Here is a 72,089-nt window from a genome sequence, read left to right as displayed (position 1 = left end):
TAATATGGGAATATGGGTATAGAAAGGTGACTCAGATATAAATCTTGTCTTCAGGGAACTTAAAACCTATTTAATTTATAACACAGAGTACAAAATAAAGAGTAATAGGCAAATTTCTTTGACTATCCCATGGAGATAGGTTTTTTTTTTTTTTTTTTTTTTAATTTATTTATTATGTATACAGTGTTCTGCCTGCATGTATCCCTGCAGGCCAGAGGAGGGCACCAGATCTCGCTATAGATGATTGTGAGCTAACATGTGATTGCTGGGAATTGAACTCAGAACTTCTGGAAAAGCAGCCAGTGCTGTTAACCTCTGAGCCATCTCTCCAACCCTGAAATAGATATTTCTTGTTGAGAAATAGCACATAAATGAGGTGGTAGGATTTTCGAGGTCATACCAATTAAATTCTCACTTCATAACTTAATATATAAGATTGGGCTAGTTAAATATACTTTCCCAGCAAGTAACCTGACATGTAGAACACTTAACAGTGGTTTTCAGAAAGAGTGGGAGAAAATTGAAAGTGGAAAGTGGTGAAAGCTACTCTCTTTAGTTCATCATGATTTAATTAGAAAAGGAAGAATGTCAGAGTAAGGATCATATTGCCATCGGTTAAGATTTTCACATTATTTAGCCAGTCTCTTTAAGTCAGTAGTAGAGTGACACTACATGTGTTTCTGCTCCCAAAAAGAAGTTTGGTATGTGCTCAAACATGCTACTTAACTCAGATATCTAAAGTATTACCAGGCTAACATTCAGTTAGTGAAAACTTTATTAGTAAGATGTTGTGTATGGTTTGGTGTTGTCTTTTGTTGATATACATTTTAGTTAGCTACTTTTCAATTCCTTAGGCCCACAAGTAATAGTGTTTGCCATATTAAGTAGTTTAACTTTAGGGAAGACTTAGGAAAATAAATTGTGGTCATCAGATATGGCTTGCATGTACTGGAAAGCTAGTGTGGAGAGAAAGGAGCATAGCTGTTTCTGATTATCCCGTTACAGGCACCAGTTTTCTTTTTGATGTTTACCTAGCTTGGGTCTTGTCAAAATTATCAGTGGGATTTAGCCATAGGATGTCTTATATTTCCTCTAGAATGGCACTTACCATCTGCTTTCAAGAAAATAACAAAGCTCTTTTTCTTTTTTCTCGTTTGAAACCTAAAATCAAGGAATAAGGTTGCTGACAGTGGGAAGCACAAGGAAAAGAGAGGGTGATTTCTTTAGCTCAGCCTTCTCTAGTCTGTGGGAACTCTTGAGTCCAGGATTTAATCATTTTTATTTAGTTATTAATTTATTAACCATTTATGAAGCTTGTTTCAGAATTCACTTTCCAAATGCTTGATTCCAAATGACTCACCTCACTTTCATCTATTTTTAAATCATCATGTGGCTCCAGAGTTGAATACACACACACACAGACACACAAACACACACACACACACACAAGCACATGCACACACAAAGGGATCTTTTTTGGCCATGTCTTACCTTTCTGATTTTTATGAATGTACTACATGAAATATTTACAGGAAAGCAAAATGGAATCAAACTGCTTTGTTTAAATGTTTAGGTTGTATTTATTCTCTATAGTATGAACCTCACTAATTTTTGTTTGTGTTCCTTTTTAGTAATTTTATGCGCCAGGAGTGTTTGGATTCCAGATTTGTATTTGACAGACCACTTCCTGTGTCTCGCCTTGTGTCTCTAATTGGAAGCAGTATCCTTTATGTTGTTGGCATTTATAAATGTAAACCTTAAAGAGTTTGGGTACTAGGTATTTGTCTTAGTTATTTGGAGTATGATAGCATAAAACATAAATTATATTGTAAAGGTTTGAGGAATTGGATTATTCCTTTACTAAACTTTATAAACAGTTGATGTTTCCCAGACACAACAGCCCAATTTAGGAAACTATTCAATTGTCAGTTCCAGAGAGTAAAGTTTCTGAATGGTTCTAATTATCTCCTGCAGTTCTGGCCTTTTATGTCCAAAAGAAATCCATCTATAGGAAGAAATTATTTTGTCAGTGTCCATGCTTTGGTGGAAACTCAAACTTTGAATAATATTAGGTTGAAGAAATATGCTATTCTATTACTTCATTCTAGAAGATTATGGAACAGTTAAGAGGCTAGAAGTCACCAGACAGTGGTAGTATACACACTTGGGAGGCAGAGGCAGGCACATCTCTTAAGTTTGAGGCCAACCTGGTCTACAGAACAAGTTCCAGGATTCCGGGGCAGCCAGGGATACATAACGAGACCTTGTTTTAAAAAAGAAAAAAAACTGTAAGTCTTCAATTTATTGAATGTTGAAACAGGCTCCTTAACTAGTTTCAGAGACCCAGATCCCAACACAACGGTATGGCCGGAGACCCTATGGTGTTGGGCTGCTTATCGCTGGTTATGATGTAAGTTCACAGAGCATTGTTCTTGTATTACTTACTTTTCTGTTTCTTATTTAAACTACCTAAGGAAGAGACAAAGCTCATCATGGTTGGAACTTGAGGTGGCTGTCACCCTGCAATCCAGTTAGAATGCAGGAAGAAATGAATGCTGGTGTTCAGCTTATTTTCTCCTGTAGTTAAGTCTAGAACAAAGCTCATGAAATCATGAAAAATTGTGCTAGTCACTATCAGGGTGAGTTTTCCCTTTTCATCTAAACCTGTCTGGTACTAAGCATGGTGGTTAACACCTTTATCCCAGTGTTCAGCAGGAGACAGAGGAGGGGAGATCTCTGAGTTTGAAGCCAGCCTGATCTATAGAGCGAGTTCCAGGATATCTTGGAATACATAGAAAAACCTTGTCTTGAAAAAACAACAAAAAACTATCTAGAAATGCCCTCACAGCCACACTTAGAGATGTATCTCCTAGATGACTTAAATTCAGTCAGATTGACGATTAACCATCACCGTTACCACAGTTAATATCCTAACAATGTTTAAAGCTTAGAAACTTGCACATTTAAATTAAAGACAAGAATTACATAGTATGTTTTTCTGATTATAGGATATGGGCCCTCACATTTTCCAAACCTGTCCATCTGCTAACTACTTTGACTGCAGAGCTATGTCTATTGGAGCCCGTTCTCAATCAGCTCGTACTTACTTGGAGAGACATATGTCTGAATTTATGGAGTGTAAGTGTACTTTGGCTTACTTTGTTTTGTTTTGCCTCTTCTAGTCTTTATATAGTTAGTAAATCCTAAATAAGGAAAACTATTAGTCTTTAATTTTTAAAAGTCCTAAGTTCATAAAGTATCTGTTGTTTATGTAACACATACTAATTTGTACTTGTAGTTACTAAGAGAACTTTCTCAAAATATAAATTTGTCAAGCCAGGCATGCACACCTTTAATCCTAGCACTCAGGAAGCAAAGGTAGGTGGATCTTTCTGTGAGTTCAAGAGCAGCTAAGGCTACACAGAGAAACTCTGTCTTGAAAAAAACTACCAACCAACCTTGAAAATTTTTGACGCATTCGGTCTGAAGTAGGCTCCATCCAGAGTTGAAAACCATTATACTAATTGCTATCCATACATTCTGTTTATAACCTCTGGTATGTACATCTATTTTTACTTTAGGCCACATAGAATTTCTGCTTTAAGTGGCCCATAAATAAATAATGGCAGTATAGCTGTGGAAAAAGAGGGTAAAGGGTTTAAGATGATGAACTGGTTTTCAAGTGTTTTGCTTTGCATTAGAAGAAGGGTTAATATCAGGGCTTTTAAGATTTCTCTTGGTTCGGGTGGTGGTAGCACATGCCCTTAATCTCAGCACTTGGAAGACAGAGGCAGGCAGATTTCTGTGAGTTCAAGGCCAGCCTGGTCTACAGAGTGAGTTCCAAGACAGTCAGAACTGTTTGATAGAGAAACTCTGTCTCAAAAAACAAAACAAAACAAAAAAATTTCTCTTCGTTGTCTTCTAAGTTTTTCTGTGGTAGTATAGTTTTTTTGTTGTTGTTTTGGTTTGGTTTGGTTTTTCAAGACAGGGTTTCTCTGTATTGCTTTGGAGCCTGTCTTGGCACTGGCTCTGTAGACCAGTCTGGCCTCGAACTCACAGAGATAGATCATCCTGCTTCTGCCTCCCAAATGCTGGGATTAAAGGTGTGAGCCACCAATGCTTGGTAGTGTTTTTTAAAGGAAATAGCTGAAGCTCAGTGAATACAGGAGATACAATTGGACTGGGAGTTCCCAAGATCACATGCATACCCTAAGACACTGAATTATGCATACCTTGGTCATAGGAAAAGATGAGTAGGGAACCTGCAGGCTTCCTTGTGTTCCCACTCCCCTGTCTGCAATGGAGTTGAACCAACCACAGACTTGGACAGATGAGGGCTTCAGTAGCTTGAAAGCCCCTTGCCCTCTGACCTCACTCATCCCTAGCCGCAGCTTCCAAACCAGTGTCATTTCCACAGCCGCCAAGTTCATTGGGGCTGGGGCTGCCACAGTTGGGGTGGCTGGCTCTGGGGCTGGAACTGGGACTGTTTTGGGAGCCTCATCATTGGTTATGCCAGGAACCCTTCTCTGAAGCAGCAGCTCTTCTACGCAATTCTGGGCTTTGCCCTCTCAGAGGCCATGGGGCTCTTCTACCTGATGGTGGCCTTTCTCATCCTCTTCGCCATGTGAAGCAGCTGTCTCCACTTTCACCTCCCATAGTTCTTTTGTGTCCCGTCTGCCCTGTATGTTCCTTTTCCTGTACCTCCCCAGGAAGTCTGGGGGAACTGTTTGGCTCAGGGTTTGATAGAGAGAAGACAAATAAATACTGTATTAATGGGAGGGGGGGAGAATTGTTGGTGTCTCTAGAGCATCTGGGTATTACTTCCACTGTTGTAGTACAGATGACGCAGATTTAGGATAGTTCAGCTCAGGAGTGTTTCAGTTTTTGATAATACAAAACAACATGCACTCAGTAGGAAATGAACTCCTGAATCTGAATTTTGATCTCATCATGGGTTAGCCACATACAGTGATATTCTCTATCGTGATGCAAGGAGGCGGCAACATGGTCTCAGCCAGCCACACAATCATATATTGCTAAATTGTAACATTTGTGTAAATGGAGTTATAATTGGCCTGGATAATAGAAATCCAGAGTCAGATATAGAGGAAAATGCTGAAAGATCAGAGAGAAGAGGGAGTAAGCCACAGCCATTTTTACCTCATTAGCTTCCCAGCGGAAGAACTTGAGTTCCTATTTGCTCCTGCCTATATCCTCTCTCTGCCCAACTATCTCACTTCCTGTCTGTCTGTGCAGACTTCCAGACCTGTGGTTAGCTAATGGCAAGCTCCACCCACTAATGTTCAGACAAGCTTTATTTGTACAAGTAAGATATTACCACATATTTGGTAGGCAAAATGTGTCCAATGTACATTTTACTTAACATTTACAGCTTTCTGTGGGTAGCCCCTTTGTAAGTTAGGCAACATCTGTACAAGCCTTTGATGCCTAGACGTGGAATTTTGTTTTACTTGTCTTTCAATGGTATTTTGTACTTTTCAGTTTATATCTTATGTTCTTTTGTTTAATTCATCCATATTTTATTCTTTTCATGGTGTCTTAAACATCAAAATTTTCTCACTATAATTTGCAGATTGCCCATTGTAAGAAATTGATAATAGTTGGGACTAGAGAGATAACTCAGCAATTAAGAGCACTGACTGCTTTTCTAGAGGACCTGAGATCAATTCCCAGCAAACGTGGTGGCTCACAAACACCTGTAATGAGATCTGGTGCCCTCTTCTGGCCTGCCAGGACACATCCAGGCAGAACATTGTATACAGAAATTGACAATTGTATATCAATCTCATATCCTCCAAGCTTAAGAACTCTGTCAGTCAATACCAGTATTTTCTCATGTCACTTGTTTCTTTCTTGCTTTCCACATGGGTGCATTTGGTTTCTTATCAAATGCCTTGGTTAGAACCAAAGTATAGTGGTGAATAGAATTGCTGGGAGCATATGTCCATAACATTTAGTTATTGTCTTAATATGATGTTATCCATGAGATCTTATAGATGGAAGTTCCCTTCAAATATTAGTTGAATGAGTGTTCTTATTAGGTAGGAGTTGGGAGTTTATCACAGGCATGTTACATCTGATTGAAATGGCCATACTTTTTCCCCCCCTTAGTCTTTTAAGTCTGTATTGTGTTCTGTTGATTGATTGATTCAAATGTTAACTGTAACGAGTACGGTTTTTCTGCCTGCCGCCGCCCGGTCTTGTCCCGCCACCACGCCAGCCCCAAATAACGCACTGAGACTCTGTATTTGATACAATACTGTTGGCCTGGTTACTTGTTTCTTATCAGCTAGCTCTGCCTTAATTATTAACCCATTTCTGCTGATCTATGTATTTCTCTTACCGGGGAGCCGGCGGCATACTGCTTTCTTCAGACTCTCCATCTTGGCTCCTCCTTACTACTTCCTATTTCCTCCTTGTCTCCTAGTCCCTCCTATCTTCCTTTCCTATTGGCCAACAGTGCTTTATTATTAACCAGTATGAGAAACGTATATACATAATGGCATCTCCCATCATCTCCTCTTTTCTGTTTAAATAAAAAGAAGGGTTTTAACCTTAACATAGCAAAATATATAACACAACAGTTATCAAATAAGAATCACAGTTAACAATATTTAGTCCATTAACATTTATCAAGATTAAAAGAAACTATTCTATCATCTATCCTATATTTGTGAGTCCAAAGTCCTATTTGTAACTTATCTGTAAACCTAACTAAGGAAAACTATAACCATAACTATCTGTCTTCAACTCCTTCAAAGACCACAGAAGGATAGTATATAAACTCTAGAAATGACAGAGACAACTCACTGCCTGGTCACCCGAAGTTCTTTTGTAATCTTCCATCTTCAGCCCATAGGCCATAGTGTGTCTAGCTGACTCTTCAGCAACGCAGGAAACTTTAAACTGTCTTTTTGTATTGGCAGTTTGACAGTCACTTTTCTCTGTGTCCTGCATACTGTCTCGCAGACTCTTCCATGAAGCAGGAACTCTGTAGCAATGTCCATCTTGAATCAGCAGTCACTTTTCTGTGAGTCCTGCATGTCCAGTTTATACAGCACAAAGTCAAACATTCCAGACAAGAGCAGTATCTTGTCCAAATGGCTAGTCTTGCCGTATTGGAAGTAAACTCCATAATGAGTTTCTTCAATGTCCATCTTCCTTTTTGACGCAGGTGTTGTTACCAGGAGCATTTATGTCTCATTGTCAAGTAAAACCCTAAATCATTTTAAATGCCATATTCTGTAGGTCTTTGAAAGGTTTGAAGAATGCCTATTCATCTCAAATACATCTCTGTATATCTAGAAAACTTAACTAACTTAACTATAATATCTGACTATCATAGGTACTTATCTATAATCTGTACTACATTATACATTACATTTCTAAATAAGCTATACAAACAAGAGGAGAAATATACATATGACAAAATTGACCTTAAATTGTATCAATAAATGAAAATCCATTCCAAAACAAACTATGCATATCTATATCATAATTCCCTTTTTACCTTTAAAAAGAACTGGCTGTGATCATTAACCATTTATACCCAAGTCCATTTAAATGAAAACAAACATTTATAAATATTTGGGAATTTGGGCGTCGTACTTTCCAAACTACTTCCTGCTGATAGGGGGCGCTGTTATGGGGATCCTAAGGAGTTGCAGAAATCTTGGCTGTAGTCTGCAAGGCTGCCTTGTTCAAGCTGTTTTGAATGTAGGATCACCTGGTACTCTGTTTCAGGCGGTCTGGCTTGCTCAAACCACCTTAGTCTGGAAGGAATCCACAGCTTTTCATTTCCTGTTGAAACAAAAATAGAAATCCTTTTCCCCAGTAACTTGTCCTTGAACTTAAATGTTGGAGTCAAAGCATTTTTAAAATATATAAATTGAATTAATCCAGCAGCATTTCCTTTATCAGTTGTTATTTTCTCAGCAGTCAAACAATGCAGAGACAACACTATAGCATACAGTAACCAGATTCTCTCTGAGCTTTTCATCTTTACGTGGCTTTATTATTACTCTGTTTATTTTACTTTTATTTTTTATTTCTTGACATAGGGTTTCACTGTGTAACTCTTATCTGTCCTGGAATTTGCTCTGCATACCAGGTTTACTTTGCAAATCACAGAGATCTGCTTGCCTCTGTCTCCTGAGTGCTGGGATTAAAGGCGTGTGCTACAACACCCAGTTCCTCTTTGTCTATTTAAAACCATTTTATTTTTCTCTCCCAAGCCTATGTATTTTTTTTTTTAAAACACACTGTAAACTTTTAGCACCTTTTCTTAATGTGAATCTGTCTCTACTGTAAATCTTTATCTTTTTCTGGCCATGAGTCTTTATCTGTTAAACAACAACATTGTTAAGATGAAAGTCTTTGTTTCTGCCGCGGTTTACCAAAGATGGTGGCGGGTACTTTTACCGGCCAGCATGGAAAGCTGTGCTCACCGCCTTGGTCTGCGCTGCCACCCAGAAAGCATGCTGCCGGCTTGGAGATGTGGTCACTGCCATTGCCATCTCTCATACACAACAATAAATTGTTAGCAGGGTTATTTAAAAGCTGTGCGGTTTTTTGCCGCTTAAGCTGAGTCAGGAATCTTCCCTTAAAGGAGCCGAACAATCTGCGTGTCTCTAGCAAGTCAGAGTCCAACTGAGAAAAATGCTGCTACCAAGAAACCTTGCTTATCTCTGTTCTTTTGTTTCTAAAACCCATTTTTAACCTTTTGTTAAATTTTAAGTGGAAGTTCTTACTAGCCACGTGGGCGCCATTTGTAACGAGTACGGTTTTTCTGCCTGCCGCCGCCCGGTCTTGTCCCGCCACCACGCCAGCCCCAAATAACGCACTGAGACTCTGTATTTGATACAATACTGTTGGCCTGGTTACTTGTTTCTTATCAGCTAGCTCTGCCTTAATTATTAACCCATTTCTGCTGATCTATGTATTTCTCTTACCAGGGAGCCGGCGGCATACTGCTTTCTTCAGACTCTCCATCTTGGCTCCTCCTTACTACTTCCTATTTCCTCCTTGTCTCCTAGTCCCTCCTATCTTCCTTTCCTATTGGCCAACAGTGCTTTATTATTAACCAGTATGAGAAACGTATATACATAATGGCATCTCCCATCAGTTAACCATCTTCATATTCCTGAGAAAAGCCACACTTGGTTATTTCGTATAGTCTTTTTTTGTGTTGCTTGTTTTGTTTTGTTTTTTTGAGATGAGGTCTCACTATGTAATTGAGGTTAACCTGGAACTACCTATGTAGCCCAAGCTACTCATAATCTCCACCCCGGCCCCCACACCCTCAAGTACTAAGGTAATAGGTATAAGCCGCTTATTTTTGTTTTCTCTTTTCAGGGTAGTTTTTTGTGATGGCTTTGGTATCATTAATGTAACCACATAGAATGAATTGAAAGCTCTTTAATGAATAAAGAACCAGCACATAAAACACATTCTACAAAACTAGAATGGCATTTGTGAACTAGGACTTTTATTTAACCTAGTGATAGAACATTTTATTCATTTAATAAAAGACATCAAATAGTCATTGATGTTGGTTTATATGATTAGATTATAAAGCTAACATTACACTTTTGGCTATTTTATTCTGTGCATTATATCACTCAAGGCACAATTTCAGACTGTAAACTTGATAATTAAAAGAAGCCTTATGTGGTAGTAAAATTAAGAAATTATTTTTCATTTATTGAATATAGGCAATTTGGATGAGCTGGTTAAACATGGTCTGCGTGCCTTAAGAGAAACACTCCCTGCAGAGCAGGATCTGACCACAAAGGTAACTAACTCATGTTTCCAATTGTAGATACTAACAGTGCAGTATAATCCTCAGTCGCAAGTAATAAAATAGCATGTACTTAAGATTTTAATTGGGCTGCTCATATTTCCTTTCTGTTCACAAAAAATTCTGGTTTTGAAATGTCATGTTTTAAATTGGGGTTGGGAGTTTATGCAGCATAAAATCAGTAAGTGTGAATGTTCTTCAGTTTTGTTTTGTTTTCAGTAGGTAGCCATATCTTTGTCTTTTGTTATTACTTTCATTTGTTTTAGACCAAGTATCAGAAAAGAACAGGGAAGGTATTACTGCAGTTAAGTGTGATGGCGTTGTAAAGCTATTGGTTAGTTATTGGATCATTACTATTTGGTATCTAGTTCAGCGGTTCTCAACCTGTGGGCTGTAACCCCCTTGGGGGTCAGACAACCCTTTCACAGATGCTTATATTCTGATTCATTACATTAGCAAAATTAGCAACAAAAGAATTTTATGGTTCGGGGTCATCATAACATGAGGAACCGTGTTAAAGGATTACAGTGTTAAGGTTGAGAACCAGTGATCTAGATGAAGACTTTGTTTCTAGATAGCACAGACCTTTGAGGCTACTCATAATAACCAAAAGTGAATGTTGAATCTGTTGTTGAGAATAACCATAGTTTCCTGACTCTTTTCATTCCTGTTTACAGTTTTTCAGACTCTGAATTTAAATGCTGTATTATTTTTTCCTATGTTTTTGGCCAACCTTTTATCATATACATTGGTTTTCCCTTTCCGCCCTCAGAACGTTTCCATTGGAATTGTTGGTAAAGACTTGGAGTTTACAATCTATGATGATGACGGTGTGTCTCCATTCCTGGATGGTCTTGAAGAAAGACCACAGAGAAAAGCACAGGTATGTTACTAGTCATAACATGAGGCTCTAGCTTTACTGTAAGATGCTGTTTCTGTTACAGCCATGTAAATTTCTTGTTTTTGCCTTTGTTAAGAAAGGTCCACAATTTAAATTACAATTAAAAAGTTAATTACAATTAAGTAAAATATTGAAGGCACAGTGATTTCCATAAGCACGAAAAGGAAGAAGAGTCTTGTTTTCTATTGTAACATAATTAACGTGACCCAGAAATTTTCAGGGTTAGACCAAATTTCTCAGAGTTCTGTTATGTACCAGGGTGTACCTGGATGGTTCTACTGCTGCTCTCAGTTGGGATCTCACTGATTAGTCTGATTAGAGAAGGGGCAGAGCATCCAAGATGACTTTATTCTTTCCCTGCTTTTTAGATTTCTCAGAGAACCAGCTAGAAGGCTGTGAACTACTAGAATGACTAGGCTTCTGTCTGTGTATTCTCAGGGCTCCTCTGAAAAAGTGGTGGGTCAGAGTTTACAAAAGCTCAAAAGGAAAGGTTGCCAGCCATTCTTAAGGCTAGAACTCAGGACTGATACAACCTCACTTTAGCACACTCTTTAGGTTAAAGTGGGAGATAGGGCCAGCCTAGATTCATCTTTTAACCCCCTTTTCTCATTTTTTTTTTTTTTTAACATTGTAATACTTGTGTTTTGGAAGTATTTATTAAATGCTCACATCTTTTCATTTCTTCTTTTTTAAAGCCATCACAGGCTGCTGATGAACCTGCAGAAAAAGCTGATGAACCAATGGAACATTAAGTGATAAAGGACACAGGGATATGAGGATGCAGGGGCATACACTGGTGACAGTAATCTGTACTTAGAACCAACAGCTGCAGAGTATGGGGTGGTATGTTTTAGAAATCAGTCCAGATGGGAGTTTTCTCCAAGCAACTTCACAGAAACCATATAATGGGTGCATTTTCTTTGAAAGGGTCTACATAATCATTTTCTAGAAAGTATAGGTATCTATACCAATGTATCTATACCAATGTTTTTATATGAATAAAATAGTGTCTTTGCAGTTTTAAAGACAACTGTGAAATAAAATTGTTTCACCTCCTGTTGTATCAAGTTTCTTTTTTTAGGTGGTCTCAACTGTAGACATTATTACAGTGGTCATTTTTCATGTCTGTCAGATTATATTTTTTGGCTTTTTTTAGTGATCGAGAAAAATACCTCTTATCAACACAGTTGAATTTTCTAGTATGTGGACTAAGTGTATGTAGCCTTTCTTTCAATAAAGTGGCAGCCATCCTGATTCACCCTCAGATCTTTACAGTCTCCTCCTTCCCATCGCTGACTCCACACCACATCTTTGTGGCTTAAACCCTGCTGGAGCTGGACTCTTAACAAATAGATTGGGTTTGGGGGATTTTGTTTTTATTTTCCCCAATGAGTATGTGGTTTTAGTGTAAAGACTGATTTTTAAAATTCTCCCTGCTTTGGAAATACAAAAAACAAATTAGTTAAGAATGACATGCTAGGGGCCTAAGAGATGGCTCAGAGGTTAAGACCTCCCTTCCAGAGATTCTAAATTTCCAGCAACCACGTGGTGGCTCACAGCCACCTGTAATGAGATCTGATGCCTTCTGTGGACCTACAAGCAAACATGCAGATGGAACACTATATAATAATAAATACGTTTTTAAAAATTTAAAAAAGCCACATGCCCTGCAAGCATGAGTTAACACCACTAACTCTAGCACTACAGGATACAAGGCTTGCTTCGGCTTACTGGCTTCTAGTCTAGTCTAGCTCCAGGTTCAGTGAGACCATGTCTTAAGGGAGTAAATCAGGATGATGGTCCTCTGGCTGTCTACTAATATGCACAGGTAGGTGTACCTCACACATCAAAGTTTTCCACTTAAAAATTTTACAGTTGTGAGGCCCTTTTATGTTTAGTGTGTTGCACTCAGTTACTCCGTTTAGTCTGATGAATAAACGTGACAGTAAGAATCCTAGTGTCATGTAAGTCTTCCTATTGACACAAAGATATCATCTGGAATCTGAGCATCTTCATGTGCAGTTCTGAGAAACTGGCACAGTCAAAAATAAAAAGCTGAAAAATATGTCAAAACTCACATTCTAAGCTCTTAGGGTTGATCATTGAGCAGTTTGGAGCTATTCTCTAGTCCTTCCTATCCTCAACTTGTGTATTGTGATACGCAAACTTTCTACATTGAAATAAATTGTGATTTGGAGAGCATTCAAAATGGTACAATTGTATGCTAGGGTTAAAAATTCCCCAAAATATACTTTATAAGAATTAGTGAAGCTAGGGCTGGAGAGATGGCTCAGCCGTTAAAAGATAGGCTCACAACCAAAAATATAAGAATTAGTGAAGCTATACAAGTCCAAGTTTTGAAAAGCAAAACCATGCACATTACCAGTGGCAAGTTGAGATATAGATCTAAAGTGCTATCTTGTCATACATTCTTAGTTTTCTTAGTGAATCAATCAAGAAGGACCCTAAAGTTTAACATAATGAATGGCTATGGTTAGTGTACACCAAGATGGTCCTAAACCGCTGCTCTTTCCCATTGCTAAACCTAAATCTCCATACCCTGTTTGGTGTAATTTCAGTGAATTTGGAAAACTAATAACCATTTCATGTGAAAAACAAGTACACAAAAGGAGCATTCTTAAATATATCTCAGTCTCAGAGAATTATGCTGAGTAGAAGAACACTAATTGCTGTCCTGGAACTGGCTTTGTAGACCAGAGTGGCCTCGAACTCACAGAGATACCCCTGCCTCTGCCTTCCAAGGATTAAAAGCATGCACCACCACTGCTCAGGAAGAAAGCTAATCTTAAAGATTCCATTGTATGATTCTATTTATATACTAGAATGTACAGATAGTTGCCAAGGTTAAAGTGAGTACATGGTTATGACAGTAGATGGAGGCAGTAAGGATCTCTGGTAGAACAATTCTCTATCTTGACTGTTGGTGATGATACAAAACTGAATTCATTGTTTAGAAGCAAGTACATAAAAGAATATATAAGTTGGTGAAATCTCAATAAGAAGAAAGGTTGGTTTTCTGCAAGACTTCTCAATACAGAGGAACTAGGGGAAGACTAGGGCTTGTCAGAATAACTTTATCCTACAATTACCTAGACTTAAAACATTTCATTTACTTATGATCATTCTGTGTGCACATATGCCTGCATTACAGAAGAGGGCATCTTTATAGATGGTTGTGAGCCACCATGTAATTGCTGGGAATTGACTCAGGACCTTTGGAAGACTAGCCTGTTCTCTTAACTGCAAAGCCATTTCTCCAACCTCCATTAAAAACAGTTTTTAAAACACACAGGTCAGGTGTAATGACATATGCCTGTAATTCTAGCACTTGGGAGGCTGAATTACAGTAGATGGAGAGTTCAAAGGCAGTCTGGACTTACATAGTAAGAACATCTAAAATAAAAAATGCTGTCAGAGAGGTCCCTCTTACAAGTGTTGTAAACACACAGTCTCTCTGATATATTTTGAGTGCTAGGGACATTTTTTCTTTTTTTTAACCTAAGGGTTCCAGAAAAGAGAAATGTCAGAATAGCTGTATTCCAGGGAGATGAGATACTATTTGTATTATGTGTCCCCAAGTGAGGTGAACAGGTCAAAAGAACAGTTATGCATCCATGTGGTACGCACCTCTAATTACAACTGCTCAGAAACTGAAAAGTATCTTTTCAAGACCAGTCTGGCAATTTAGGAAGACTATGTTGAGGTTTTCAAATATTTTGTTTTTAATAATTGACTTGAACATTGGCATGGGATATGGAACCGCAAATGAACAAGACCTCTACATCTAATTGTAGCTGTAACAAGTCGATCTTTGGAGACAAAGTAAAATCCTTTCAGGCTGACTAGCTCCTCTATGCATAAAAACTTTTATTAAACTATTGGGTGCTCTGAAAGGACCAAAAGTGGCCGTTCTTGAATAAAGAGTAGAAATAATAGTTGCCAGACAACTTCTGATATTCATGTAACTCAGTCAACTGAATAAAGTCAGAATCAGATCACCAGAGGTGCTAATCCCTCGAGTGTCTCTCTATATTACAACCGAGTTGCCTTTTTGTTTTGTTTTGTCTTGTTTTTTCGAGACAGGGTTTCACTCTGTAGCTTTGGAGCCTGTCCTGGAACTCACTCTGTAGATCAGGCTGGCCTCGTACTCGCAGAGATTCTCCTGCCTCTGCCTCTCAAGTGCTGGGATTAAAAGCGGGTGCCAACACCGCCTAAAATCACTTGCCTACTAATCAGTTTCCCAATTTATTATAAGTGAGAGCAAGAAGAGAGTCCGCTGGACTTCTCTGTTTTTCTTTTGTACAAATTTTAGTTCCTGGAAACTGCTAAGTGGCCATAGCGCTTAAATCAGGGACTCACGGCGGGGGGGGGGGGGACTTAAATACTTGCCCAACCTACTACAGACACCAACCCAGAGAAAGGAAGAGGACAGCAGGCATTTGCAGCGCGCAGCCGTAGGACGGAGAAGACTTGTCCTGTCTGGGTTGCCGTACAGGATCTGTGGTTGCATCCTTGTTCGACTCCCCGCCCCCTTCCACGTCAACCAAGGTCTTGGTGGAGCCGTCCTGGCAGCCGCTGGTTGGAGTCCTACTCGACGGTCCCGCGGTTCCTTCCCGGCCGTCGCCCCTCGGAGCCCAGGTAGCGGCCTGAGCCCTGAGTCACAGGTTTGCGCCGGTCGCGCGGGGTCGGCGAGCCACCGGACGGGGAGACGCCGGGCGCTTGACTAGGCCGCGGCAACAGGCAGTGGGGGCGGGGAGCTGGGCCGCGGCCCCGGGACTGTGAGACCGGGGTCTGCGCAGCCTGAGGCCTGGCGGTGCGTGGACCGAGGCCGGGCAGGGGAGGCCGGGGCACCCGCCACGGCGGGGGAGGCCAAGGTTCTGCAGCGTCTTCGCTCGCGGGCTGCCCTCCTGGAGCAGGTCCGGCTGTGTTGTGTTGGAAATCACTGCCCCGTGACGTGGTGCTCCGGGTTGTCACCGTTGTGTGGACCTCGACTCCACAGCTTTCCACACCCTGGGCCAGGGAGCTGACTTGGGCAGTGTGGTTGTCTCTTGAGTTCGTGGAAGGGAGAGGGCACTTTAAATTGACAGCCTCAGAAGCCACCCAGAAAGAACTTCAGGCAGAATAAAAATCAGGATTTATTTGCGAAATTTGTCCCCCACCCCCGGCCACCCCAACCCCCAACTGATACCTGTATTCATTTTTGTAGATTTGCCTGGAACCTTTCCTCCTTTTCATCTTGTATCGGGTTGATTATAAACAGAAACCATGACGGCAGCAGAGAACGTGTGCTATACGTTAATTAACGTGCCAATGGATTCAGAACCCCCTTCTGAAATCAGCTTAAAAAATGATCTGGGTAAATAGCTTCTTAATTCACACGGAAATTATATTAATTGATAGATTGAAAACATTAAAAATTGAACAAATTAATGTGATGTTTTTAGCATGTATGTATTGTATAGTATTTAAATCCTGTCAAATACAATTGTTTCCTCAACATTCATCACTTCTTTATGATGAAAATATTTCAAATTGTTTCTTCGAGATTGTTAAAAATATATAGTATAATGGTTGTTTACTATGTATGCAAGAATCCCTGGTATACAGTATCAAACCAGAATTTCTTATCTATTACTCATCCATTGGTCACACTTTGCCATCTTTCCTTCTTACTCTCCCCGGCCTCACTTAACCTCCTTCCCCCCTTTTCTTTCTTGAATTAAGGCCATACTCTTTTTTTTCCCAGGCTGGCCCAGAATTCACTAATAGGCCAGGGAAGCCTCAAACTTTCTTACTTCAGCATCCAGAGTGTTCAGATTACAGACACAGGCCATGCATTAATCAGCATTTACTTTCAGCTTTGTGATGATTAGATTGGTACATCTTAAAATTTTCTATTTTATTACATGTGTATGTACACAAATATGTGCTGGTATATGTGCATAATTATAAGTGCAACCCAGAGGTAAATTGTAAGTCCCTTTCTCAGTCATATTCCACCTCATTTATTTTTTAGATTTTCAGTTTGTTTTTAAGATTTATTTTTAATTATGTATATATAAGGTGCATGTGTCCACGCAAATGTTGGTGGAGACCAGAGATGTTGGATCATCCCAGAACCGGAGTTCCAGGCAATTGTGAGCCACCCGATGTGGATGCTGGGAATGGAACTTGAGTTCTCTGCAGGAGCATTATGGACACTTAACCACTGAGCTGTTCCCAGTTCCTAAACATTTTTTGGGTTTTTTTTTTTTAATAATATTTATTTATTTATTAGTGGGAAGTGGAGAGACAAATGTGCATAGCACTAGTGTGGTGTCAGCTCCCTCCTACCATGTGGCTTTTAGGTGTGGCAGCAGTGCCTTTTACCTGCTGAGTCTCCTCAGTGCTTCCCTCCACATTCTTTTTAGACACAGGGTCTCTCCCTGAACCTGAAGCTTGCTGAGGATCCCAGGGTTCCTCTTGTTCCCATCTCTAAAATGCTTAGGTGACCTGCCTGTGCTGCACCTGACTTTATACATAGTGCTAGAGATTGAACTCAGATCCTCATGGTGTCTGTGACAAGCACATCACTGACTGAGCCAGCTCTCTAACCCCTTCAGGCAACAACTTTTTGTTTTGTTTTTTTTAGACAGGGTTTCTATGTGTAACAGCCTGGAACTCACTCTGTAGAGCAGGCTGGCCTTGAACTCACAGCCTGCCTCTATCTCCTGAGTACTGGGATTAAAGGTGTACACCACCATGCCTGGTACAAATAACAATTTTTAAAATCATACATTATAACAATACAATTCAATTTTATACTAATTTGGTACTTACACATAAAAAAACATTAAAACTCTGTTTCACATAATTAAACCATTATGTTTCTTTGAAAAAACAAACAAACAAAAAAACCTTGTAAATATAGTAAAAGCATTGCAGCAGCTCATAACAGGAATCTGAGCTGAGGTGCTTTAAACAATATTATTTGGTGTTATGTGTTATAAGGGCATGTCCATTGTAATGTCTGTCTAGTGTTTATGCTCAAAATTAAGGCTACAATGAAGTCATACAGTACGACACAGGCTAGTACTTCCAGAAATGCTGGATTCATTAGGTGATTTTGAATTTTTATTTTTTTCATTTTGTATTTAGAAGCCTTTCACTGTTGCCAAATTCCATATTCAGTTGTACTATCCAAAGTCAGGTTGAGCACACAGTTTAAGGAGCTAGGATTAGGGGTTGGAGTGATGTCAGCAATCAAGAGTACAGGGTGTTGAGTTCAATCCCAAGCACCCACATGTCTGCTCACAAACTGTAATTGTGGTTCTAGTGAATATGATGCCCTCTTCTAGTCTCCAAGAGCACTGCATACATCTGGTACACAAGACATTCTGGCAGAAACACCAATACATGCAAACTAATAAAATAATTTAAGAAAGAAAAGGGCTAGGTTTAGGCTAGGAAGATGACTCAAAGTAAAAATTCCATGTGTGCGCATGCTTACATAGGAATGTACTATAACAACAGTAGTTAAATTTTGAAAAGATACTTAGAATCCAGGTAAACCTTGATATTTTGTAGTGAAAATGTAAAACTCAAGAGACTCCTTTATATTTCACATTCCCTTATAGTTAGAAGTGCTTAGTTTTTCTAGAGTTTTGCTAAAGTTTTTTTTGTTGCTGTTTTGTCTTTTGGTGAGTTATGGGTGCTTGTATGTGAATATATGCACATTAGTGCAAGTCCCCCGGGTAAGAAGAAGGTGTATCTAATCCCCTAGAGCTGGAGTTACAGGTGCTTGTGAGCTGCCTGATGTGGGTGTTAGGAACTGAACCCAGGACTTCTTTAATTGCACATACTGCCCTTAACCACTAAGCCACCTCTCTAGCTTCTCATCTAGAATTTCGAAAATATCTCCAATAGATCTTTTGTCTTATGAAAAAGGAGCTTTTTACCTTTAGATTTGCAGTATTGGTATACAGAAATAGAATAATATCCCAGTCTAATTTGCTGAAGCTAAGAAAATAAAATAATTTACTTGTCCCTTAAAATGCTACAACTTACATAGGGGTTGTGTGTGTGTGTGTGTGTGTGTGTGTGTGTGTGTGTGTGTGTGTGTGTGTCTTGTTTTGTTTTGAGACAGGATTTCTCTGTGAAACTTTGGACCCTATTCTGGAACTCGCTGTGTAAACCAGGCTGGCCTCAAACTCACAGAGATCCTCCTGCCTCTACCTCCTAAGCACTGGGATTAAAAGCTTGGGAAACCACTGCCTGACTTCATTTCTTACATAGTTTAATGTAAGAAATAGACATGTTTTGAATTTTAAAAGCCTATGCTCTGCTCCTTTTAAAGTATATACTGGCCATTCCCAGTGATACGTACTTGTATTTCCAACTGCTCAGAAGGCTAAAACAGATCACATTTTCAAAACTGGTCTTGGCAACTTAGGATACTGTCCCAGTGAAGTGACAGGGGCTATGGATATTGCTACTTGCCAAGTACTCGGGAGACCCTGAATCCAATACTCAGTGCTTGGAAGAGGGAAAAAAAAAAAAAAAAAAATGTGCTGTATAATTTAAGAACATGGGGTTGAGGACAGGGTCCTGCTTTATTTAGCCTGTCCTAGAGCTGGCCATAACTGGAGATCCTGTTCCAATATTAAGAGGTGTGTGCCACCATACACAATGTGCAAAGTGAATCAAAGAAAAGATTTTTTTTTCAAGACAGGGTTTCTCTGTGTAACAGCCCTGGCTGTACTGGAACTTGCTTTGTAGACTATGCTGGCTTCAAACTCACAGAACCACTTGCCTCTGCCTCTGCCTCCCAAGTGCTGGGATCAAAGGTGTGTGCCACCACTGCCCAGCCAAAGAAAAGATTTTTTTTATATAATTGATTTTTACATAGTTGAATTATTAAGTACAAATCAAACTGATTAACACTGTTTTCTGTTTTGTTTTGGTCTTTTGAGACAGTGTCTCATTATTAGCTCTGGGTGCCTTGGAACTCACTAAGTATACTAGGCTGGCCTGGATCTCACTGAGATCCACCTGCCTCTGCCTCTCAAGTGTTGGATTAAAGATGTGCACCACCACACCTGGCACAATGTTTAATTACAATGAAACTTGTATTTCAGATATCGAAAGTTATCTTTTAGGAGGTACTTTGAGGTTTGTAAAGAGACTTAATGTTTTGCTTGGTCATGGTGGCACATACCTATAATATCAGCACTAAGGAGGGCAGAAGTAGGAGAAAAAGGAACAATATATCTTTCTCAGTTTGAGTTGTTAGAATAAAGGGAAATTGAAGTTAGGGCAGTTAAAATACAGATGGCACAAGTTTTATTGCTTGGTGTTAAACTTGCTTTTGAAATTGTAGTTATAAATTGAGATCTAGTCTGCTAACGTTTGGAATTTTGTTATAGACAGAAGAAGCCATCCAGGTTATAATGTCCTAATTTTATGACTTTTAGACTTTGTGTTTTTTAGATTATCAAACAGAATAGTGAACAAAACACCTGAAAGACCTTTTAGCCTCTTGAGTACCACTTTACATGGATTTTATCTCTTCTGCAACATAGGATGTAACTATGGGTAATATACAGTCTTTAGGGTGATAAAGGACATTTTGGGAGTTTTGTTTGTTTTTGAGACAAGGTCTCTTATAGCCTAGACTGACCTTCAACACAGTATGTAGGTGATGCTGACTTTGATCACCCTGCCTCACTGCTAGATTACCATCAGGATCAGTGACAAGTAACTGGTTTACTTGGTATGATTCCTCTGTAGCTTGAGCTCTGCTAACAAGTAGTCATGTACAGTCTCTCTTTGACAAAAAGAACTGTCTTTAAAAATATTTTTAAAGATTAATTTATTTACATGTATGAATGTTTTGCCAGCATTCATATATATTTACACCATATATATATATGTCCACTGCCCAGAGATCTGCCAAACTGGAGTTAGAGATGGTTGTGAACCATGATGAGGGTTCTAGGAATTCCTGAAGCAAGGGTCCTCTGCAAGAGTAACAAATGCTCTAAATCATCAAGTCATCTCTCCAGTCCCAAGAACTCTTTTGATAGACATCTCATAATTAGACCCAGTTGTCATCATTTTTCTTATGATATCTATAGGATTAAGTCTTCTTTCTTTGTCCTTGCTTTCAAATATTTGATTCATTTATTTTATGTGTATTGTCTTCAGAAGTCAGCAGAGGGTGTCAGACTCAAACCCAACTCCTCTGAAAGAGCTCTTAACTGCTAAGCCAACTGTCCAGTTTTTATTTTATGGTAGAAAAAATTATGGTAGCAATGTACTTTTTCGGTACTTTGGTCTGCCTTTGAATTTTAGACCCAGAAGATTTTAAATACCATTAATTTTCCAGTATTTGTAATACTTAAAATTATAGGTTTCTTTTCATGAAATACTAAAAAAAATATTGTTCTGTTTGTTTTCTTGAGATAGGGTTTCTGTGTAGTCCTCACTGTCTTAGTACTCTCTGTAGACCAGGCTCGACTCAAACTCATAGAGATCTGCCTGCCTCTGCCTCCCAAATGCTGGAATTAAAGGCCTGTGCCACCATTGCCCAGCTCCATAAAATATTTTATATTGAATAATTTTTATCCTTACTAACATTAAACTTACATTTTATTATAAATAATATATCCTTAATTCTAATCAGTGGCTATTGATTCAACGTTTTCATGTTAATTTTTTTCCAGTTGTTCATATGGGCAAAAAAAGAAAATCTCTAATGTTACATGAGTATTGATGATCCTTTTCTAAATGTTTAATAAAGATCACTCTGTTCATGCCACCCTTTTTAAAAAGGGGCTATAACTGAGAAAATGCACCTAAAATGAGTTATTTTGAGTTTAGACGTACTTAACAGGATTTACTTGGGTTTTTTGTTTTCAGTATGGGCACATCTGTTTAAAAATTAAGTCGTGTGGTATAGCTATATAGGTTCAGGAACTACATTAACTAAGTTGGTTAGGGACCAGAAGACAAATCTAGTATCCTCAGATCCTATGTAAGGCATCTGAGATTCAGAGACAAAATAGAATCACAAACATTTTATTTGGATTTGTAACCTTATTACCATAGCTGATAGTAAATTTAGTTTGTTTTGTTCATAGCTTTTTAAACTATCTGAGGAACTTGGTTTTGAAATAATTGTGCTCTTTTATTTCTTGTTTTTTGGGTTTTTTTTTAAATGATTGAATCAGAGAAAGGTGATGTGAAATCCAAAACTGAAGCTTTGAAGAAAGTAATTATTATGATTCTGAATGGAGAGAAGCTCCCTGGACTCCTGATGACTATCATCCGTTTTGTGCTGCCGCTTCAGGATCATACCATCAAAAAGTTGCTTCTCGTGTTCTGGGAGATTGTTCCTAAAACAACTCCAGATGGGAGACTTTTACATGAAATGATTCTTGTGTGTGATGCCTATAGAAAAGTAAGCCAAATCATAATTGTTTGCTTTTTTTTTGTAGTTATAAAATTGTTCTAATAGATACTTTTTTAATTTTCAAAATTAAATCTTTGATGAGATGAAAAATTGTAAACATTTATATTATGTGTAATTAAAACAATGGTGAAATGAATAAAAATGGCTTTACTCTAGAGAGTTCAGAAGAAAATCAATAAGCTAGTTCTTTTTCCTAAAACTCACTTTAATTTTTTTATAATCAGGTTTAAAACTTGATTTTTATAAAAGACTGACTCTTAGGTTTGTGAGATGGCTCAGCAGGTAAAATGCTTGCTGTCAAGCCTGACACCCAGTTTGATCCCTAGGACCTATATGGTGGAAGGAGAGAACATATTCCTGCAAGTTGTCCTTTGACCTCTACAGTGTTTTCAAATACAAACAAATAAATAATTAAATGTAAGATGTTTTTTAAAGCCAAAACTCAGTGTTTCCTATTGTAATTTTTATTTCAGGATCTTCAGCATCCTAATGAGTTTATTCGAGGATCGACTCTTCGTTTCCTTTGCAAATTGAAGGAAGCAGAATTGCTAGAACCTTTAATGCCTGCTATCCGTGCTTGTTTAGAACATCGTCACAGCTATGTCAGGAGAAACGCTGTATTAGCAATCTACACTATCTACAGGTAAGTAAAGGTACTCCTTTATTTCTGTTTTAAATGCTTTAAATTAGAAGTTTCAGTGTCGTTGGTTGCAGAATGTATGTACTTGTAAATGTTTTGCTAATCAACACAGCATTTTCCCCCCTTACTATCATTAATTGTTAAAGTGGAGAAATCAAAAAGAATGGCTGTAATGGACCCTAGTTTCTATATGACAATAGTCAGCTGAAATTGAATGGTACAGTGCCATTTAACATTATGGTACCCTTTCTTGTTTAAGACTGTGACCATCATTCCTAATTCTATTGTTGTAATTCATTTAGTTCATAAATTTACTTGCTAAAGGCATTGCCTTTTTTACCTTGTTTTAAAATTCTTACTTTGAACAGTATAGGTCTTGTATTAGAGGCTTTGAAGAAGGAACTATTTTAGTGAAAAAGGCTACAATTCTTAACTAATTCTTGTTAATATAACTGCTGAAAATTTAGCCTGGATGAGTTGTACATCCTCATAAATCCAGCTTCTAGGGAGCCTGAGTCAGGATGACAGGTTTAAGGCCAGTCTGGGCAACTTAATGAGTCTAAAAGTAGAAAAGGTTAGGGACATGCCTCAGTAGTGAGTGTTTATTTAACAGGAATAAGGCCTTGGAACAATCATTAGAGTAAAATAATAAAGCTGGAGATTTTAAACTTTAAAACAGTTATAAGATTCAGAGGAGGCTAGAGAGCTAAATTGTTATAGTCATGATTATCAGTCCATTTAGAAGTAGGTTGTGGGACTGGTGGTAGAGCTCAGAAGCAGCATCCTTGCCTAGAAGTGTGAGGGTGGTCCTGAGTTGGATTCCTAGTACTTCCAGTTTAACATAGAATATATATATATATTCTATGTGTGCACATGCCTGTTTGTATAAACATAGATGTATGCTCAGGCTAGAGAACCACATTAGGTACTGTTTCTCAGGCACCATCAACCTTTAACTTTGACACAAATTCTCTCAGTGGCCAAGAATTCACCAAGTAGTCTAGGCTGGCTCACCAGAGAGCTGCAGATCTTCTTGTTAGTCACCACCTTAGAGCTGGGATTTCAAGTACACAGCATCAAGCCTGACTATCCTGGAACTCCCTTTGTGGACCTAGCAGGCTTCAAACTAACAGAACTCTGCCTTCCTTTGCCTCAGAGTGCTGGGATTAAAGGCATTCACCATCACACCCAGCTTGGGGTTTTTGTTTTGTTTCTTTTTTTTTTTTTTTTTTTTTTTTTTTTTTTGCATTGGTTCTTGCGATGGAACTTAGATCTACAAATACTTTACCATCTAAATTATCCTTTTAGCCTCTGGAATATTTTTATAAGCATCTTTGTACTTTACTATGTTTCTTGACTGAAACACAATTACATTTATCTTAATGTTACACTATCTATTGACACTGGTATTTTGTTGATGATGTAATTGAATTCTTAAATGTTACCATAGGCACTTTATATATTTTAGAAATTTAAAGGGCACATAAGCATGTTAGAAGACAATTGAAAATTTGATCAGTGATCTGGCTGTATGATGCAATTAGAAATGTTGTAGCTATGATAACAGATTCTGTTATGATGTTCCTTTTTTAAAAAGTTACTACTGTTTTATGTATATAGATATTTTGCCTGCATGTATGTATGTGCACCACTTATGTACCTAGTAGCCAAGAAGGCCAGAAGACGGCTTCAAATACTCTGGAAATGGAGTAATAGACAGTTGTGAGCCACCATGTGGGTGCTGGGAATAGAATCTGTGTTCTCTGGAGGAGCAGCCAGTGCTCCTAACCACTGACTTGTCTCTCCTGCTTTGATGTATTATTCTTTTATGCTAATATTTCTAATTCTGTGTACTATAAGTGCTTCCAGGTTTTCTAAAGTAGTGTTAGTAAATATATTGCACAGATAATGAAAATAGACTGTTGGACTCTGTATAATTCTTAAGAAAGGTTGTAATACTGTGAAGATTGACACTATAGTCCCAAAGTCAGTCGTTAATAGAATTTGTGAAGTAAATTCTATTAAGTAAATTAAGAATGTGTTAAGTAAATTAGCTGATTAAACTAGAAAATAATTTGTTAATTTAATAGATGATGCTTTAACCTATGATTTCTTCTCCCACTTGTAATTGATACATAGTTATAATGTCTAGAAAGTAACTAAAATAGGAAAGTGGGTTTTGTATTTAATATGGATGTTACCTGTTTTGTTTAAAGAAATTTTGAACATCTTATACCTGATGCTCCTGAGCTGATACATGATTTTCTGGTAAATGAAAAGGATGCAAGCTGCAAAAGAAATGCATTTATGATGCTAATTCATGCAGATCAGGTAAAGTGCCTAAAAATTCTTTCTATGGTTAAATGAAAATTAAAAATACTACAAGTCTTCAGTATGTTTTCTTTTCTTTCATCATCATCATTATTATTATTATTATTATTATTATTATTACTTCTTTTTGAGGCAGGGTCTCAGGCTAAACTTATGTAGCTCAGGCTAAACTTAAACTTAACAGAAATTCACCTGCTTTTACCTCCCAAGTGCTAGGGTAAAAAAAGTATGCACCACTATGCCTAGCCTCAGCATCCAGCATATTTTTAATTAGTAGGTTGGTTTGGAGTACTATGGTTTGAAGTCTACAGATCAATTAGCCAGGATTACACAGAGAAACCCTATGTCTAAAAAATAAAAGTATTAATGTTTTTACTGATGGTCATAGTTTAGTGTGGCTTGTCTGGTTATGAGATTGCTTGGGAGATTTTCCTTTCAGCTGTCAGTAATAAGAATATACCTACACTTGAGCCAGGGGTGATAGCACATGCCTTTAATCCCAGCATTTGGGAGGCAGAAGCAGGCAGATCTCTGTGAGTTTGAGACCAGCCTGGTCTAAAAGATCTAGTTCCAGGACAGCCTCCAAAGCCACAGAAACCCTGTCTCGAAAAACAAACAAACAAACAAACAAACATAAAGAATATAGCTATATTTTATTCATTTTGGGGTATTTGTGACAGACTTTCCCTATGTAGCCCTACAGGCTGTCCTTAAATTTGAAGTGATCCTTCTGCCTCTCAGGTGCTGGGATTGCAGGCATTTGCCACTACACTTGATTTAGGAATAACGACACACTTAAATGTCTGGTTTATATCAATTTTATAAATATCCTGAATCATATAGGACTTTGTACTTTCCTCCCTAGTTTACCTATTAGAGAAATCCAGGCAGTACAGGAGCTGGAGAGATAGTTCAATGGTTAAGAGCACTGACTTTGTCTAGAGGTCCTGGATTCAATTCCCAGCACCCACATGGCTGCTCACAGGCTCCTATAAAAACCCACACATATAAGTAAATAATAAAAATAAACTAAAAAAAGTACATATGTGGCCTAACTCTAGAAAATGTTTTGTTTTTCTGATGTACATTTGTGTTAGCTTTTTTCTTAGTTTCTTTTACTTCCCCTCCCCCCAATCCCTTTAAGCCCCAGTGTCTTTGTTAAGTTTTATGTCTGGGGCTAGTACTTCTAAAGTTGTATTAGTTCATTATACCAAATGAAGAGTATGATAAATGTATTCTTATTTTTTTAGGATCGAGCTTTGGATTATTTAAGTACATGTATTGATCAAGTTCAGACATTTGGAGACATTCTACAGTTGGTTATTGTTGAACTAATATATAAGGTAAGAATGATAATGATACGTAAATACATTCAACAATTTAAAACAATATTCCTCAATTGCTGTGATAACTTTTTATTTGATATTGTGTATATTTATTTATTATGAGCTGGAGGCATGCCTTAGGGGATAATTTTTGAGAGTCTTTTTACTCTATGTGTCCCAGGGATTTAACTCAGATTATCAGGCTTCATGGCAAGTGTCTTAACCCACATAGCCATCTCACTGGCCCCTATAGTAATGTTTTAATAATAGAAGTATTATTAAATATCTGAATTTATGCCTTCTCAAAGCCTTTTTTCTTTCATAACCTTATTGTATTTCCCAAGTACTTGCATCTATGCTTTTTAAACCGCTTTAAGAAATTAGTCAGTGTAGCTCAGTAAATCATTGTGTACTGCCCAGACATTGAGTGGATTATGAATTAGGCTTTAGAATAAAATGCAAAATTTTTCTTTATAATATGTCAAACTACTTTGAGAAACTAAAAATTAATAAGCTTTATAAATGTTTTTAAGAGTGATTAGTCAGGGACTGTGAAATGGCTCAACGGGCAAAGGTACTTTGGGTACAAGCCTGGTGTCCTGAGTTTCATTCCCACAAAAAGATGAAATGGGAGAGCTGAGATACCATCCAACTACCACATATGCATGCACAACCCCTCATTCCCCCACCTCATGGACACAGATGCACAATAATTTTTGAAAAATACTTTTAAAAGTGAAGAGAAACTGAAACTCCTTATCATGCTTCTGAAACATTTGGGTGTGTTGTAGTTTTAAAGTTTGTGGCAACTCTATGGTGAGCAAATCTCTCAGCAGTGTTTTTCCCATAATATTGTCAGTATTTTACAATATTAACCAGCTAATAACCCAAAGGTGGCTTCTGGGTTAAATGGAAGAAAGGGGACATACCTCTGTCAATATTAATCAAATACTAGAAATAATTAAACTTGGTGTTGTAGTTTGAATATATTTCTAAAAGTCTTGGATCTCAGTGTGTGTCACTAAAGAAGTATTGGAACATAAGAGGTGAAGCCTTGTGGGAAGTTATTGGGGGCCACTGCTCTTAAAAGATGAAAGTGGGGTCTGGAGAGATGGTTCAGAGGTTAAGAATATTAGCTGCTCTTCCAGAGGTCCTGAATTCATTTCCTAGCAACTACATGGTGGCTCACAACTGTTTGTAATGAGATCTGTGCCCTCTTCTTATGTGCAGGGATACATGCAAGCAGAACTGTATGCGTAATAAAATAACTTTTATTTTTTGAAACAGGGTTTCATTGTGTAACAGCCCTAGTCCTGGAACTAGCTCTGTAGACCAGGCTAGCCTCAAAATAAATAACTTTGTAAAAATTAAATAAACAAACAAATAAACAAATAAAGGTGTTTCTCATGAAACCCTGAAGTAGTTCTCAGAGAGGACACTGTAGGAAGATCAAGCCCTGAGGCTTGAGCCAAAGCACTTGTAGAACACTGTCTAGCCCACACAGGCCCTGGATTTGCTCCTAGTATTGAAACTGGGGGGGAGGGTCAGCATTTTTGTTGTTGAGATTTTGTGAGGGTTGGAGGGTGGGGTGTTGGCTGTGTAACCCAGCCTAGGCTTGAAACTCCTGGATTCAGCTATCCTCCTGTATTGACTGTACTCTAATTTGCAATGTCTTTTGAAAGAGTTAATTGTCATAGTGTTCAGACAAAATAAAAGGTAAATGTCATCCAGATTGTCTTCATAGTCACAATCCTCCTTCATTAGCTTTCTGATTACAGCTGGGATTACTGGTGTGTGCTACCACCCTCGGCATGTTTCTTTTTTGGTTTGGCATCCACAATAAAAATTTAGATAAAATTTAATAGCTTATCAGGACATTTTGATAAATATGTTCTAGCTTTTCTTACTTTGACTTCTTTCTCACTTGTGTAAAATGCAAGTGTCTTTTATAAGCCAACTGAAGACCTTTTGTGAAGCAATGAAATGTAGCTTATTGTAACAAATAAATAAGAACCCAGAGATTGATACTGGGGTTCAAACTTCAAGCTGATCAGAAAAGCAAAGCAGCTGGCCACTACCTCTACCTCAGGCTGAATGGGTTGATCCTGTCTCCACGAGCTCTCACCAATCCTCAGACTGTAACCTCTCCTCAATGTTGCTGGGGAATGAATGCCTCTACTGACTACTGAAGATCCTGCTCCTGTCTTTTATACCCTTATAGCGCTGGGATTAAAGGCATATGATCTGTTAACTCTTTTAGACTGATTCAATCTTGTGTATCCCTGGGTGGCCTGGAACTCAATGATCCCATCTCTCTCTTAATCCTGAGTCCTAGGATTAAAGATGTGTACCACCACTTGGTAGCTTCTGGCTGCAGGGATTAAAGGTTTATGTCACCACTGCCTGATCTCTTCAGGCTGACTTTGCTTTTCTGAATACTCAGTGGCTTTAGTAAATCATGATATATCACTATAAATTATGATAAAATGAATAAATGCAGGAATAGTTATGACAGTTACTTTAATTTACTTTTTAATTTCTTGTGTGTGCATGCACGTCATAACATACCTATGGAGGTTAGCGGGTAACTTTGTAGAGTAGGAGGTGCTTTCTCTCTACTTTTGTATGTGTTCCAGGGATCAAACTCATGTTGCCAGCTTGTACCACAAACACCTTTACCCTTCGAGCCATGTTGCCAGCTCCTGTGACAGTTATTTGAAATACATAATTTCTTTCTGAAATTATCAGTATTTGTTTCATCTCACCTAGTGTTGACTGGTATTTTTGTATACCTTTGAAATGTTATTCATAGTTTTCATATTGTAATTTGTATGTGTAGTGTCCTTTAAATCAGCTTAAGCCTAAATGTTTTTATGTTCCCAGGTCTGTCATGCTAATCCATCAGAAAGGGCTCGTTTCATTCGCTGTATCTATAACTTACTGCAATCATCTAGTCCTGCTGTAAAATATGAAGCTGCTGGAACATTGGTAACACTGTCCAGTGCACCAACCGCAATAAAGGTACTTTGAGAATTAGATGCTAGATATCCTGTCTTATCCCTTATGATTTAATGACACTGCAGTTCATTATGTGGTTCCTTGATATACTTATGCCCATATGTCCAACCTTTGGCATCATTAATACAACTACAAAGTTCCTACTTGAGAATCATACAACTGAGTTAAAGAGTGAAAATACCAATACCCCCAACATACATGTGTATGAATGCACGAGCACAGATACACTTTTGTGCTGGGTTACATTCATAATTGTCCTTGGCTATCAGGCCACATGTGGTAGATATAGCTACAGATTTTGTAAGATGATTTGCCTCCTTACATAATTTAGCCTTTTCTTCCTGTTTTCACACACATGTAAAAAGAGAGAAAGTGATGGAGAATAACAGTATCTTAGGGTTTCTATTGCTCTGAAGAGACACCATGACCATGGCAACTTCTATAAAGGAAAACCATTTAATTGGGGTGACTTACATTTTTAGAGGTTTAGTTCATTATCATCATCATGCTCCATGGTGACATGCAGGTAGACATGGTACTGGAGTAGGAGCTGTGAGCGTCCTATATCTTGACCCGCCAAGCAACAGAAAATGTTCTGAGTGTCACCAGTGTATAATAACTTAAACAAAGGAGAACTCATACTTCCTCTAACAAGGCCACACCTTTTCCAACAAAACCACACATCTCCTAATAGTGCCACTCCTTTTGGGAGTCATTTTCTTTCAAACAGTATCTAATATCTAGAGAATTATACTGATATTTTAAGATCTCTCTTCATAATTATATTTAAAAACTAGATCTATAATGATGATGTCTAAAAAATTTCATTGGGAATCTTTAATAATAGAATATTGCATTTCTTTTCTGTTGTTCATTCTATCAAGACTTTGTCAAAAACTTCTAATATGTCCAGAGAATAATTATTCTAGAAGCTAGCTAGTATAAATTGTTGAATTTATTGTTTTACCCATTAATATTTAAAATACTTTTTATTTAGAAATAATTTTAAACTTAAGGGGAAATCACAGAAATAGGATAGAGTTTCCATACATTCTCCCAGCATCCTGTAATTTTGATATATTATGTAATCATCATATTATTAAAGCTAAATTAACATTGAAGTAGTATTATCAAGTAGACTAAATAGATTTTGTTCAACTTTTAAATTTTACCACCAATGCCCCTTTCTGTTTCATGATCCACTCTGGGATCCCACAGTTTATTTTGTTTACTGTCTGAGTCTCCTCTAGTCTGTAAAGGTTCTTCAATCTTACTTTTCATGTCTTCATAAAGAATACCAGTTTGTTTATAAGATATTCCAGAACTTGAGTTTATCTCATGTTTTCTCATAATCACTGCATGATCTTCTATTGTAACATGTTCTTAGTACAGGATATCTATATACCTTACTCATGATCAGTTAGGTCAAGTGCTGGTTCCTTGATTTCTTACTGTTCTGTTTTTTTCTCATTGTATTCAAAATATATTCAAGGTACTTTGAAATTGTAGATCCCCTGTCACTCCTCATATTTGTATCCACCAATTTTAGCAGTGATAAGTGAATTTTTCTCAGCAATAGTTATTACTAGATAATCTAGGGGTGACTTTGTATTTCCTCATTGTACACTTACTGTGGAATTCCTATGTGAAGAAGTTCTGACTTTCCCTTCCCTTTTTCATTTCTATCATTATGAATATTTATTGTATAGATAATAATCCATTTTTATCATTTATTTTGTTCTAGTTGTTCCAGCTTTGACTACTAAGAACTTTTCTAGATTGGCTACTTTTTTCTTTGCTTTTAAACTTGATCATTCTACAAACTATTGTACCTTTAAAAATCTTATGTAAAAAGGATAATAGGGCACTAGGGATGATGTAGCTCAGTTGCTAAAGCTGTTCATTGGGATGTTCAAGGCCCTGGGTTCAGTCACCAGTACTACCTCCTAAATAGTTTTAAATATGTGCTAAAATATATCTTAACTCAGGTTTTCTTTACATCCTTGCTTTTTGTCACTATAATAAAGATACAAAGATGTATTCAGTTTAATTCCTAATATGAAAGGTATTTAATAGCCATACTGGGATTTGTTGTCCTTTTCTGCTGTTTCCTTGGTTCTAGTCCATAAGTATTTCTAAGTATTTCTACCCGTGGCAACTCGTTTCCATTCTTCACTTAGCAATCTTTCTAATGACTTGTGGTCTACAGTAACACAGAGGCTTGTTATAACTAGGGGCCAGACATACATATTCCTTTAAATAAAATGCATAAATACTTGTGCAAAAGCTACTGAGTGTATTTTAGCTTCTTAGTAGCCTGTGGGGAGAGGCAGTTCTTATTTTCACAGTATTTGAATTTTCAGAATGCACTTCTTTTTTCTATAGGCTGCTGCTCAGTGTTATATTGATTTAATTATTAAGGAGAGTGATAACAATGTAAAGCTCATAGTTCTGGACCGATTGGTAGAATTAAAAGAACATCCTGCTCATGAACGAGTCCTCCAGGTAAGTGTTATTACCCTTTATATTTAGGTTATCCCCAAGCCTTACCACTGTAGGTAACCTAATCTAGAACTTAAAGCCTGGCAGTGTAAATTTTGGGTAACTGAGATGTAACTCTTAAATCATTATCTCCTTTTAGGTTTCTCCATGACATTAATTTGTTGAAGATTAACTAGACTAGCTTTCCTGTGAAACATTCTTCCTCCTAGATGTGGCTGGTTATTTTGCTGTAGCGTCACTTAGCTTGTTCCTCTGACTTTTGTATTTTCCATGAAACGAGTTGGTTCTAAAGTATACATTATCGGTGTGGCTACATCATGCGTGATGTTATTATTATTACATCATGTCTCACGCTATTTCTTCATGTCTTAATTACAAAAGTTCTTCCAACATTAATGATTTCATTATTAAATCAGAGGGTCAGGATGATGTGAGGAAGAAAGGAATATGCTCCAATTAGGGTATTTTTCTCTTGAAAAAAACTGGTATTACTCTATAGTTTTTGTTCTTTTTCAGGATCTGGTCATGGACATCCTAAGAGTACTGAGTACACCAGACTTAGAAGTGCGTAAGAAAACTCTGCAATTAGCACTGGATCTTGTCTCTTCTAGGAATGTTGAAGAGGTAAAACAGAACATTGGTGACACTATTTGTAAGTGAACCAAATATATGTTATTTTCACTTGTTTTTACTTTTTTTTTTCTCCCATAGTTGGTTATTGTCTTGAAAAAGGAAGTAATTAAAACAAATAATGTGTCTGAGCATGAAGACACTGACAAATACCGACAACTCCTTGTGCGAACACTGCATTCCTGCTCTGTCCGATTTCCAGACATGGCTGCAAATGTTATTCCTGTGGTATGTAATTCTTATCATCTTAATTGTAAGATTCTCTAGATGTTTTTTTTTTCTTTTTGAATTATTTTACATCTTCTCTCCTGAAATTTCAACTGTGAGATAACAAAAATCTTACTGTACATTTCTGAACTTTCTGTATATTCCTATGCTGACTTGGGTAAGAACTCAGATTTCTTTGTCTTAATCTTAATCTAAAACTTTGCTGCACACAGGGTTGTTGATGCTTTTATTCTTTGTTTGTTAACTTATTTCAAGCTTTAGATAATTTTCTGGAAGCTACGTGTTTTCCCATTTCTTTTTTCTGTTAGCTAATGGAGTTTCTCAGTGACAGTAATGAAGCAGCAGCTGCTGATGTCTTGGAGTTTGTTCGTGAAGCCATTCAGCGCTTTGACAACCTGAGAATGCTCATTGTTGAGAAGATGCTTGAAGTCTTCCATGCTATTAAATCTGTCAAGTAAGTGTATAATACACCTATGTGTAAAGTTAAGCATTTAGCATCAGTTGGTAGAATTGGTAGAAAATAGAGAGGAAATAAGACACATTATGTACAACATATCCACCATCATCCTATATAGGACTGTTGTAGCTAGGTTTCTGTATTCTAATTATATCTAAAACATTATAAATCCCAGAATGACCAAGAAGCATATTTTTGAAGTGGTGTTCTTAAAATCATTTTTTGGATTCCTATTATTTATGTCACCCTTAGCATTTATTGAAAAGAAGGATTGAAACCGCATAACCCACACCCTGAATCTTTGCAGTATGTTAGATTTAGATAGCCTTTGTTAATGGCTAAGGGTTGTTGAATACAAATTTTGCTTCTTACTGCATTTAATGAATAAACTACTAAAGATTTGTAGTATTAGATAGGATGAGACCAGTGCAAGATTGGTTCAGTAATGTGACAATGACTGACATACATACATACATACACACACACATACACACACACACCATAGAATGTGTGTTTATATGTATGAAAGCAATTAAGATATGTCCCACTTATGAGAAAAAATAATCATACCAAACCTTTGCTTTTGAAAGCTGTAATCTTTTGGCACTTTAGTTTCTGTAATTGATTTTATTTTTCTGAATAAATTCAGTTAAAATCTTAGAAAGAAAAGACAGCTAAAATTTCATATTAAAGATTTTCGAAACAGGGTGCTCTGTGTAGCCCTGGCTGTCCTGGAACTCCTTCTGTAGATCAGGCTGGACTCTCACTCATAGAGATTCACCTGCCTCTGTCTCCAGAGTGCTGAGATTAAAGTCCTGCACCACCATGCCTGGCTGCAGTTTAACATTTTAAAATGGAAAATTATTGCTCTCTCTGTTAGCATTTTGGGATAGAGGAGCTGTTTTGTTCTTGTGAAAGGGCACTGTTGTGTAGCCTATGATGGCCTCCTGCCTCAGCCTCCTGAGTACTTTTATTTCAGATACATGCCTACCACAACTAGCTGTCATTGTTTCCTTTACTTTTATGCTGGGGATCAAAATCCAGCCCCTGTGCATCCTAGGTAAGCACTGTGCCAGTGAGCTGACCCCACCCCAACTTGATGTTCCTCTCGTTATTTTGCTCAACGCTTGTCTCTTGAAGTCATTACATCTAAAAAGTGTAATGAATTTAAAACTGTATTCAAATAATATATTTCTCATAGTAGAAAGTGCCAAAGCCAAGTTTGTTTTAACTTCCTAAATGAATGCTGTGGGAAATATTTTGGTATTTAGGTTTTACTGCTTGACTCACTTTAGGAAGTGTCTAATGACAATGAATGAGAATAGCTATTTTTCTTGTGATTTGTGGAGAGAAACAATGCTTCCTGTTTGTTACAGTTTTTATTTTAAAACTCTCCTCCTCCAGAAGACAATGTCCTGTTTTCTTACAGTAGCTTAAATTCAGAGAAACATTTCTGCACCAAGGTTTGTTCCCAGGCCTATATTTCAGATCCTATATTTTTGTTATAGGATTTATCGAGGAGCATTGTGGATCCTGGGAGAATACTGTAGTACAAAGGAAGACATTCAGAGTGTGATGACTGAGGTCCGCAGGTCCCTTGGGGAGGTATGTGTTTAGTAAAGTAAATTCTACTTTGTGTGGTGGTTTTATGATTTAGAAAACTCTGCTGGGCTGGCTGTGTAACTTAATGGTAGAGTACATGCCTGGTTCAATGCTTAGCACAAAGAAAAAGAAAAACAGCAATTTGTATTTATGTGATCATTCACTTTTGTGTTTTTGTTGAATAGTGTTTGGGCTAAAGAACCCTGAAAATTTTAATTATCCAGGTAAATAAGCCTCAGGTGCTATGGAAAACTAAAAGTGCCCTTGCCTGCATGATAAAGATAACACCATTCAAATTGTTGGTATTTACTTTTGGGTGAGATTTTGTTTGAACAGAATGTTCTGTGCAGCTAATAAAATTATTTTCCTTTTTTTTTTGAGACAAGGTCTCAAAACTACTCACTATATAGAGTAGGCTGATTTTGAAGTGAAAGATCTACTGTTCTACCTGCCTCTGCCTCTTGGGTGTTAGAACTAAAGATATACAGTACCATGCCTGCCAACAGCTGGTAAATTCTGCTATTGCTGATGTGTTTGGAAAGCATATCTCAGAGCAAGGCTAACTTTAGACTATTTGTGTAACATGATTGGGACATTCTTTCACCCAAACAAATTCATGATAAAATACAAAGAACAATAGACTTACTTTGTCAAGAGATTTGGGTTCTCTACTAATTACTGTTGGTAATTAGCTCTGACACCTTCACTTTAAATTCCTTCCTGGACTTTTTTATCTCTAAAATAAGTTATAATCAAAGACTCAGAGTTCTTCTTACATACATGAGAAATTTAAGGTAAAGCATTGAAAAAAAAAAAAAAAAAAGCAAGCTGTATCATAGTCCTTTAATCAGCTAAAAGGGTGGTTGGTGATGTTATTTATTTATACTTTTCATTTTAGAATGGTAAGTGTTGTTCAGGTTCATATTTCAGGGGAAGAAATGAGGAAGCTCAGTTCACATCTACTTTTCTAGACACTGTCATATGCAGATTTCTATTAAGGAATTATTCAGAAAGAATTAGGATGCCTCCTTAACAGATTAAGAAATGACACTCAAAATTATTATGTTGCTCAGCATCACACAAGTAGTAGACTAGATCAGAGTCATCAGTCCTAAAGCTTGTATTCTTCCTGCTATCTTGGGAAGGAAAGAAAATTGAGGGCAGAGTACCATGTTCCAAAGTCCCTCAGGAGAATGCCTTCTGTATAAAGTTGATTGACTGTCTCAATGTAACTTTACTGTTGATATTTTTAAATCAAGTTTCCAATTGGCTTTTAGATTCCAATTGTTGAGTCAGAAATAAAGAAAGAAGCTGGTGAGTTAAAACCTGAAGAGGAAGTAACTGTTGGGCCAGTTCAGAAATTGGTTACAGAGATGGGTACCTATGCAACCCAGAGTGCCCTCAGCAGTTCTAGACCTACCAAGAAAGAAGAAGACAGGTAACAGCATTTCTACTCTTCCTGTTCAACTGCTGTACTGTTATTCTTGCAGATAAAGCAGTCTTTATCTTACTAGTTTTTGATCCTTAAGTGAAAGTGTTTGCCATTTAAGGATCTTTAAAGAGGTATATGTGTAAGGTCTCCTCTATGCATTCTCTGTGATTTTAGTCCTTTGTTCTTATTGTTGTCAGTGAAGTAAGTATTCTATTAAAACATACTTTACAGCTATGCAGTGGTGGCACACACCTTTATCTCAGCATTTGGGAGGCAGAGGCAGGCAGATCTCTAAGTTTGAGGCCAGCCTGGTATACAGATCAAGTTCCCTGGGGAGGGCTTTATTCATACTGGAAGTGATATGTTGATATTTAAGTTTGATTGCTTGTCTGTATCCGAAAGATATTTTGAAGTCATCCCCCCCCCCTTTATTTTATTATTATTTTTTTTTTTTTTTTTTTTTTAGTTCAGGGTTTCTTTGTATAGCTTTGGAGCCTGTCCTGGAACTTGCTCTTGTAGACCAGGCTGTCCTCGAATTCATAGAGATCCGTCCACCTGCCTCTGCCTCCCAAGTGCCAGAATCAAAGGCATGTGCCACCACTGCCTGGCCCTTTTCTTTCTCTTTATTGTGCATTTCTCTCTTGAAATAGAACCCAGAGCTGCTCGCATGCTGGATCAGTTCTCTGCCACTGGAGCAGTGGCAAATGGTCCATTTCTAATTGATAGTAGCATTTGGATTTTTCCTCTTTATTTTGCTATCTGTATTTATAAGAAGATGAGAAGCCAGGTGGTGGTGGCACATACCTTTAATCCCAGCACTGGGGGAAGCAGAGGCAGAAGCCAGCCTGGTCTACAGATTGAGTTGGGAAAACCTGTCTCGAAAAGAAAACAAACAAAACAAAGCAAAAAAAGATTCAAAAAATTATGGGTACAGTGTTATTGAATACTTCTTATCTCCTAGAAACCACACTGAATAGTTTGTCTCATGGTCTTGACAGTAACCCTTTGAGAGAGTATGTACTGTCTCCATCTTCAAAAACTTTAGACCTAGAGAGGATCTTATAAACAACCCTGTGGATGGGTAGATAAGCTGACAAATGGAAGTAGCTTATTAGCTCTAGTATATATCTATCCTTAATTAAACATCATTTTCTTTATATTATTTGGGCTGTTGACTTAAGTGTTAGATATTCTTCTTTTTCATTTTGAGAATTAATGAGGAATTTAACTGATGTCCTTATCACGAAGAGAAGCACTAAGTGTCTGAGCCATTTAGCCATTTATGCAAAAGCTGTGTGCTGCTTAAGAATTTGTTGAGCTTCATGTTTGTTGATTCCTTTGCAGACCACCCCTGAGAGGGTTCCTTCTGGATGGAGATTTCTTTGTTGCTGCCTCCCTTGCCACAACTCTGACCAAGATTGCATTACGCTATGTAGCGTTGGTTCAGGAGAAGAAAAAGCAAAACGTATGTTCATTTATTATATATTTACCTAGTAATAGATTATTGAAGGTCTACTCTATTGAACAGTGAAAAACTTGGAAGTTAATGCTAAAGGTCATGCCATAAAAGAGCCAGTGGCTTAGTAAGGGAAACAGGCAAAGTAGCTGGGCTGAGTGGTGATGGCACATACCTTTAATCTCAGCACTATGGAGGCAGAGGCAGATGAATCTCTGTGAGTTTGAGACCAGCCTGGTCTATAGAGCAAGTTCCAGGATAGACTCCAATGCTACAGAGAAACCTTGTCTCAAAAAACCAAACCAAACAAACAAAAATTGACAAAAAAAAAAAAAAAAAAAAAAAAAAGGTAATCCAAAATAATATGGTTAGTGTGATTAGGGGTTATGAAGTCACTTCAGTGGGCTAGGGTTAGTCATCAGCCAATGAAAATAATGGCTTTTCCTCAGTATCTTTGTTGTCGCCTATTTTATCTTAAAATATCTCTTAAGTAGTTCCCATCTATAGTTGGTACCTAATTACAGCTTCTGAAATTTCTGGATATATTCTCATTTACAGTAAGTAATGTGCTTCCATTCTTCCAAACTTTACCAACCCTTTGCAATAGTGTCCTTCATTTCATACCCACATATCCATTATAAACTTTATGATACATTATTTTGTTGTAAATAGCTGATCCTCTTTTTAAAAATTAATTTCTTGGGTTGCATACAAAGTAAGGGGCGTCACTATTATATTTCATAGATATCATTCTATTTATTCTAATTCACTGCCCTAGCCATCCTCAACCTTATTCTCCTCCCTCATGCCCCCATGTTTGTCCTCTGGCTGGTTTTCTTCCTAAACAATGTCTCCCTTTTGCTTTCATGTCACAAGTTCCACTTTCTTTCCTCCTTCCCTTAAGGTCTTTCCTTCCCTATCATGATCCTCTTTCTGGTTTTATGACACCCCATACCCACATACATTTTAAATTTTGGTTCCACATTGAGAGAAAGCATAGTATTTATCTAAATGTGGCTTATTTTGCTTCATAAACCCTCTTTTTAGAAAAATAATCATAATTTTTTTTTTCCCAGTGTAATGGTACACATCAGTAAATCCTAGCACTTAGAGGGCTTTAGCAGGGAAACCTGTTTTTAAAGCCAGCCTGAACTAACATGAGACTTTTTCTCAGAAAGAAAAGAAAAACATAAATATCCCTTTTGTAATTCTGATGTCTGGATCAAGATGAGAAATGACTAGATATTGAGAGCTAGGAACAAGACAAAGTTCAAAGTACTTTTTTTCTGAGTTAAAGATTCTGGTAAAAAGATGCATAGCCTGAACCTTACTATTTTAACAATTTTTCATTGTATAATTAAGTGGCCTTAAGTATATTCACATGTTAAGTGATGATGGCTACCATCCCTCACACTGCTTTTATTTACCATCCCAAAAGGAAACTTTATATACAGTAAGCAGTAGCTCTGCCTTGCTTCCTGCCCCCAGTTCCTTGTAACATTTATTATATTTTATTTTTAAAATATTTGTGTATAGTGTAGTATAGTATTAAGATGCACCTGTGCATGCTGTAGCATAGATGTAGAAGTCAAAAGACAACCTTAAGTGTGAGGTAAGCCCTTCTTATTGTTTACCATTTCATTGCATGCCCCAGCTTAGCTGACCCACGGCCATCAAAGAATTCTCCTATCTCTACCTGGCATCTCTGGGTAGGAGTGCTAGGATTAGACATGTACCACTGTGTTCAGCTTTTTATGTGGCTTCTGAAGATCCACACTCAAGTTGTCAAGCTTGCATAGCAAGTACTTTTAGCTGCAAGACCAATTCAGCTGTCTGTAGAATTTTACTTATTCTAGGTACTGTGTTTAAAAGAATCATACAGGAGACCTGTCCTTTCACTTGCCATAATATCTTCATGGTTCATGTATATCAGAATTCCTTCCTTAAGGCTAAATAAAACTACATTTTGTGTGTGTGTGTGACATTCTCTTTACATTTTGTCATAAATAAGTCAATTATTTGAGCTGAGCTTGGTGGCATCTGTCTTTAATCCCAGTTACCTGAGAGGTAAAGGCAGGTGAATCTAGAATTCCAGATCATTTTCAGCTACAGAGGGAGTTTGAGGTCAGCCTAAGCTTCGTGAAACTTTGTCTCAAAGCAAAAAGTTAATTATTTTTTATTTTAATTTTTTAAGACTTCCTTTAAAAATTTACTTATATATTATGTATTCAGCAGTCTGTCCGCATATATGCCTACTTGCAAGGAGAGTTTACCAGATCTCATTGTAGATGACTGTGAACCACCATATGGTTGGCTAGGAATTGAATTTAGGTCCTCTAGAAGAGTAGCCAGTGCTCTTAAACTCTGAGCCATTTCTCCAGCCCTTATTTTTATTTTTAATGGAAAGTCTTACATCTAATATTTTCTTTTCTGCCTAAGTAACAAGTTGGTTGGTAAACAATTCTTTCAGAACCAAGTTTAGTGGTATATGCCTGTAATGCAAGCACTCAGAAGGCAGGAGGATTGTATATACACACACACACACATATGGGGGGAAGTACCATTTATTTACCTAAAACTTTTTTTCTTTACTTGGAAAAAAGTTTCTTCCTGATACAATATTTATTTTTAAATTCATTTTTTAAGATAAACAAGCAATGTTAGAGGAGGATGTCATGGGGTGGTAGAGGACCTACTTAGCATATATAATGCCCTGGTTTTGAAACTTCGCTTCACTAAAAATAAATACATTTGAGTGGAAGTCAGTTACAATTGCAACAGTTAACTACAAGTTTTGTTAATGCTGTAGTGAAGATAAAAAATTAAAAGATGGGATCATTGAAACCCTCTAGAGTTTGAACTGGCAAATAGCTAAGTTTTTTTACCAATTGAAAAAATCATTTTTGTACTTTACAAACTGCAGTTTCACTCAACATTATAATACTTCCCCATGTTTTTATAAACACTTCCAAGTCATATTCATAATATTTAATATTTTTATCTTGAGTCCATTTGATTTCCACATGAGTTGTTGCATCCCTTCTGAATGATAGAATGTTTGTGATATCAGTCTAAGGAGCCACATGTCTTGTAACATTAGTTAGTATACTCAGGTGTGCTTTATATAAAGGACACTTGATTTTTCCCTGTCTCATTAGCATGCCCCCATTTGTGCCATTTCCCTTTTGCTTCATTCCTTCTGTGTCGATAGGAGTGTCTTTGTATAGATCTTACGCCTAAAGAATGTGCATTCACAATCATTATAGTGTAGGTCTGAACTCAGGTCCTCACACTTAATGTCACAAGTATTCTATCAATTGCCCTATCTCCCTCAGATGTCTTTGTTCTCAGCAGTGTTTTCTTCTAGCACTGTAAAGATGTAGCTCTCATTGTCTTCTACCTTCCTAGTGAGAAATCTTCTGTCACTCCTCTGCCTGTGCATGGCTGGTTTCATATTCTTCTGTTATTTTCCCAAAACAGGGTTTCTCTGTGTAACAGCCCAGGCTGTTGTGGAACTCACTTTGTAGACCAGACTGGCTTTGAACTCAGAGATCTGCCTACCTCTGCTGAGAATAAAGGTGTTCACCACCACCACCCAGCTTTATATTATTTTTACTATGGGTCTTAGCAGTTTGATTTGTTCTTGGCTTATTGTACTTTTTCTTCATGTTTATAGTTCTTGTAAATTTAGGAAATTTCTGGCCAAAGTTTTTTCAGACACTGGCTTAACACTCCTACCTCTCTTCCTTCTCCTTCTGAAGCTAGGATACAACTTTGGAGACTTATACCTACTTCTCTGCATGTGCTTCCCCAGGCCAGTGTGTGTTTGTTTACATTTTAAGTATATGGCCTGTTTGTCTTTATGTGCACTATGCATGTACATAGGGGCGGTGCCCAGAACCCATTGGGGTCCTGGAGATGTTCCATAATAGCTGAGACACCAAAGGGCTGCACCCCGGCGGGCCCCATTGGGGTCTGGTGCTGCGCCTAGGAATCGACATCACTGACAACCACGGAGGGCTGCGTCCCAGCGGGCCCTATTGGGGTCCCGGTGCTGCGCCGAGGAATCGACAACACTGACAACCACGGAGGGCTGCGTCCCAGCGGGCCCCATTGGGGTCTGGTGCTGCGCCGAGGAATCGACTTCACTGACATCGACGACACTGACAACCACGGAGGGCTGCGTCCCAGCGGGCCCCATTGGGGTCTGGTGCTGCGCCGAGGAATCGACGTCACTGACATCGACGACACTGACAACCACAGAGGACTGCTTCCCAGCGGGCCCCATTGGGGTCTGGTGCTGCGCCTAGGAATCGACGTCACTGACATCGACGACACTGACAACCACAGAGGACTGCTTCCCAGCAGGCCCCATTGGGGTCTGGTGCTGCACCGAGGAATCGACGTCACTGACATCGACGACACCGATAACCACCGACACACCATTGGGGTCCGGGTGCAGCGCTGGAAGAGATGAGACACCGAGGGCCATGCCAGGGGCTCCTTTGGGGTGCCTGGTGCTGCAACGGGCAGAAATGAGTATGTGGCTCAGACAGGCCTTGCTCTTTTCTCCCATTCTCTCTGCTTTGCTAAAAACTGATTACATTCCTAAATCTAGCCACCAAGATCTATTCCCTTGTTTGGCCTCTTCTGCCTCCTGGAGCTGACTACCAAAGTCCAGTAATCGAAAGCCCCCATTGTTTTACCTCACTAACATGCCCAATTAAAATTAAATACCTTATCCTGATGTGGGGTTCCTCCTTTACATTTCTAAAGCCACCATTTGCCTATATGCCATGTCTATCTCCTCTCTATCCAGAGGCAGACAACAAATATCTCCATCCCTCTTCTGTTAGCGTTCATGAGAAGTCCCACAAAAGACCAGCGTTCATGTATGTAATTAGCAAGAGCATTTAATTCTCTAGAGCAAAAAATTCCAGCATGCTGGGGCCACACATCTGATACAAAGGCAAAATAGGGACTCCAAAAGAAGCTCACAGGCTAAAGGAATTCCAAAGGTAGTTAGGTCATTCTATCTACGATTGGCTTAAGCAAGTGGCAATTATGTTAGTACATTTCTGAATGGCTATGACTAAAGCTAGCAGGGGCTGGCTAAAGCTATAATTTCCCATCTTTGGGCATGTTTGGAAAGGTCCCAGGGCCTGTCCTTATTTGGTCATTGCCTTGAGATACTGTAGGAGGCTGATGTAGGCTCAGTATGTGCAGTTCCCTTAATCCCTGCTGCCAGGGGTGTTGTTGATTGATTGTCCTTTGTTCATGGCTTCCTCAGAAACTGCTTGTCTAACTTCAGGAAACAGGAACTGGAGCTTAGTTTTTAATTGGGTTATTAGGAACCTATGATGGCGTTAGCTCTGCCCTCTCGTTTTCCATGTTCCTTCCCCCCTCCCTTGTCCTCTCTTTCCTCAAACATTATATTCTAGCCCATTCTAATGCAAATTTCCCCTTTCTCTTAAGTTACACCTGCAAGGTCATTTCCAATTTAACTTTTCTTCCCTGCTTAATAAAGGATCTCTGTGCAAATAGGTGTTTGGGTGTGGTTTGTGCCTAATCCCAGGTCTGGAAGGGAGATCCCATCACAGAGGAGCAACAAGACATGGAGGGCCATGCTCAGGGCCCCTGCCTGGATTGCCTGAAGAGAGACAGAGGAAGCAACCAGACATGGAAAGCTGTGCCAGGGACACAGGTGCTACCCAGAAGCTGTGAGACACAGGAAGCCACCAGACACAGAGGGCTGTGCCAGGGACACCAGTGCTACACCAGAAGCTGTGAGACACAGGAAGCCACCAGACACAGAGGGCTGTGCCAGGGACACCAGTGCTACACCAGAAGCTGTGAGACACAGAGGAAGCAATGAGACACTGAGGGCCATGCTTGGGGCCCACGTTGAGACCTGTGCTATGTCTGAAGCTGTGCGACATCAGGGGAGCTATAAGACACTGAGGGCCATGGTGTCCTGGTACTGAGTAAGGTGGTAAGGGACACTGGAGAGGCCCAGCACTGTAGACACATGGCTGGGTGAGACAGGCACCGAAGTTACCCCTACCCACAGCCACATGGTACTGGCCAGGTGTGAGAGACATCAGAGAAGTCCCCCCTACTCCCAACCTGCATCCACAGTGGATTGGCCTCTTGTGAACCAGCCCAGAGATTGTGAGTGTAAAAGAACTAACTCTGCACCTCACCTGTGCAGTGTAGGAGAGCTGGCCCCTCCCCTCATCTGAGCAAAGCAGGAGGGCTAGCCCTGGTGGTGCATTCATAGGAAAACAAGCAGACTGACCAACTCAGCCACCAGGCAGGTCTAGATCCAGGGCTTTGAGTTGGCCCACCCCATCTAAGAACTGCTGGAGCTAATGAAGATGCAAGCCCTGCAGAACCAAAGCTGCAAGATCTCCATGACACACACGACAACAGGATATTGGAGAGGAGTCCCAGTGCAGATCCTATATTTATAATGTAGCAGAGGCTTGGAACCACACCAGTGACTCTTTGCAAGTAAACCTGTTTGGGCAAAAGGGTAACCACAGCTTTCATTGTGACAGGGAGATGAGTGGGATTGGTATGCATGATATGAAATTCACAAAGATTCAAAAAAAAATAAAAATAAAAAATAAAAAAGAACAAACAGGAAACTGGGCTAATGTAAAAAAGACTGAAGAGGATAATAGCTGATGACATGTGAAGCTGATCCTGGGCTTAAAAGTAAAATAACATTTTGAGGTGATTTAGGAAGATTTATATGAATTCAGAGTATAGTACATATGTTTGGGGATTATTCAGTTTCTCAAGTAAGAAATAAATACTTTGTTTTTATAGGAAATTGTCCTCATTCTTAGTAAATGGTTGCTAGTATATTTATGAAGAAGAAAATCTTATTTTTATATGACCAGCCAAATTGTACATATATGAGTTAATAAGAAAGCAAATATGGAAGTCTGGCAATTAGCTTAGTCAGTAAAGTTTTTATCACACAATCTTGAGAACCTGAATCCTGTCCCCAGCACCCATATAGAAAGTTGAGTGTATTGATATACTTGTGATCTGCATACAAGCAGAGACAGATGTATCCGTGGGGCTTGTTGGCCAACAAGCCTAGCCTAATCATTGAGTCTCAAGTCCCAGAGTGTGGCCTGGTCTTCTTTTTAGCAAGATGACAGCTCCTAAGAAACAGTACCTGAAGTTGACCTCTGCTTCCACATACATGCACCCACGTGAACATGAATATAAAGAAAGCAAGTATGGTTGAAAAGTCAACAGTTGCTGAAGGATGTTGTTGTTTAGCTTTTTTGGTTTGTTTAAAGAAACAACTGTTATTAAAAGGTCCTTACTATTTTTCAACCAGGAGTCAGTGAAGCCTTAGAAAGCTAACAGAACAAAACAGAAGGATATGGGAATAACTAGAGAAATAAAATTACACAATTTGAAGTTCTTACACAATGAATTCTTGAATTGTCAGTTATATTTGAGTGACTTTACTGCAGTTGGAGAATCATAGCAATAACCACTTTGTCTATTTTTATAGTCTTTTGTTGCTGAGGCTATGTTGCTCATGGCAACTATCCTTCATTTGGGAAAATCCTCTCTTCCTAAGAAGCCAATTACTGATGATGATGTAGACCGAATTTCCCTGTGCCTCAAGGTCTTATCTGAATGCTCACCTTTAATGAATGACATTTTTAATAAGGAATGCAGGCAGTCTCTTTCCCAAATGTTATCTGCCAAACTCGAAGAAGAGAAACTATCCCAAAAGGTAAAGTATATATAAGTCCGTAAAGTGCTTTTTAAGTTGGATTTTCTTTTTTTTTTTTTTAATTTTATTGCTTTTTTAGTCTCTATATATAAATCTTTCTGTCCCTGTGAAAAATTTATGAAAAGCTGTTGTTCATTCCATATAAAAAGACATGTGCATTGTTTTTTCAACACAGAAAGAATCTGAAAAGAGGAATGTAACAGTACAACCTGATGACCCCATTTCCTTCATGCAACTAACTGCTAAGAATGAAATGAACTGCAAGGAAGATCAGTTTCAGCTGAGTTTGTTGGCAGCAATGGGTAATACACAGAGGAAAGAGGCAGCAGATCCCTTATCGTCCAAACTTAACAAGGTAACAGTATCAGACATATAACTTTTTTTTTTTTTTTTTTTTTTTTTTTTTTTTGTTCATTTTAGATGGGATTTCACTGTGTAGCCCTTGTTGACCTGAACTAACTCTGTAGACCAAGCTTGCCTCAAACTCAGAGAGATCTGCTGAGCTCTCTCCCAGGTGCTGAGAACAAGGGCTTGTGCCACCATACTCAGTTGAAAATTTATTTAAATTGGCTATTTAAAAATATAGTAGTCGTGGGGCTGGAGAGATAGCTCAGAGGCTAAGAGCACTTGCTGCTCTTCCAGAGGTCCTGAGTTCAATTCCCAGCAACCACATAGTGGCTCACAACCATGAGATCTGCCGTCCTCTTTTGACATGCAGGCAGAACACTGAATACATAATAAATAAATAAATCTTTAAAATATATATTTATAGTAATCAGGAAGTTCCTGGTCCTACTATGCATGTGTGATTTTTTTTGTTGTTGTTGTCATTGTTTTAATTAAATAATTAGTTATATAGACTGGGAGCTTATGTGTGTCTGTATGTCTAGGATCTTAATGATGTCAGGCAAACACTGTTCCACTGAACTGTACCTCCTGTCCTAGCATCCATTTTTATCAAGTCTTTGTGATTTTGAGGCCTGTGAGACTTCATTTGAATCAGGCATGGTGATACACATCTATAATCTTAGCACTTACAGAAAGATTACAAAGTCAGGGGAGTCTGGGCCACCCAGCAAAAAGACAGCTAGTTATCTCTCGCCTGTCGGATGAGTGACCAGTCTCAAGTTGATTTGGCCATTACAAATAAAAGTCAGTAGCAGAATTGGAACTGCTAAAGCTTTTTCTCAAAACTAAGAATTTGGCATTTGGGAAGTTGAGATAGTAAGACCACAAGTTTGAGGCCAGCCTGAACTCTATAACAAGTCCTTGCTTCAAAAAACAATAAATTAGAACTTGTTACACTTACACATATTTTACACTATGTTATACTTACACATATTTTAGCTTCCTCTCTCTCTCTCTTTCTCTCTCTCTCTCTTTCTTTTGTTTTGTTTGTTTGTTTTAAGATGGGGGTCTCTCTGTGTAGCCCTAGCTGTCCTGGAACTTGCTCTATAGACCAAGCTGGCCTTGAACTCAGAGAGATCAGCCTGCCCCTGCTTCCATATTGCTGGGATTAAAGGCATGTGCCACCGTGTCTGGCTTAGATTTTTCTTTTAATTGTGGTTAAAATTTCAGTACATAAATATAATGTTTAACCTGGTCTTGTTTTGCTTCTTTCCACTGCTGAGGGTCGAATCAGGAACCCGAGGCTGAATTTACTTGTTTCAGACATTTTAAGTGTGTGGTTCAGTAGTGTGATTTATGTCTATAAAATTGTAAAACCATCTCCAGAACTTTACTATCTTGTGAATTTTAACAGTAACTCCCCATTCCCATTTCCTGATGCTTCTGGCAACTACTAGACCACTTTCTCTTTCTCATTTTGACTAGTTCTACTGCTCATAAAAGTGGAATCACTGCATTTTTGTTCTTTTTGACTGGCATTTTTCACTGAGTATAAATTAATGTCTTTATTATTCAGTATGTTTATAGTATATAAACAGAATTTTCTTTTACAGTTTGTTGTAACATTTATGTATTTGTTTGGGTTGGGGAGTGTACTCCAGGGGTGGAGCTCAGATTGTCCAGCTTGGCAGCAAAGTACCTTAATCCACTGGGCCATGACACAGCGAGCGTCTGAGGTCAGAGTACAGCTAAACAGGATTTGGTTTTCTCCTGCCATGTGGATCCTGGGATTTGAAATCATCAGGCTAAATTGTTTCATTCATGTGATTATGTCTCTCTTTGCTTTGACAGGTCACTCAATTGACAGGTTTCTCGGATCCTGTATATGCAGAAGCTTATGTTCATGTCAATCAGTATGATATTGTCCTGGATGTTCTTGTTGTAAACCAAACCAGTGATACTTTGCAGAACTGCACATTAGAGTTAGCTACTCTAGGTGAGGACATGTATCCAAGGAAAGGTTTTTATATAATAGGTCTTGATAAATTACTAAGAAAGAGTCAGAACCTTTCGTGTGAGATCCTTTCAAATGCTTTGTAAAATTATTCAGTCAAGGCTTAATTTAAGGTTTAAAATCCTGTCTCCTTAAATAGTTTTCTGAACCTTTATCATACTGACTGGCTTATGCTCTTGGTTTGAGAAGTGGGTTCAGCTCCAAGTTTGATCTGGTAGCTGTGTGGCTTTGGAGTGCTTACCTAGCATGCATAAGGCTTTGGGCTCCATCTCCAGCACCACATTAACAGAGCATGGTTGTACTCTAATCGCTTGGGTAGAGTCAGGAATTTCAGAAGTTCAAGGTTATTCTCAGCTGCATAACAAGTTCCAAAACAGCCAGGACTACACAACCCCCTATCTCAAATTAATAAAACACATTTACCAAGTAGTTCGTTTAGTTAAATTTTAAGTTGCCTTGAAAGAAGATTTAAGTGTTTTCTGTTACTGTCACATGTGGCCAAAGCAGTATATCGTTATTAGCATTATCAGCTTATGTTTTTTTTTTTTTTTTCCTTCTTGGTAAAGGCATATGAATTAAGATTCTCTGTAACCACTTCTACAAGTAGTTTTGAAAATATAAAATATGTATATAAAAGTGAGGTGCCTCCAGATTCCACGGGGCTTATGCAAGAGTTCGGGGACATTAGGATATCAGAGAAGTTATGCTTTGCCTTATCTTCATTGAGCCATGACTCAGAGTGTACAGGTTTTTGCAGGGTGTTTTACTCTTTTATAATGGTGTATATAGGATAAAGCTATGGTGTGTGTGTGTGTGTGTGTGTGTGTGTGTGTGTGTGTGTGTGTGTGTTAAGGCTATAGTGTATATAGGTTAAGCTTTCTGAGAAGCTCATATTCATTCATGGTAATAAAATGATATACTCAAAGTACTCCTCCCACTCATGAATATAGAGTGTTTCTGTGTAGAATATAGAATTATATTTATGACCCCTTGATAGAGGTTGTGTATATTAATGTAATCGTCTAGGATATTGGGTTATTTCCTTATTTTTCCTCATAATATTTAAATCATACACTTCTTATTTTTGTAGAAACTATTAACTTGCATATATTCTAATACTGCTTTATGATTTATATATGTGTTTTTAACTTTATCCAACCCTTTCTTTTCTCCTAGGGGATCTGAAACTTGTAGAAAAACCATCTCCTTTGACTCTTGCTCCTCATGATTTTGCAAATATTAAAGCTAATGTCAAGGTAGCATCAACAGAAAATGGAATAATTTTTGGCAATATAGGTATGGTTCTGTTTCATAGCATGTGATAGCTGAGTGGTTTTTAGTAAAACCTTTGGTAGTATTCAGGTATGGACATGGCTTGAGGGCAGAACCTGAATCCATTTATTTGGTACTCTCTGTGGTAATGAAGTTTTTGTATTATACCCTAGGTATACCAGAGAGAGCCAGATAGACTCATAGTCCTCAAGAAACCACTAGGCGAAATGAGGAGACAAAAATAATGACATAATGTGACTAGGGTTAGTTGATAACACTACATACTTTGGGGTCATTTGGAAAGTAGTATAGTATGAGAAGCTGTGAAAAGGAAGGTTATTAAGGGATTATAGAATGGTAAATGCTATGAAAGAAGCCTGTATGAGAAGCAGTGTGTGAGTTCATGAAGGGATTTGGTCAGTTCTCAAAAGTGTAAGTAAGAGACTGAAGGAAAAAGGAAAGCTTCACAGCTCATGTTGAGTTGGGTTTTAAATGATCAGTATTCTGCAGATGATTAAGAGTGCAGGCAGAACAAATACAAGTAAATTGATGTGCCTGGTAGTTAGTGTGGGTTTAAAAATGGTGGTAGGAAAAAATAAGAATGTCATCTGGAGTGTTGGTAGCACATGCCTTTAATTCCAGCATTTGGGAGACACAGGTGGATCTCAGTGAGTTCGAGGCTAGCTTGGTCTACAAAGATAGTTCCAGGACAACCAGGACTGTTACACAGAGAAACTCTGTCTCAAAAAAACAAAAACAAAACAAAAACAACTCAGTGAAGATTGTATCCTGCTTGCCTGTGAAATACTAAGCATTTATCCTTGAAAGAGGAAGACACTGGATGATTACAAATAAGATATATGATTAAATATTTCTGTTTCAGCAGTATACACAATAGCAGATTGCCTGTGTAGACTACTGCAGAAATCAAATGAGAGGGGAGAGGCTTAAACTGACAGAGTAGTGGTTACAGTTTAAAGAAGGGCTGACTTTGATAGATGTTAAAGAGATAATTATTGAATATAAAGGAAATGGTTGAAGTAGCCTTTAGATACCTGGATTAGGTGGTTGATGGAGAAAAGAGGAGCTGATGTGAAACATGGGAGGTTGATCTTAAGCAAATTGAGTATTAAAATATCTAAATATACATCATGGAAGAAAGACATGAGTCTAGAATTTGAAAAAAGATTCAAAGTATAGATAATAAGGAAGACAGGGATATAGTTCAGTTGGTAAAACTTTGTGTAGAAAAGTAAATCTTCAACAAGTATCTGAAGAAACATGAAGCCTGAAAGTTAGGCGTTTAGAATTGACTGTGGCATATCTTGGACAGTGTGTGGGTTGAAGACTGAGCAAGAGATGAAGAGTGCTATACGGGCACATGTGTGCAACCACACCCAGCAAAGACGTAAAAAGGAAAAAACCCTTGGGTATATTTATAGACTGCAGGTAACAAGGTTGACAGAAGGGAAAAAAATAAAGATGTAAGATTGGAAGAGATAATTATGGTGAAGTCCTGAACACAAATGAAGATCATAGGTGGCAAGAAGGTAAATATTAAAGAAAATAAAGGGAAGAAGGTGAGGTAACCTTAAGAGTATGTTTTTAGAGATGGGCTATAAACTACAGGAAGATATTCTTGGTAACCCTCAGTTTTCTCTGAAAGTAAAAAGCTAGAAGAAAAGTAGACTCCAATCAGATTATAACTTTTTTAATTTATTTTGTTTTGTTTTTTTGAAACAAGGTCTCTCTGGGTAGCCCAGACTGGCCTCAAGTAAAGTGATACTTCTGCCTCAGCTCCAGCCGCTGAGATTATAGACATGCACCATCACAGCCAGCCCAGATTATGTCTTTCTATGGAGGAGATAGTCATAGGGACAGATAATTTTTTTTTTAAAAAACCAACACACTTTATTTTAGATTTATAGTATATGTATGGAAAGAACAAATTAAGTTTATTATACGATTCTATTTATTAGGAAATTTATTATTGGAAAATTTCTATAATATTTAATAATATGCATGCAAAGAATACATGACCCATTGATTATATCTGCTAATAAACTATAATTTCATATTTTACTCATCATGGTATGATTCTTAGGTAACTAGAATTGGGTTTTACTTTTCACTGAATGTTGTATGAAAACTCATACAGCACACAAGCATTTTACTAACCATTGAATTACTTGGCAAACATTCTGTTTTGTTGAACATAGTTTTTTGGGGTTACAAACTATGAAATGTTCTTTTTTATTTTGGCAAAACAAATTTTTTTATTTAAAGTTTTTTTTTTTTCATTTTACATACTAGCCCCAGTTCCCTGCAATCCCCTTCTACCCCCATCCCACCTTACAAGACATGTAATCTTGTATTACTAAGTTTCAGGAACATATACCCAAATAGTAGAAAAAAAACTTTGGACTTTATAGTTAGGTCTGAACTATGAAAATACTGAACTACTTTTGTATCTGGTATAGTACCTGTCCCACTATAGCTGCATATAAATACTTAGCAAACTGCACTGTTTGCTAAACAACAAAAGTGTACCTGAGCCTAAAGCCTGAGTCTTAAGTGCTATTGCTTATCAGTGGTGTAACCTGAGGCAACTTATTTGACTGTTCTGCTTTCCTATCTGCAAGATGGAAAATAGTAAGGTAGGGTTGATGGCACTGTTCAATTGGTAATATTTATAAACCACTTAAACACTAGTATATATAAATATTTGCTAATATCATAATTGTAATTTCTAACTAACATCTACCCTTTGATTGGGATCTTTCTGTGTGTGTTTTACAGTTTATGATGTCTCTGGAGCAGCAAGTGACAGAAATTGTGTGGTCCTCAGTGATATCCATATTGACATAATGGACTATATCCAGCCTGCAACTTGCACTGATGCCGAGTTCCGTCAGATGTGGGCCGAATTTGAATGGGAAAATAAAGTTAGTCTTTTAAAGATTTCTTTTACCTGTCTTCCTTTTGACTAGTGATGAGGAGCTCATTATTATCTGTTCCTGTGAATTGCCCTAACTAGAAATCGTGCTGTTGTGAATTAAATAGAATGGCAGTCTTTTTAGAATCTTGGGACAGTATCTTGCTCTATAGTCCAGGCAAGTCTCCAGTGCCTAGCCCTCAGTCCCTGTCTCCAAAGCACATATACTACAGGTGTTCATCACCAGGCCTAGCTTGTCACTGGGACTAATTTGAGACAGTGTTTGGATAATAATCTACCATTGTCTCTAGTGTTGTCTTGTGTGAAGTCTGTGGCCTGCTGGGATACTTTGTTCCTTGATTTTTGGCTGAGCTCTGTGTTTCCTGATGTCCAGTGAAGTATCTGTGTGATTTTGTAGGTGTCACTGTTTATTGCCTCCTCTTTCCCTAAATAATGGGAAGACAGTTCTAGGATGAATTGCCAATTATCCACAACTTTCATTGTAAGATTTATTGAGTTTTTCTCCTCTGCAGGTGACAGTTAACACCAATATGATCGATTTAAATGATTATTTACAACATATCTTAAAGTCAACCAATATGAAGTGCCTGACTCCAGAGAAGGTAAAGTTTACTAGAAAATTCTAAAGTCTGAAAGAGTAGTTAGTAGATTGCCAGCCTTTTCCTGTTTCCTCCGGTGTGTTTTTGTAATGATTCAGAATGGATAAAACAGGGTCACTCTGGAATATCTCAGAGAAGTTACCCACAGATGTTTGGATCTGCTTACCTCTTTCTGAACCGTGTCATCCTACCTGCTTATGGTGGTGGGACTTACCAGAGCAGTCAGATAAGTTGGATTTTTTGTTTTGTTTTGTTTTTTTGTTTTCTATCTTTTTCAGATAGAGACTTTATTCCAAAACAGTTTGTGATAGTGGATTAGCAAATGCCCCTCCCTTGTGGGCTAATTGTAAGTCAATGACTTTCTGCTGTGTCTACATGAAAAAAGACTAGAACAAAGACAAAATGAAGTTGAATCTTTAAGGATCTTTCTTTCTTTAGAAAATTTCTATTAATGCTATATATTCATCTTACTTAGTGAATGTCAGCTGGGGCATGTAGCTCAGTGATAGAATGTTTGCTTCACATCCAACATAACACACAAGGAGAGAAAGAACATGTTTACTGCCAAACAAGTAGATTTTAATTTATGTAGTATTAATTTTTTCAACAATGACAGTCCAGCAAAAGAAGTCTTTCTTTATTGAAGTTAAAAATCTGGTGCAAGAGGCAAATAAATAAATAAGCACTGAATATGTAAATACATAAATACAAATTTGACTAAGTATTCTCTTCAAAGTCAGGTTTACTGAATATAATATGCACAGGGAATTCTCACTTTCTACACATGTATTTGTCTTGAGTCTTGGTAAGTTCATACATATAACACATAAGTAAGATTTTTAAATAATAGTTTGCTTATGTATTTGAGTTTGCCTGGGTGTAATTTTCTAGCAACATAATGAATTTATCACACATTTCTCTCCAGGCCCTTTCTGGCTACTGTGGCTTTATGGCAGCCAACCTGTATGCTCGTTCTATATTTGGAGAAGATGCACTTGCAAACGTAAGCATTGAGAAGCCAGTTCACCAGGGACCAGATGCTGCTGTTACTGGCCATATAAGGATTCGTGCAAAAAGTCAGGTAATAACACCCTTCCCCTTCCCCTTTTTTATTTCAATTTGAAACAATTTTACATGTCAGTCCCTATTCCCTCACCTGTCCTCCCCTATCACCACTACCAAACCCCAGCCCATCCCCTTTCTGTTTCCCAGGGAGGAATAACACCCTTTTTTCAGAACATTTCTGAACTAAACAAAGGGAAGGAGAATTCTTGTCTTTCTTATTTCAGTAGTATAATGTCTTTCTGTCAAAATCATGTTTTGTGCTTGAGGTGTGTGTGTGTGCGCGCGCGGGCGCATGGTATTTTCTGAACTTCAGATCATTTAAAATGGCTTAGTCTAATATACTGCCTAAAACACTGATTCCTGTGTGATGTTTGTGGAACAGATTCTTTGGAGTTTTTACAGGTACAGCATAAATGTAGTACTCATCACCATCACTAAAATCAACCCACTAGAAGTGTTTGGAGTCTGTGTTATTGTTGTGGGGTGTGATATCATCAAATGAATGGAGCCTTAGTTAAACTGGTGTCACCTACTATTTGGGCAGTTTCAATAATTACATCTTTGTTGAGTCTGGGGATGTAACTCAGTCTGGGGAGTGCTCTTGTAGTATGTATGTATAGGCTCTGGGTTAATCCCCAACATCACAAAATATAAACATCTTTATTCTTCTTTACAGGGAATGGCCTTGAGCCTTGGAGATAAAATCAACCTGTCTCAAAAGAAGACTAGTCTATAAGAATGAATAAAAAGCTTGGAGATTTATGGTTAAAATTTAGGTGTGGGCTTATTGGACTCCAGCATCTTTTGTACTCTTCATGCTTTATGTTATGTAGAATCTGAGTTCATACTGAATGCATTCCAGCCAGTAATTTATAGCCTTTCCCCTAAATCAAGAATGAGCTAAACATTAGAGTTTGTCTTTTGTCTTAATAGTTCTGAATGCTGTCCTCAAAGTATATAATGTTTCTCATATGTACCAAGACCATTTTCACAATACAATAAACAGATCTATTCATAAATTTTTGTTATTTTATAAATAAATTACTTAATTTTAGATTTGTATCAGTGGAATTTTTTAAACTTAAGTCTAAATTTCCATTATGAATTTAAATTACTTTCTAAATTGTTACTATATGCTTCTTTGTGAAGAGAATTTACAAAGGCAGTGATCTAAAATGAAACAGGTCCTGGTATACTATAGTGTTAATTCCTCGTTTCCTATGAGAGCAACATCTCTAAAATTCCCAAAGTCTTCTCAAACTTTGCTTCAGCGAAAAAGTATACAAATGACTTGAGAAAAGGTCCATCATTTGGCTTTAAGGAGCTATTATAAACTCTGAGTGATATCAACATACTGTTCTTGATGATCCTGAATTATAATGAAAGTTAGATAATCTAAAATCAATTTTAAAAAAACGTGCACACTTAGCATGGGTATTGGTGCATATTAGTATTACAGTAGTTCTAGGTAGTTACTGATGCTATATTAGGAGGATTAATGTAAGGGATTCAGCAAGTTGTTCCATTTCCCAATTGCCTCTATTTTTGACTCCTGCCTCCTGTCTATAACATTTAGTAGGGCAGGGCAACCCACATACCCCTTGTTAAGATTCCATTTGTGTTTGTGAATGCAGTTTTCTGGGCTGGGTTGTCTTTTGGGCTCTATACTAGGAAACGACTGAGATGATGTGATCTTTTTTGCTGTCTCTAACTTAAACTGTCATTCTCTGTCTTTCCCCCGGGCTTTATGCTTGGTTCCCCGCAAGTCCATTCTGTGACAGAATGGAAATAACATCTTCTGTGTTCAGTAAGAACAGAATGATTTGTTAGGGCTATATGGAGATTAATACTTGTATGGTGTCCTAAGCTTTGAAGCCACTGCTGTTTTAGTTAGTAAACCAGAAAATTATAGCACAGTTAAAATCCCAGAGCCCTGAGATCTTTAAACAGTCCTAGCTGTCAACTAAGAGAGATACCAAGACTTCGGGAAAGGCGTCATCTTGATACAAAGGATGGAGATTCTTGATAGGAGCTGAGGAATGAATGATTAGATCCATTTCCCACACTCTGTTCTTTTGAACATGGATTTCATTAAATGACATTAGTTTGTAGGCTGAGTTTCTCTGTGTCCAGGCAGTGGCTCCCAAATAATCACATGGAAACTTCTTATTAATTATAAATGCTCAGCCAATAGCTCAGACTTGTTGCTAACTAGTTCTTACAACTTAAATTAACCCATTTCTATTTATGTATTGCCATATGGCTGTGGCTTTACCTGTTTTCCAGCATGTCTTGCTCTCCCTGAGCCTTTGGTGAACTCTTAGACTCCACCCTTCTCACCTAACATTATCCTGTCCAGCTATTGACCAGCTTCTTTATTAAACCAGTGTGATTTACACAGTATACAGAAGGAGTATTAGAATTCTGAAGGATCGATAGCTAGTAATTTAGACAATGCTGCATGTAGACCTTACTGGAGAGTCAGAGTGTATATCAGCACACCAAAGATTCTGAGAGAATCTTCAGTGAAGAAAGCAGATATCTTAGTCTTCCTTTGACCAGAGAATCCTTCGCCACAGGACACCTGTTAACATAGCCTATGCTGCCATACTCTCATATTCACAATCAGCTAGAAGTCACAGGAATATACAATAGTGTGTCCTAGAGCACTTACTAATGTGGAAGGAACAAACTCACTTTTCCCAATAAATTTTGCAGTTTCCAGGCCAACTTTGCTGGAATTAGAATCAGATTGCCTTGCATCCTCAGTTCTAGGACTACAGGCTATGCTAGCAGGTCCAGCTCACGTTGTCTTTGTAATTCATAAAGGAGAAAAAGAAAAGCAATTTTAATAAATAAATAAGTAAATAAATAAAAAGAAATTAATGCAGTTAGTTGCCAGAAGTGAATGATAGTTGAAGTGCAGTTAGTCTCATTAGCTGTGCTGTGTATGTAATGATTAGGAGCCAAATTACATGGCTGCACTTGTTTGGAGAATTTCTTTACCATGTCACCATTCAGTTTAGATAATGTACATTTAAAGGTCATGGAAGCTCACAGTAGATAATACAGTATAATTACAATTACAATGTCTCATAAGAAACATACTACCTAACACCAAGTACAGACTTAAGAGCCTAGAGTATTAGACCTATAAATACCAGGACAGTGTTAACTATGTTTCATTAATGTCTTGACAGTAGAGGGAGCTCTGTGCAATTTTCATTTGGGGATTAGATAAAATTTGTGTTTAAAGTTACTAATAAGAAGAAAAGGCAAGGTGATTTTATTATCAAGTTAATTCATAAAAAGAACAAGAAAAAGTTAATATAGCTGTCAGATACAATAAGCAAATTGCTCACTTCACTGATAGAAAATTGATTTGTTCTCTAACTTCTACTGCAGTGCACACCTGTACTTGGAAGGCAGGAGTACTGTGTGTTTAAGATCACTTTGGGCTGTATAACAAGACAGTCTGAAAACACAAACCAAGAAGTTGGATGTCAAAGTTAGCAATGTTTGCTACCTGTCAGACATTTCTATTATAGTTTAGAAAATAATGTGATAAAACTCATTCAGAATATGTGAATAGACCAAAGAATAAAAAATATATTTAAAGCCATGTGATGGTGGCACACACTTTTACCCCCAGCACTCAGGAGGCAGAGGCAGGTGGATCTCTGTGAGTTTGGGGTCAGCCTGGTCTACAGAGCTAGTTCCAAGACAGGCTCCAAAGCAATACAGAGAAACCCTGTCTCAAAAAAAAAAAAAAAAAAAAATGTATATATTTAGAAACTTACACAAAGGCCAGTAAGATGTGTCTTTTGACCTCCACATGTGCCCTGTGACAAATGCACTCACACACATACACGCACGCACACAAATACCACATGAAAAAGCTCAGCATTAGATATGAAATGTATTGAATAAAGTAAGTTTTACTGGTAATCTGTTTATTACACATTAGTAAATATTCTAATCAATTGTGTATAGCTTTTTTCTTAAATCACAATTGAAGGCTAGAGAGATGGCTCAGTGGGTAAAGTGCTGACTTTGCAACCATAAAGACCTGAGTTCAGATCTCCAAATCCCATGTCAGCAGTATATACCTGTAACTACAGTGGGAAGTGATGATGGGTGGATCCTGGGGACTTGCTGGCCAGCCAATCCAGCTGAATTGGCAAGCTCCAAGCTGAATGAGAGAGATTGTCTCAACAAATAAGGTAGAGCTGGGCTTAGTAACATGCTTTTAATCCTAACACTTGGGAGGCAGAAGCAAGAGGATCCCTGAGTGCAAGGCCAGCCTGGTCTACATAGTTCAGGTCAACCAAGGGCTACATAGTAAGATCCTGTCTCAAAACAAGAGAGAGAAGAAAGAAAAGGTTAAAGGGAGAATCTTTGCATTGGCTTCTACCTTCTACATGCATATCTGAAAATGAGTACAGAGAGAGACAGAGAGAAAGAGGCGTGCACAAGATTCAACTTAGTGATGGTTAAGTGCCCAACCCTAAGCAGAAGATGTATACCACTTCCTCTAAGACCAAGTGAATGTCATAGAGAATGGAGAGAAAGACTTAAGAGCCTGAAAATAAGGGCTGTGAAATGCCATCCACCAGACATGACAAAGTCAATGAAGTTACAACCTCATAGCAGTTGTAGCTGCCTGCAGTAAACTCACATAAGACCGGACCTATCAGCAACAATAATGAATCAGGGAAGTGTTGATGGTATCCTACCCATTCCTGCTGAACTACTAGCTACTGATAGATTCTAGAGACCTTCCTTATCTTTAGTCTTGTACATACTGAGGAGTAACAGGGGTAAGAGGGTAATTAGAGGAGGGGTTATAATAAATATGTACTTTATAGGTGACATCAAAGAGCAAAACAAAAGTTAGTGAGAGATTGAATTCGAGGACTAGGGATGTAGCTCAGTGGTAGAGTAACTAACTACCTACTATGCAAAGGACCTGGGTTTAATACCACCAGCCAAGAAAAGGATTGCATGAACATAGTCTCTGTTATGATGTATTAGGGTTAGTGGAACTCACTGTTCTCCCTACTTCCCTCTCCACAGTCTCAATACAACATCAGTGTTTTCTTTCTCTCAAAGCTCAGTTCTGCCTTCCACCTCCATGCCTCAGCATCTAAAGAAGTAATCGTGTAGTGCAGCAATGTGGTTCGCTGGAGTTTGCTAAATATAAAGCCTTGTCTACCACCACTCACTTGCTGTGTGATCTTAAACAGTCTGAAATGCTAACCTTGTGGCTGGGAGTACAGCTGCATGGTAGAGCCAAGACCTTTGATCTCCAGGACAAAATAAGTAAAAAAAAAAAAAAAAAAAAAAAAAACTATTAAATGTTTTATTTGTGTCAGATGTAACGCTGAGTGCTTTCTCCCATGGCATCTATAGTCCTCCTAATGACCCTATAAGGGAAAACCTGTACCATCATTTACAGTTTATGGCTAGTGTTTTAGAAGAGGTTAAGTTACTTAAGGCTTAATAGAGATGAGCCCAGATATAAACCAGGGTACCTTGCATATCTCATCACCATTTCTACCTAGTCTCCTGTGCCCTTATTCCTCAGCTAGAGGGTGCTCATGTGTACTTCCCAGAGGTGATGAAGTGATATAATGCATTTATAATGACACAGCCATTTGCCATACAGTAAACATTCACTGCAAATGTTCATTCCTTTTCTCCCCCATTCATCCTTTGTACAAAGAGAGTGAAACTGATCCTCATTATCATTATGGACCCCTCAGAATTTAGTTCCTCCTTAGGTTTTTTTTTTTTTTTTTTAATCTTTTAAAGTTTTATTTTATGTATGAGTGCTCTGCATGTATTCCTGCATGCCAGAAGAGGGCATCAGATCCTGTTATAGATGGTTGTGAGCCACCATGTGGTTACTCGGAATTGAACTCAGAACCTCTGGAGGAGAAAGCAGCCAGTGAGTTGCTCTTAACCCTTGAGCCATCTCTCACTTTTTTTTTTTTTTTTTTTTTTTTTTCCTGTGACAGAGTTTCTCTGTCTGTCCTAGCTGTCCTGGAATTCACTCTGTAGCCCAGGCTGGTCTGGAACTCACAGAGATCACCTACCTCTACTTTCTGAGTATTGGGATTAAAGGTATGTGCCACCACCACCACTGCCCAGCAACTTCCTCATTTTATATTTTTGTTGAATGCTTTTGGTTGTTTTTACCTAAAAGGCTTATTTTCTTGGAAATTCTTTGAGATGTCATTGATCTTAGCTTTCTAGGATTATTTTCATATCAAGTTGTCTCAGTTTGATGAAACTATCTCCATCCATACGCCTATGGTTTTTCTCTAATGGACAAACTTGATTTACTTGGAGATGACAACCATATGACTGTTTAAAAAAAAAAAAACTGAACAGCAGGGTTACAATGGCAGTGTACCGTCTATTGTTCAGAAGTCACATCTGACAATATGAGCACATCCTCCCTGGTTTTCCCCGCTAGCAGAGGCAGCATTTTTGATGGAGAAATCTGCCATGCAGTGACAAGAGTACAGGCAGGATTGGTATGTTTTACTGAGGTTCTACATGTTGTGCAGGATCCTAAAAGGACTCCATTGCTTGTATTCTGAAATAAAGGGTCAAGGAGTTGACATTGTGGTGGACTGATATAGCCTTGAACAAAGCTAATCCCAATTCTCTAAATAGCTTTCTGAAAATAATCCCTAAGTCTATCTTGTTATCTATAAAATTAAACAGTTTATTGACTTGTGCAGTGTCAAGCTTTAAAAAACAAACAAACAAACAAAAAAACCTTTTGTAGTTACCTCCTTAACATGAAATGGAGGTAAGGTATAGCTCAATGGGAGACCTGTTGTCTAATGTGCATATGGGTCTAGGTTCAATCTTAGCATTGGAAAAAATTCACAACACACCCTTACTATGTCTTTTGCTGTGTTCTGTATCACTTAGCTAAAAACTTTAATAATTCTCTTTCCCCAAATCATAAAATTCCAAGTCCTGTGTTCCCTACTTCAGTACTTTTGTAGGAAAAACTCTCCCACCTGCTGAACTGCCTGCAGACCAGGTTTCTAGTTTGCATGAGTTGGCGCCCATGCTGGGGTGGGCTACAATGATGCTATCTTTGAGTCATTTCTACTGCTGTAAATAATCCCTCACTCATATTCCTTTTTGTTTGTTTGCTTGTTTGTTTGTTTTTTGTTTTGTTTTTCGAGACAGGGTTTCTCTGTATTGTTTTGGAGCCTGACCTGGAACTAGCTATGTAGACCAGGCTGGTCTCGAACTTGCAGAGATCCGATTACCTCTGCCTCTGCCTCCCAAGTGCTGGGATTAAAGGCATGAGCCACCAATGCCCAGCCTCCTCACTCATATTCTGGAAGTAACCCCAATAAAACTCACTGGCTCACTAAGTTGGACTTTGGTGGTATTCTTACTTTGATCTATTCCCTATCTGGGGTAAACAGACATTTACTTACATCTCTTTAAGAATGTGTCGTACAGCACAGTGCAAACCTGGTGACCCTAAGTCATAGTCTTATAGAATCCATGTAAGGTGGAAGGAGAGAACTCCATTAAGTTGTCCCTGATTGTCACATGTATGCCATGGCATGTGCACCCCTCTAGCCCCATACACACACACACACACACACACACACACACACACACACACACACACATGAATTTATTTTTAAGTCTATGAATTATAGTATGGATGTGAAATAAAAGTTTGACATTAAGATAAGCATGCTAGTTACATTGCCAATATCTACAGGGGAGTAGAAGTAGAAACTGAAATATATTGATTATATACCTAGATCAGCTTGAAAAGAAATGTTAGCTACCCCACCAACCCCCTCCCACCCCCATTCCAGCTCTTGTGGTTTTTTTAGATCTGTGATCTTCATCTCTTGGGCTTCAAAATAGCTGAAGTCTCAGCCTATTTGGGCCCACCCAGAGAGCTGGCATCCCTTACAAGAAAGTCCTGCATTCTCCTAGGAGGGTGGGGGATGACTGACTGCAGGAATTCACTATCTAGGCTGTCAAGAAAAGGCTATCTGACTCCATGAGTGAGTCTGGGCAAGTTACTGAATGAAGTACTAAGCTGAACAAACTATAAACTTACTTCCTCAAAGCCAACTCTGTGTGTGTGTGTGAATTGAGTGAATCATAATCAAAATGTTTTCTTTCTACCAAATTGTTTGAGGTCACACTCTACTCCCCCCCCCCGCCCCCCGTGGACCCTTACCCTGAGGAAATGTGTGATTTTCTCTAAGAGCTTGGTTTTCTGACTGTCTATGCTGAAACACTAGGATTCCACAGGCCAGACCCCTGCTTCCCACACCTGGAAGGAAACAGTGATAGTCTCTCTCCCAAGAAAACACAAACTGACATAATTTTGTTGATTTTGTGTTTCTTCTAATAATCTTGTTTGTTTTGAGACAGGGTTTCTCTGTGTAGCTCTGGTACTCATTCTACAGACCAGGCTGGTCTTGAACTCACAGAGATTTCCTTGCCTCTGCCTCCTGAGTGCTGGTATTAAAGGCATGCACCACAACCATGCAGCTCTCACAAATTATTTTAACACTTTAATAGCTACTACTGAGTTTTTAAACAACTGAAGAAGAATCATGGGAATAGTCAGCTAGTAGGCCGTTCGTTGTCTTTCTGCTTGTCCTTTTGGCTGTGTGTGTTCCTGGTGTGATAGCAACAAGTGACATCTTGACTTCTAGGTGCCCACCCCTGGCCTAGGTGTCTTTGAAATATAACTTGTAAGGTTCAAGCACTGTGTATGAAGTGAATGCCATAGGCACTATTATGAAGTAAGTTTGGTAATGACATATAAATAGAAGTCGCAGTTTACGCCTTCAGTTTTAACAACTCTGGAAAAGATCTGGAAGAGCACACCCTGGTTATGCGGTGCTCAACCTGTAAGATCCCTTCCTCACTTGTCATCAGAAGGAGCAGTCGAGACACATCAAGCCCCAAGGTTCTGGCTGATGATCTGCATGTCTGGGGCTGTACTGTGTCTTAAAGTTAGGAAAGTACATACACTCTGGTGACAAGGCGGTGAGCCATAGTACTGTTTAACTACTTGAGTTTTAGAAAAGTGTGCAGGCTGCTATGAGAATGGCTGTTAGAGGGAGCCAGGCATGGTTTCATAAGCTTTTGAACTAAACCATCAAAGCATAAATATGCTCGCTGAGTATCTTATTCAGGGGTACTATTGCTACCATGGAACATCATGACCAAAAGCAACTTGGGGAGGAGAGGGTTTATTAGGTTTACACTTCCACATTGCTGTTCACCACTGGAAGATGTCAAGACAGGAACCCAAACAGGAGAAGAACCTTTGAGGCAGGAGCTGATGTAGAGGCCATGGAGGGGTACTGTTTACTGATTTGCTCCCCATGGCTTGCTCAGCCTGCTTTCTTATAGAACCCAGTGCTCTACAGGCTTACCTGCAGTGAGATCTTATGAAAACAGTTTCTCAATTGAGGTTCCCTCCTCTTGGATGACTCCAGCTTGTGTCAAGCTGACTTGAAACAAGCCGGTGCACTGAATGTCAGATAGGAACAAAAAGAGAGGGAGTCAGGCCTGTTCTAGCCAAGAATGCTTTGAATAAATTCATAGAAATGTGTAGCACAGAGAAGTGGGTTCTGCTCTATTCAGAGTTTTGTGAGAGGCAGTGGCAGACATGATACTAGACATGATAGCCAAGGGTTGGGTCAGGCTGAAAGCTAGGCATGGTAGCAGACTATGTAATCTAGCGCACTGAAAACTGAGGCAAGAGAATCTTGAGTTGGAGGTAAGCCTGGGCTACATTGGAAGACCATGGAAGAAAAAGAAGGAAAAGAAAGGAGGGGGGAATGGAAAGGAGAGGGGAGGAGGGAGGGACGGATAAGATAGGTTGAGACATCTTAACTTCATCTCACCAGGAATGCAGAGCTAAGGATAATGCAGATAAGGAACAAACTCACACTGACTGACTCTGACAGAACCTGGTGTGGAGCGGGCTGCAGTGGAGGGGGAATGGGTTCTGATTGCAGGTTTTTATGACAATGCTACTTTGATGAAGGAGTAGGAATCCCAACCCTGCTCTTCCTTCTCTATGGTGGCAGCCTATATACTATTCTTCCAGCCTTGGAGGGTTCCTGATCAGGGGTTAAAGAGTCAGAAGCAATTGCATATGGATTGCTTGTTTTTATGGCTTCCTGCTTCCTTTTGTTTAGATCATATCATTACCTTCTAAAAGTGTTTTTAAAGATGACCAATGCATTTCATCAGTGAGGATTTCCAGGAATGCTGGGGAGGCCAGTGTGGCAGAGAGAAAATATGCAGGAGCCAAATAAACCTGGAGTTACATTTTCCCTTGTAATTTATTAACTATGATCTTCAGTAAATATATTTCTGTCAGCCTTTCTCTGCCCCTCACCCAACATACACCCTAGAGAATGGAAATAATAGTGACTGCAGCCAGGCCTGGTGGTTCACACCTGAAATACCATCCCTCAAGAGCCGAGGAATTTAAAGCCAGCCTGAGCTACACTGTAAGAACTGTTTCAAAACAGTTACTATGTTGCATATAAAAGTTATCTAGACGACTTGGTCCTAGTGTCAAGCACAGTAGCTCATGTCTATAACCCAACCCTTCCGAGGCTGAGGCAGGAAGACTGTTGATAGTACATACAAAGCCACTTAGAATTACATAGTGAGTTCTGGGGCTTCGTGGGTTACACAGTGAAATGTAGTGAGATATCCACCCCACCTGTTGCACTGACCACACCCATTGGGGAGTGAGGACAGGTGTGGACATTACCTGTGGGGGCTAGGTCTGGGGTCCCGGCCTCCAGCTCATACTCTTACTTCCTGGTAGGAGACTGAGAGCGTGGAGGTGGGTATCCTTGGAGCAGGAACCCGCAGCAGTCATCTGGTTCTGGTGTAAGTGATTTCTCCCCGAATACACATCCATCAGCCTATATTGTATCCCAGAATCTTATTTCCCACGAGATGCTGACTAAAAACCAAAAACCCAATGATAAAACAATTTTGCCTCAGCTGTTCCAAATTTCCCCTCACCTTCTTCTTTCCTACTTGGCAAAGAGCTCAGAACTGTCTGCTTGTGTTCAAGAAAAGACCAGTTATGACAGGTGCTTAGTATACATAGTATACTTATGAAAACTATACTTTAAGGGATCATTTCTATAGTTCATTACATAGTATGCTTACATAGGAAGTGTTCAATTGTCTTGACTTCAAACCTCAGCTGAGCAGTCATTAACACTATCAAAATATTTCATAGAATTGATTTAGTGTGCAACCTGGGTCAAGATTTTCCAGAATGCCATAAGCCTTATCATTTTTTACATCATTTGGGAGGGTTACTCAGCTGGAACCTCCAATCAGCTCATACAAACAGAATGCACTGTGTTCCCTTGGAAGCGTCTTCAGCTTTTGGTGGGGGAATGGGAATGGGGTAGATGCGATAACTACTCCTACTCTCACCCCCATGCTGGGAATTAAAACCAGATAACTGCTTTTTGGAAAGGAAAATATTGTTTGTTACCTACTTCTGGCTCAGTCTAACCCCAATGGTGAAATCAGTTACTAAATTTTATGCTCACAGGTTCCAGCTGGGAGTGTCTGCTCGGTTTCCCTGCTTACTTTTAAGTGATGGGATCAAACCTCGGACCTTATGCATGCTAGGCAAGCACTCCACCTCTGGGCCACCCTCAGCCCCTTCCTTGCTTACCATTTTTGTTGGGTGACTGGGTATCCTCTGCACACTGATTCGAACTCCCTGTTTTGTGCAGGCGCTCTTCCTATCCCTGACTGTAAATGGTGAACAAAACACAAAATTTTAGCTCTCATGAGCTTGTATTCTGAGACAGCCACAAACTAAGGTATTTTCAGAGTCAATGAATGAGTGCTGGAAAGAAAGAAATGGACTCATGAGGTAGAGAGTAGCCAGTGGGGGCGAGGGGGGAAGCAGGCCAGTAGGGCACTAAGAGCAACCTGAGATGGAAATGAGCTGGGCACCCAGAGCTGTGGTCAAAGCCTTTGGCAGTCCTAACAAGCCAGGCTTGACTACCCAGCCTCAACAAGCCAACTAAAAAAGTCACTGGTGAAAAACAGAAAGGGGATTTAGTCAATGTAGCCATACTGGGAAGGGAAACAAAGAGGACACGCCCAAAGTCCCCTTCCAGTGTCCTGACATGGAGATAAAGTTTAAGCAGTTCCAGTCAGGGGGTCAAGGCATGGTCTCATTCATCATTAACCACCTTTGTCTGGGTTACATTCTGTCCTATAAGGTGGTCTGAGAAGTTGCTAGTGCTCTGTGTGTGTAATTTCTTTTTGGGAGATGAGTTCCTCCTTCGGCTAGCTCTGGGCTTCAGTGATAGCTTCGCCCAGCATGAGATCTGTGAGAAATTTCAATTCTTTGAGGTCTGTTGTTTTAATCATCTGGTAGCTAAAGGGAGGGACCTAACTATCTCTTTGGAATATTTTCAATCCCTTTTAGGCATGCTGAAAAGAAAATGCATTCCAAAAGTATCTTTAGAATATTTGTATTCCGTTCAGTTTACAGAATAGTTTTGTGTGTGTGTGTGTGTGTGTGTGTGTGTGTGTGTGTGTGAGCATAGTGAGCATAAGTGTATGCATGTTTACACATATGTCAACATGTGGTTTCAGGGGGCAAATATGTATAGGTTCATATGAATATGTGCACCACGTGCATACGGACACCTGAACTTGCCATCAGGAGTCATGTCTGTTTACTCTCCACTTTATTCATGGTAGCATGTTCCCTCAGTTGACCTCAGAGCTGGCTAGCAGGACTGGTCTGGCTAGCCAGCCACTCCAGAGATCTCTGTCTCCACCTGTGGAGTGGAGGAATTACAGCTCATAGAACAATGACAGTGTGCATGTGACAAATGACCCTTTAAAAAAAAAAAAAATGACACCGACACCACTCTCTTGGGAGAGCCGTTTACACGCTGACCCACCGGCCTTTCCTTTTCCAAATGAAGTGTGGCAGTCAGCCAACAGCAGGCATCATCGTGTGGTACAGTTGGGAAGCATGACACCTCCTAGCTGGGAAATGGGGGCTCTGCTTTCACCCTGTGACAGCATGTTGTTGACAGTAAATTGCAAAGAGATTAAGCAAGAATATAAATGCAGTGTTCCCATGGCAGCCAGGCCTTTAGCAAACTCATGGAATATGCTCCCACATGAGATCAAGAGGCGACTTCCTCCTACTAGACCCAAGAATGATGTGGGAGCCGACTCTCAGCTGTGGGTCTGTAGCCCTGGATTCTCGTGGGGTCTCCTTTTCTCTGGCATGACAGAAGAAGGGTCAGCTCAACCTCTGTTTCTTTTATAAATGTGGCTCATTCAGACTCAGTTGTCCCTTCTCCAGGCTCACGCAGGGCTCCCTGTCACACCACTATACCATATGGCACAATGTAACTTGATACTGTATCTGTCTCTCAGCCTGGAAACTCCAAAATTATGAATCCTGGCTGTTTCAGCTCACTGTCACCCTGCCTAGCTCAGTTACCGACAAAGAGTAGCACTCAGTAAATGTTTTAGTATTTACCCAGCCTTCTTCCCAGCCTATTCTAAATTTAGAGCAAGGAATCAAGAACTTGGCTGCAAATGCTGCCATGAAGTCATGATGCAATAATAGTAATCGCAACCTATATGTGTGGGTTGTTACAGATCACAGCTCCCACTCACCCATTTGAGCCATGTGATAATCCTGAGGGTGTTCATTATTATACAGTGGGAAAACTGAGCTCAAAGCGATGCAGCCAAAGGCTAGATTACTTAGCAAATAAGTGACAGACCCTGACCTTTGACCCTGGCCTCTCCCATCTTGAGTATATATCATTTTTACTGCTGACCCAATTCTTGAGACTATTGAAAAACACACAAAGTGACAAAAAGGTCTACAAACTTTAGTTTCATGGAGGACAAATGTCCCCTGCTTGGCTGCCTGTCAAGGACACACCTCCCCTGGACACTCTTCCAGTCTTTTATTGGAGGCTGCCTGCTCTTTTAAGTTCCATACACCGCTGGTGCCTGCGCAAGCAGTGTTTTTTTTTTCATTCTCCATTGGAGCGATCCTTCTGATTCACTCATACAAAGCTCATCATACACCCCCATCTCCCCATCCTGGGTCTGTCATCTATATGGCTGGTCCAGGGACAGAAGGGATGGTAGGAGGCCTTGTGTTTGAGGCTCATACTATTTTTTTTGTAAGTGTATGTTTTGTGTCCCCCCCCTCCTGTGTGTGTGTGTGTGTGTGTGTGTGTGTGTGTGTGTGTTCCATAGGCAGGCCATCCCCCTAAAAAAGGCAGAAGAGGATGTTGGATCCCCTGGGACTGGAGTTACAGGTGGTTGTGGGAACAGAACTCAAGTCATCTAAGTCATCTAGAAGAGCAGCCAGTGTTCTTAACTGCTGAGCCATCTCTCCAGTTCCCATCTCTTTATTCTTTATCATTGGCCACAATAACCACCCCTTCAGAGACAGAGACACTTCAGCCATTTATTTCAAGAGTGATAACCTGGACCTTCCCTTGTCCTAAAATTGTGCTCCATTTTAAAGACTTTAAGGTCTATTTTAGCAAATCTCCTGTCCCCTCCCCTACACCAGCACTATCCTTGGCAAATGCTTCCTACTTCATAGGAAATTTCAAGTTTCAGGTGTGAACTTCCTCAGCCTCCTGCCTTCACACCTGCTTATAGCTAACTACATTTCCCTCACTTCCTTCCTGCCCAAATCAAAGAGGGTCAAGTCTATTTTCTAAGGCCTGTCATTGTCCCTTCCACCATGATGTTCTACTTAGCCACTCCTCAGAACACAATTCTTTTCTGGGTAGAACAATTAAACACAAATTTTCTTATGTCCCTTACCCTAGCTACTCTCTTATCTTTCTCCTTCCTTTTGTAACAGACTTTATAGTCTACATTCCCTATAATGAAAATAGTGGTGTTCACCTAGTAGTCCATCTGCTCCCAGCATTTTCCAGCAACTTTGTGGCTAGTTAGGTGTCTCCTGACTTATAAGCCACTCTAGAACAAAGCACAGATTATCTGGCCTGAGGAACCCCACCCCACAAATCCATCCCCCGAGATCCCTCTGCTTTTTGGCCTTATGAACCAGTTGTAGAGGAAATTCCAACTTCAAGATGTTGGAACTAAGCTGAGCGTTGGTAGTACACGCCTTTAATTCCAGCAGAGGCAGGTGGATCTCTATGAGTTTGAGGCCAGCCCGATCTACAAAGCTGCATAGAGAAACCCTGTCTCAAAAAAAAAAAAAAAAAAAAAAAAAAAAAAGATGTTGGAACTAGGGTTGGAGCATGGCTGTATGGTAGGGGACTCTCTCCTAACATACACAAAACCCTCTAGGTTCCCTCCCCAGTGCAATAAAAGAAAAACAAAAAGAGGAATTTCCTTCACTCTGAGCTCATCAGTGACTCTGTAGAGCAGTCTTCTCCAGTCCTACCACTGACACATAGGCATAAGATACAAGGCTTTATAAGCTGGGCATGGTGGTTTGTGCCTGTGGTCCCAGCCTTCGGGAGGTGGAAGCCCGAGGATCAGGCATTCAGGGTCTCCCCTGGTTAAGAGCGAGTTAGAGACTAATCTGGGATACATGAGGCCTATCTCAAAACTAAGAAAAGAACAAATAAGTTTTGTGCAGCCATTGCTGAAATTTTAGGGTTCTTTTTATTCCCTTGTAGCCTAGCACTTTAACACCGAAAAGAATAACATAGCTCCAGACATGATTTTTAACCTTCTTTCTCTCTGTTGAATATAAATGCCACCATGATTATCTTGTGTATTTGTCAATCAGTTGACCTAGGTAACTATCCTCCTCCAAAAGCTCCTTCCTGCTCTAGCTGATGTGACATTGCTGTGTCTTGGTTTTCATTTTGCTTTTCTGAACATGGGATTTGTAGGTAAACAGGATTGGTTTTTCCATCTTTTATGTATCTATCTACCTATCTAGATAGATATTTTGTATAAAGTGTTCTGTCATATATGACAACAGGCCAGAAGAGGACACCAAACCTCATTATAGATGCTTGTGAGCCACCATGTGGGTGCTGGGAATTGAACTTAGGACCTCTGGAAGAGCTGCCAGTGCTCTTAACCTCTGAGCCATCTCTCCAGGATCCACGTCTTTGACTTTCTGAGTTTAAGTGTATCAAATTGACATCCTTGGCTCTCGTCATTTATCCACAGCCCAGTTTCCCACCCCCCTTTTTTTTTTTTTTTTTTTTTTTTTTTTTTTTTTTTTTTTTTACTGCTTTTCTTTACATGGTTTACACTGTACCCAGCACAGGTTTGATGAGTCCTTTCTCTTCCCCAAACTTCTCCTCAACAAATGGTGGAGGAAAACCCAAAAGCTCACATTCAACAGAATGAAATTAGATCCAGACCTGTCACTCTGCACAAAAAATAAGTTCAAAATGAATTACAAACCTGAATTTAAAATCTTAAACACTGAAACTTCCAAGAGAAAACATAAGGTGGGCATGTCAAGATATAGGCATAAGAAAGAAATTTCTGAAAAGGACTCCAATAGCACAGAAAAACCCCAAGAACTAGCAAGTAGCACTGTATGCAGTTAAAAAGCTTCCTTACCACAGAGGTAAACTATGAGCATAGTGAAAAGGCATCTAGGATCAGAATGAAGTCTTTGACAGTGCTACTTCAGACTTCTAGTTAATATCTGGAATATATTGTGAGAGCCAAAATTCCATTTTAAGTTTTAATTACTATGCCTAAGAGATCCATGCATCAAAAAATGCATCTGACCTATGAGTCTCCTGCCCAAGCACAAATACTCCATGAAATGCTGGGGACTATTGTTTATGTGAGCTAATAAGCCACATTCTCCAAACAAGTTTGTTTGACCAAACTACACTAGATATACTTGATCACATGTGGGCAGGAGGTTCGTGGGCAATAAATACATTAGGATGTACATTTGACATTGACTGGACCTGATGGGAAATATAAACTCTGAGTTCTATCTTTTTAAGTTCATGCAAATCATGACTAATGGCCACTTCCTGGTAACCCAGGTATGGACCTGGCCAGAGCCCATCCACCTGGCCAGTGTTTAATTAAAGCTTGCCTCAAATTTGGCTTCAAACTGTGGTAATGGTCTTATTCTCAGCTGGTGGGATTAACAATATAAGGGACCACAAATATAAAACACCCAAATATTCTAATCAATAAATGGGCTAGTACATTGAACAGACTATTTATTTATTGGCTTTTTTGTTTGTTTGTTTGTTTTGTTTTTCAAGACAGGGTGTCTCTGTGTAGCTCTGGCTGTCCTGGAACTCAGACCATGTTGGCCTCAAACTCACAGAGATCTGTTATTGGTCTTTTTTATACAATATATTTTGATCATATTTTTAGCCCTTCCTATCTCCTCCCAGATCCTCCCCACCTCTTTACCCTTACAACTTCATGAAAATACACACAGGATAAAGTGGGGAAAGAAAGAAAAACAAAACACCAATAAGATTTCAGAATCTGAAAAGCAGATGGACAAGTATTAGTTCTAACAAAGGAAAAAGCCAAGAAACAAAATTCTGCTAATGAAAGTGAGAGGTTGTGGTGGTAGGAATGAAAATGGTCACCAAGAAGTGGCAAGGTTTGAAAGAACTAGAAGGATTAGGAGGTGTGGCCTTGTTGGAGGAAATGTGTCACTGGGGGTGGGCTTTGAGGTTTCAAAAACCCATGCTAGACACAGTCTCTCCCTCTCTCTCCCCCCTCTTCCTCTACATCTCTCCTCTCCCTTTTCCCCCTCTCCCTCTCTCCTCTCTCCTCTCTCTTCTCCCTCTCCTCTCTTTCCTCTCTCTCCCCCTGCCTGCCTGCCTGCCTGCCTATGGACCAGGATGTAGAACCCTCAACTACTTCTCCAGCACCATGTTTGCCTGTGCTGCCATGCTCCCCACCACAGTAATAGACTATCAATTGAAACTGCAAGCAAGCCCTCAATTAAATGCTTTTTAAAAATAAGAGTTGTCTGGGTCATGGAGTCTCTTCACAGCAATGGAACAGTGACTTAAGAAGACAGAGGCAGAGGATGAATCTGATCTGTTCTGCAGCATTCTTGTGATGCTCAGGACAGAGGAGCAGCATATAGCACTGAATCTAGGAAAATCATATGGATATTACTTTTAAAAAATAGATGGTTGGGTCTGAAGAGATGTCTCAGCAATTAAGAGCACT

The 72,089-nt window shown here is 38.9% G+C and overlaps 2 protein-coding genes across 2 annotated transcripts in view; both read left to right on the top strand.

Moving 5' to 3' along the window:
* The window catches only part of Psma1 (proteasome 20S subunit alpha 1), a 14,819-nt gene extending 3,042 nt beyond the window's left edge, over positions 1-11,777 (top strand). The window contains exons 5-10 of the mRNA XM_051192728.1: positions 1,632-1,720; positions 2,340-2,410; positions 3,009-3,138; positions 9,735-9,814; positions 10,593-10,703; positions 11,417-11,777. Coding sequence (XP_051048685.1) covers positions 1,632-1,720; positions 2,340-2,410; positions 3,009-3,138; positions 9,735-9,814; positions 10,593-10,703; positions 11,417-11,473 — 538 coding nt within the window. The 3' untranslated portion in view covers positions 11,474-11,777. The remainder of the gene's footprint in view (positions 1-1,631; positions 1,721-2,339; positions 2,411-3,008; positions 3,139-9,734; positions 9,815-10,592; positions 10,704-11,416) is intronic.
* A 3,621-nt stretch (positions 11,778-15,398) lies between these two features.
* Copb1 (COPI coat complex subunit beta 1) lies at positions 15,399-54,891 on the top strand. The gene is made up of 22 exons (XM_051192720.1): positions 15,399-15,555; positions 15,949-16,098; positions 21,953-22,182; positions 22,668-22,837; positions 25,051-25,165; positions 26,416-26,508; positions 29,374-29,511; positions 31,894-32,013; positions 32,527-32,634; positions 32,722-32,868; positions 33,177-33,322; positions 34,834-34,930; positions 36,205-36,365; positions 37,704-37,824; positions 45,356-45,583; positions 45,759-45,938; positions 47,783-47,927; positions 49,122-49,241; positions 52,017-52,162; positions 52,686-52,775; positions 53,698-53,853; positions 54,514-54,891. Exons 2-22 carry the CDS (start codon positions 16,008-16,010, stop codon positions 54,571-54,573), a joined length of 2,862 nt encoding a protein of 953 aa, XP_051048677.1. The 5' UTR covers positions 15,399-15,555; positions 15,949-16,007; the 3' UTR covers positions 54,574-54,891.
* Positions 54,892-72,089: the final 17,198 nt, after the last annotated feature.

Source organism: Phodopus roborovskii, unplaced genomic scaffold (genome assembly GCF_943737965.1).
Source record: "Phodopus roborovskii unplaced genomic scaffold, PHOROB, whole genome shotgun sequence".
NCBI lineage: Eukaryota > Metazoa > Chordata > Mammalia > Rodentia > Cricetidae > Phodopus > Phodopus roborovskii.
The sequence above is the reverse complement of the archived record's forward strand: the minus strand, read 5'-3'. Positions and strand labels throughout refer to the sequence as shown.

Bases quoted from the DNA above. Each gene is read 5' to 3' on its own strand.
- Copb1 (XM_051192720.1), top strand. From the start codon at position 16,008: ATGACGGCAGCAGAGAACGTGTGCTATACGTTAATTAACGTGCCAATG. The intron at 16,099-21,952 runs GTAAATAGCTTC...TGATTGAATCAG, and splicing joins CAGCTTAAAAAATGATCTGG to AGAAAGGTGATGTGAAATCC. The intron at 52,776-53,697 runs GTAAAGTTTACT...ATTTCTCTCCAG, and splicing joins AGTGCCTGACTCCAGAGAAG to GCCCTTTCTGGCTACTGTGG.